Source organism: Dromiciops gliroides, chromosome X, assembly GCF_019393635.1.
Source record: "Dromiciops gliroides isolate mDroGli1 chromosome X, mDroGli1.pri, whole genome shotgun sequence".
In the NCBI taxonomy this organism is placed as follows: Eukaryota; Metazoa; Chordata; class Mammalia; order Microbiotheria; family Microbiotheriidae; genus Dromiciops; species Dromiciops gliroides.
Window position 1 is genome coordinate 78472365 of NC_057867.1, and position 72089 is coordinate 78544453.

Below are 72089 nucleotides of genomic sequence, written 5' to 3' on the forward strand. Positions count from 1 at the left end.
TTAGAGGCCTTCCCAATAAGATCAGGGGTGAAACAGGGATGTCCATTATCACCTCTATTATTTAATATTGTCCTAGAAATGTTAGCTTTAGCAATCAGAGAAGAAAAAGGAATTAAAGGAATTGGAATAGGCAAGGAGGAAACAAAACTATCATTCTTTGCAGATGATATGATAGTATACATACAGAATCATAGAGAAGCAACTAAAACATTACCTGAAACAATTAACAATTTACCAAAATAGCAGGATATAAAATAAATCCACATGAATCATCAGCATTTCTATACATGACCAACAAAGTTCAACAACAAGAGATAGAAAGAGAAATTCCATTTAAAGAAATGGTAGACAATATAAAATACTTGGGAGTCTGCTTGCCTAGACAAACCCAGGAACTATAAACACAATTACCAAACACTTTTCACACAAATCAAATCAGATCTAAATAACTGGAAAAATATCAACTGCTCATGGATAGGCCAAGCTAATATAATGAAAATGACAATTCTACCCAAATTAATTTACTTATTCAGTGCTATAGCAATCAGACTACCTAAAATTATTTTATAGAGCTAGAAAAAAAATAAAATTCATCTGGAAAAACAAAAGGTCAAGAATATCAAGGGAACTGATGAAAAAAATGCACAGGAAGGTGGGCTAGCTGTACCAAATCTGAAGCTTTACTATAAAGCAGCAGACATCAAAACTATTTGGTACTGGCTAAGAAATAGAGTGGTGGATCAATAGAATAGGTTAGGCACAGGAGACACAGTAGTAAATGACTTTAGTAACGTACTGTTTGATAAACTCAAAGACTCCAGCTTCTGAGAAAGGAACTCAGTATTTGACAAAAAACTGCTGGGAAAACTGGAAGATAGTATGGCAGAAACTAGGCATAGAACAACATCTTATACCTTATACTAAAATAAAGTCAAAATGGGTACATGATTTAGACATAAAAGGTGATACCATAGGTAAATTAGGAGAAGAAGGAATAGTTTACCTCTCAGATTTATGGAAAGAATAGTTTATGACCAAACAAAAGTTTTCAGATGAAGAAATCAAAGCTATCTATTGCCATATGAAAAAATGCTCTAAATCCCTATTGATTAGAGAAATGCAAATTTAAAATAACTCTAAGGTACCACCTGACATCTATCAGATTTGCTAATACGACAGAAAAGGAAAATAATAAATGTTGGAGAAGCTGTGGAAAAATTCGAACACTAATGCATTGTTGTTGGAGCTGTGAAGTGATCCAACCATTCTGGAGAGCAATTTGGAACTATGCCCAAGGGACTACAAAGCTGTGCATACCCCTTGACCCAGCAATAGCTCTATTAGGTCTCTCCCAAAGAGATCATAAAAAAGGGGAAAGTACCCACATGTACAAAAATATTTATAGCTGCTCTTTTTGTGGTAGCAAGGAATTGGAAGTGGAGGGGGTGCCCATCAATTGGGGAATGGCTGGACAAGTTGTGGTATATGAATACAATGGAATACTATTGTGCTGTAAGAAACGATGAGCAGGAGGCGTTCAGAGAAACCTGGAGGGTCTTGCGTGAGCTGATGACAGTGAGATGAGCAGAACCAGAAGAACATTGTACACAGTATCATCAACATTGCCTGTTGATCTACTGTGATGGACGACTCTTCTCATCAATACAATGGTTCGAGATAGTTCCAAAGGACTCATGATGGAAAATGCTCTCCACATCTAGAGAAAAGGAACTGTGGGATCTGGATGCAGATCGAACCATGCTATTTCTACTTTTTGTTTGTTTGGGGGTTTTGTAGTTTCATTTATTTTATTTATTTATTTGTGTTTAGAATTTTATTTATTTATTTGTGTTTAGAATTTTATTTTCCAAAATATATGTAAAAACAAATTCTGACATCAATCTAAAAAAATCTTTGTGTTCCAACTTCTCTTCCTCCCTCCCTTCCCACCCCCACACCCCAAGAACTCAAGCAATTCAATATAAAAGTCATACATAAACAGTCATGGAAAACAACCCCACATTAGGTAGGTTGAGAGAGAAAACAAAATTTCAGATTAAGGAATTGTCAAAGAAAAAATTTTTAGTGTGTTTCAATCTGTTTTTGGATACCCTTAGTTCTTTCTCTGTAGATAGGTTGCAAAAGTCCTTCAGGGTTATATTGGATCATTGTCTTGCTGAAAATAACCACATGCTTCCCAGCAGATCATCTTACACTATTGCTGTTATTTTGTATACAGTACACTTCACTCTGCTTCTGTTCATGTAGGTCTTTCCAGGCTTTTCTGATAGCATCCTGTTCATCATAACTTTTACGTAGTATCCTAAACTTAACAAAGAATTTTCTTCACAATAGCCCAGCAAAGTAGGTACCATACATTTTGCCATTATAGTCAATCATCATAACTATTTCCCTCCATCCTATTCCCTTCCACTGATATTTACTCTATTTTCTGTCTTCTTTTATCCTATTCTTCCTCAAAAGTGTTTTACTTCTGACTGTCCCCTCCCCCACTCTGTCCTCCCTTCTTTCCCCCTTCCCTCCTTATCCTCTTCCCCTCCTACTTTCCTGTAGGGTTAAATAGATTGCTCCTCCCAATTGGGTGTGAATGTTATTCCCTCCTTAAACCCACTCTGATGAGATTAAGGTCTTTCAGCTAATTCTGTTCTAAATTTTTCTTCCTACCTCCTTCCTCAACCCTCACTATGAAATCAAGCAATTCAATATGTCATACTTGTGCAGAACATCTTCACCTTCCTCGAAAGTGTTTTGCTTTTTACTGCTCTCTCCTCCAATCTGCCCTTCCCTCCTTCCCCTCTTCTCCTGGCCCCCTTATTTCCTCCCCTCCCACTTTCCCTCACGGCAAATATATATTACTATACCCACTTGAGTATATATGTTATTCCCTCTTTGAGCCACTTCTGACAATAGTAAGGTTCAGTCACTCCCCCACTCCCCCTCTTCCCCAGCCCTCCATAAGCTTTTTTCTTGTTTCCTTCATATGAACTACCTCTCCCCATTCCACCTCTTCCCTCCCCGCTCCCCCAGTATATTCCTCCTACCCTTCAACCCTATTTTAAAGATGTCATCATGGGTTAGCTAGGTGGCACAGTGGACAAAGCACCAGCCCTGGAGCCAGGAGGCCCTGAGCCCAAATCCAGCCCCAGACATAAGACACCCCACCCTGTTTGCCCCACAAAGAACAGAACATAAATACTTTACAGATATCATCCTTTCATATTCAGTTCATACCCGTGAATTCCTTACTGAGAAAGTATTATTTTCCCATACAGGAATGTAAACAGTATAATCTTTTAATCTCCCTCCTACATAACTACATATGTATGAAATGGGAGTTGCTCTCAACTTCTTACTGATAGCTGTACACAATCAAAAAAGTTGGGAGAACATGCCCTAGAGCTGTGGAATGAAACAGATAGAAGCTGGGGTGAGGATTCCTACCAGCAGCAGACTGACAACTTCCATGGGCATGTCATCTCTGTTCCATAAAATATTTCCCCATTATGTTTTATCCTAGTCTCTGGAGGCTCCAATGCAGTGGCCCCAGCTACAGCCTTTACCTCTCTGTCTTATTTAGAAAGGGACCAGGGACAGCTAGGTGGCGCAGTGGATAAAGCACTGGCCCTGGATTCAGGAGGACCTGAGTTCAAACCTGGCCTCAGACACTAGACACTTACTAGCTGTGTGACCGTGGGCAAGTCACATTGCCCCGCAAAAAAAAGGGCCCAGATCCATCCTAGATAGAGAAGGCCTCAGAGTCTCTGATTCTGCTGCAGACATCTAATGGTCCTTTTTCCCTTCTTTCCCTCCATCAGATTCTTCTACCTTCCAATCTCCTACCACAGCCCAAGGTTTTCCTCTGACCCTTTGGGTTCATTTTCCCTTTGAAGCAAGCACACTTCTTACTCCCCAGTGAGCTGGAAATTGAGAAGCTTTTCTCCCAGTCAATGGTCCTCAGCTTTTGGGGGGTCATGGTCCTCTTTGACAGTCTGAGGAAACCCATGAACCGCCTCCAAAAACATCTTTCGTAAAAGCACAAAATGAAATGCACAGGAGAACAAAAGAAACCAACTCGACCGAAATACAGTTCTCAAATCCTTTTTGCAAAGAACTTCAGACTCCAGGTCACAAAGCTCTCCTCCAAACCATTGTCCTCATCCGGAGCAGGGAGGCCAGCCTGCATTTGGTATACACGTAACCCGCTTGGTGGCACTGACACAAACAAGGACGACAAAAAGGGACCCTCCCAAATTCCCCTTACTTTCCAGACTTACTAGAACTAGGCTTCCCAGTCCTCCCAGGCTCCAGCTCCCAGCTCCCAGCTCTTGCCCCCAGCCCAGGTTTGGCCAACTGGCTTTTGAAAGCAACCTAGCTGCTGTACCTGGGTCTCAGCTACTGGCTGAGAGAGGCTGGTGGGGCCAGCCTGATTGATTAAGTAGCTTCCGGGTAAGATTCCCCACCCCCTGCTCCCAGCAGGTAGACTTGAGTCTTGGCTCAGCTGTGCTTGATCCTTAATTAGCAGGTGCTGCTGAAGCCTTCATACCAACAGAGCTTGCACTTGCTTGGTGGCTACCAGAAGAGAATTCTAGATTTCAGGCACTTCTGGCGTCTTTCTATACTCTTAGCACTGAGCAATCCTTAGAAACTTCCCACAGTTCCCACCTCCTTTCCTGTCTCCATGCTTCCTCATCCTAATTCAGTACATTGGCACTCACTGAGCCCTGGGCCAGAAATTCCTCTCCTCATCTCTGCCTCTGGACTTCCCTGACATCTTAGCCGAAAATCCCTGCTGCTGCAAGGAGCCTTACCTGTTGCTCCTTATTGGAGGTGCCTTCCCCCGATCAATTATCTCCAATTTATCCTGTCTCTCTCTTGCTTGTACTACTTGTCTATAGATTGTCTTCCCATAGGACTGTGAGCTCCTTGAGAACCTGAACTGTCTTTAGCAGCTCTTTCTACCGCTGGCACTTAGCACAGTGCCTTGCACACAATAGGAGCTTAATGAATAATTGCTGACTATATGGTCCCCTCTGGAACTCAAGTCATAAGAGGTTTGGAATAAAGTATCTATTAAAATGTCCTCTATTCCCCACTTTCCATCACTTGAATAAACAACTTTGAGGAGAGAAATTCTTGGAAAAGGGGGCAGTTTGGATCCTATGCTGAGCCTGACTCAGGAAGCCCTGAGTGCAAATCCAGCCTCAGATACTTACTAATTGTGCAACCCTGAGCAAGTCACTCCCTCTGTCTCAGTTTCCTGATCTGTAAAATAGGGATAGTCATAGCCCCCACCTCCCAGGCTTGTTGTGAGGATCAAAAGAGATAATAATTGTAAAATGTTTAGCAAAGTACCTGGCACCTAGTAGAGGCTACAAAAATCTTTGCTATTAACTGTTATCATTCAGGAGCCCTGCAGTGATGGTCAGGAGGCCTGCGCTCCCATTGTGAGTCTATGAACAGAGATTAGATGATCCCAAAGGATCTAGGTCCTGTTCTAAGATCCCTCAGGTCTCTGACATTTGACGTCCTCAGGTCCCTACACACACACACACACACACACACACACACACACACACACACACACACACACACACACACACAGCCCTCCGTGTTCTCTGTCCTCAGGTCACCTCAGGCTTGATTTTCCCTGAGCCAAGGCTTCCGTCACTCACTTTCCTAAAGATAATCAGATGGTTATTTGCTCGGGAAGTGGCAGCCTGCAATCTGTAGAGCAATATTACTTCCCAATGGCATTTCCCCCATGGCTCGTTCAAACCCCTTCAGAACCTGCAGGAGCCTTACTTCTACCAGCCTTATGGGAAATGTCTCATCTCTCCCAACCGATTACTTTCATTCACAACGCATGCAGAACTAGGGCTGCTAGAGCAGGTCCTGGCTGGCTGGAACAAAATGTGCAGGGCATTGCGGGGGGGGGGGGGGTGCAAAGGAAGAGCAAAAAAGAGTGGGGAGAAGGGGGAAGGGAAGCCAAAGTGATAAGGATAAGACAGGAGTACTGGAGGGGGAGGAGGAAGGGGGAAGGGAAGAGGGAGGAAGAAGGGGAGGGGAGGGGAGGGGAGGAAACAGAGACAGAGACAGAGGGAGGCAGAGAAACACAGAGACACAGAGAGAAAGAGAAACAAAAGATTGCTACAGGCTTGCTAAAATTCTTTACCACAGATTTGAGTTGATTTGCGAACACACACCAATATGCCCTGCCTAATATACCAATGAAACATGGAACAAGCAAAGAAAACATTTATGCTTTTTTGTGTTGTTTTTGTTTTTGCAGGGCAATGAGGGTCAAGTGACTTTCCCAGGGTCATGTGAGATTAAAATTAGATATTAGATCATAAATCTACCCTACTTAACCTTTCCCTTAATTTATCTCTCAGATTAGTAAATGGAAGAAGCTTCTGGTTTTCTAGTTAGAGCTTTTATTGTATGGTAGTCACAAGGTGATGTTGATTAGAAGGATAGGAAAGTAGAAATACAATACAAATCGTCTTAAGTCTAGGCTTAGTCTATATTCCGTATAAAACTCACCAAAAGCCGAAGGCCACCTTTGGGGAGAGAGACTGAGTCAAGCGCGTGCTGTTAACCGAGAGCCGGGCCGAGTCAAACTCCAGTCCGCGTCTGTCTGTGCAGCGCAGCCAGGAGACCAGCGGAGCAGGAAAAAAAAAGGCCCCACTTCCCTTCTCTCCTTGCCTTTTAAGCTCGCACCCCGGAAGTCGAGTGCTCAGCAGGCAATCTGGCGTGCGTCGCAGGCGGACTGGTGTGCGTAGCTCATGCTGTTGGTCTCCTCCCCAAAAGGGTGGTCCTAAAAAAAAAACTGGCGTCTCTCCATTATCTAACCGACTGTTAAAACTTTTTACCACAGTCACACAGCTAGTAAGTGTCAAGTGTCTGAGGCTGTATTTGAACTCAGATACTCCTGAATCCAGGACCGGTGCTCTATCCACTGTGCCACCTAGCTGCCCCAAAAACATTTATTCTTAAAGAAAATATAAAAAGAAAATGTTTTTAAAACATTTAAAAACAAATCAAAACCGCATATTGCATATCACATTATTGTAATTCACATTGCAGTAAATACCCCCAAATGCAACCTCACCAATTGTAACCTCCCTAATCCCAACACTTTTATAATGCAATATAATCCAAATTAATAACTTGCAAAAAGCAACTGCTGCTTGTTTTTCACTAGAATGTGGAAATTTTATAATTTGGGCTTGAGATATTATTTATTTGAAAACCAAGAGAAAATACAGTTGGAAATATTTTTGTCAAATACCTATAGGCCATTTAAACTTTAGTTGTTAAATAATACTTCCAATTATAAAATCTATGTTTAATCATAATAGAATAAAACTGTACCCTGAATTGCAACTTTACTCCTAAAAACCTACATTTTTAAGACAATAGATTTAAATTGTGCTGTCATGCACAAAGGAAGGAAAAGAAAAGTCAAAGACAATCCCTTTTTTGAAAGACCTCACAGTCTTTTTTTTTTTTTTTTGGTGAGGCAATTGGGATTAAGTGACTTGCCCAGGGTCACACAGCTAGTAAGTGTCAAATGTCTGAGGCCGGATTTGAACTCAGGTCCTCCTGACTCCAGGGCTGGTGCTCTATCCACTGTGTCACCTAGCTGCCCCAAGACCTCACAGTCTAATGGGGAAGCAACATACAAACAGCTAGAGTACAAAGAAACCTTCTACAGGATGAATTGGAAATAAGCAAGAGAACAAAGGGCCAGGAGCTGCATCTGGGAAAGGCTTCCTGTAGAAGGTGGGGTTGTAAGTGGGGCCTGAAAGAAGTCAGGGAAATCAGAAGGCAGAGATGAGGAGGGAGAGAGCCCTGCAGGCAAGAGGGACACGCTGAGAAAATGGCCAGAGTTGGGAGGCACAGTGTCTTGTGCCACAGCAGCCAGGAGGAGGGTGTCACTGGATCCCGGACTGTTTTTGGAGGGAGACTGTAGAGATGGGGGCAGGTTATGATGGGCTTTGAATGAAAAACAAGTGATTTTATATTTGATCCTTGAGGGAGCCACTGGAATATCTTGAAGTGAGGGGGGCAGTGACATGGTCAGACCTGTGCATTAGGAAGACCACTTTGACAGCAGAGGGGAGGCTGGGCTGCCGTGGGCAGAGACTCGTGGCAGCAACTATTGTAGTAGTCTAGGCATCTGGTGATGAGGGATGTCTGCCCTGACTTTTGTCTAGAATAATCACCTGTGCTGTCTTCAGGTGTACATAGGGTGGGCCCTTGTCAAATGGATTGGATAGAGGTCAGGGATCAGAGTAATGGGTGCATCTAGCTAAAGGAGACTTGATGGCAGAAACACCCACCCCAGACTGATTAGAAGAATCTCAAAGTGAAGTGAAGCTTAGGCTGCCTCCTGTCCCTCCCTCAGGGTGCTTTGCTCCTGCAGCTAGTCTGGTCTGACTGCCTGGGAGTGGCACCTGGTTGGCAGTCGAGTGGAAGTGGCTGGGCCTTCTCCACAGGAGTTGCTTCTCCACTGATGGCTGGGAGAGATGGGCTTGCAGCAGGCTGGCTCTTCTGGAGAATGCTGTCACTCCAAGGACTCGTGTTTGTATGTGTGGCCTATTATGATATAATTGTAATAATATCATATTTAATTATATATAAATATCATATTCATTGCATTCCATTATTTTAATAATAATATATTATACATGCCAGTAGTTACTGCTCGTAGTGATGAGGAAGGTGGGCTCTGTCTTTGCAATGATTTCTCCCCTCCATGGTATCTGTGGGGGCTGGACTAGAAGCAGGACTGGTGGCTTGGGGTCAAGGCTCTCAGTTCAGGGCACGGATCTGTCTTCATCTGGAACTGTGGGGAGATGCTGCACAAGGGGGGTGGTGATGGATTCACTTGTCTGGCACATGATGCCCCCATCTCTCCCTCAATTGTCTTTGTTTTTTGGGGGTTTGTGAGGCAATTGGGGTTAAGTGACTTGTCCAGGGTCACACAGCTAGTAAGTGTTAAGTGTCTGAGGCCAGATTTGAACTCAGGTACTCCTGAATCCAGGGCCAGTGCTCTAACCACTACACCATGTAGCTGCCCCCCAATTGTCTTTGAAAGGCAATTGGCACCACTGTCTGAGACAGTTAACAGACCTCCTCAAGCAATCAGAACATGTCCAGAAGGAAAATTACCAGGCACTATTCCTCTAATCTGAAAAATAGTCACAGAGAGGGTTGCCATGGAGACTCCATCTTCTCAAGTTCTCATCCCACTTGCAATTTCATGATATTTATGACACGACCTTTAGATTTTTTCCAGAGAGAACTTGGTGGAGGCTCTGGATTACTTAACAGTCCCCAACCCTTCATCTATTCAAGGGGAGCTCTGTCCTGCCAGCCATTGGTGGGTTAAGGAATGAAAAGGCATTTGGTAAGACTTCATACATGCAGAGAAGTGTGCAGAGTGCTGTAGTGCATACCTCTGTTACCAATACCCACTTCCACTTTGTGAACCCCACAAATCCATGTTCATATATTCAATGTTCTTGTCCTAAAGCGGCATCTAATTTGCTGGAACTGTCCTTCATGATTCAAAGGAGATGAAAGGAAATAGGAAGGAGAACAAACCATCTATCCCATGTAGGAAGCTTGGAGTTCTCACCAACCCCTCTCCCTTGCCTGTGTGTGTGTGTGTGTGTGTGTGTGTGTGTGTACTTGTATCTTTTTGTCCAGTGTTCTATGCCTAGCCACATACCTGCCTTAGCTAGGGTGATTTCAGATTACATCAATACAAACATGTGGTGGAGTCTGGGGTAGATGACAGAGGGCCAGTCTTGTCATCAGGAAGACCTGGGTCCAAGTCCTACCTACTGCCTTGGCCATATGACCATCAGCAAATCATTGAACCCTTCTGTGTCCCAGGCAACTCCCTTATCCCTGGATGATTGACAGAGGCAACAGGACTCTCCTGGCTGGAATGCCTCCACATACATCACAAGTCTGGATGAAACAATCACACCAAGGAGTGTGGTGCTGGTCAGACCACACCTAGAAAATCATGTTCGTTTCTAGGATCCACATTTAGGAAAGACATTGACAAGCAGGGATGGTGAGGGGCTGGAAACCTCAGCCTATGAAGAACACATGAAAGGAGGAGGACGTGTGGTAGAAGGAGCCCTGAATGGAGAATCAGTTCCTGGGTTTGAATTCCAGCTTTATTCCCTATAACCTGTGGGACTGTGGGATTGAACCTTGGGTTCAGTCACTGAACCTCCCTCTTCAGGCCTGTTTCCTCTAGTTTAAGTGGAGGGGATTTGACCCAGCCAGCTCTAAATTCCTTGCAGCTATAAGAGGGTGGCATTTCACTGTGAAAAGAGAAGACAGTGATGATGGTGGGAGCTTTCCTCACGTATCTGAAGAACCGTCACAGGGCAAAGGGATTAGACTTTGGTGTGGCTTCAGAAAGGAAACCTAGAATCAAAGGGAAAGCTAAAGCTCCTGGCACATAGTAGGTGCTTTATAAATACTTCAGGGATTGATTTATTTATGGACTGATTAGAGGGATGCAGGTTTGTCTCAAGACAATGAAAAACTGAACTTTCCCAAGTGGAATGACCTAGGTTGGGAGGTAGTAAGTTCCCCATTAATGAAGGACTACAAGCAAATATTGGATGGCCCCTTGTCAGGGATATTATAGAGAAGATTCGAGTCTCAGTCTCAGCCTCTCAGTCCATTCCATGTCTAAGATTCAAGACTCCTATGAACTGTCTGATTTAGCACTACTTTGCTGAGGTTGTGGGGTGGGAGATAGGAGCATCACCATTTCTTTACTCTTCTTTCCTAGAAAGTTGGCGACTTCTCTTTCAAGAACAAATACAGTATTACCCTTCCTCAATCCCTTCTCCATAGGGGATCAGGTGCTGGGCCCCAGAGATTGTTCCCAGGAGGGCTTGGTGCTAGCCATGTGGTCCTTTCTACAATGCCTTCATGATCCCCTAAGTGCCAGATTCTTTTCTTTTTCTTTTTTGGGGGTGGGTGGGGCAATGAGGGTTAAGTGACTTGCCCAGGGTCACACAGTTAGTGTCAAGTATTTGAGGCTGGATTTGAACTCAGGTCCTCCTGAATCCAGGGCCAGTGCTTTATCTGCTGCACCACCTAGCTGCCCCAGATTCTTTTCTAACTTTCTTTTCTTAGAGGAACATCATTTGTTGAATGTCTGTAGGCTCCATGTCCCCAGGGGCCTTGAGGAAGCACCATTAGACAGTGGTTGGGAGAGGCTTTTTCTCCATGTCCTTGCTCTCTGGCTCCCTGCCTTTGAAAGGTATGTGCAATCCCTTCTCACCTCTCTTGCTCTCACTCTCACTTGCATTTTCCCCTCTCTTTCTGGCCCAGACTATAGGCTTCCCCACTGTGAAAGCAATTGTTCTCATTGCTTAATCTCCCCTCATGCCTAGTGTTCCCTGCTATTTGCTGTACTTGGGGTACTCACTTTTTATCCATTGCTGGTCCTTGCAATAGCTTCCTCTTAGTTACCTCTCTTTCCTTTCTCTCCTATTCCCAGGACAGAGATCCCTTGAGTCAATAGTAATTATAGAATTGCTCTTATTTCTGTACAACTCCGAGATGGACACAGCATTTTCCTGATAAAACCCTGTTGTATAGGGTATGTCAGGATCATTCCCATTTTACAGATGAGAAAAGTGAGGCTAAAAGAGGTTAGTAAGCAAGAGGGGTAGGGGTCAGGATGAGAAAATGGCAAAGAAGTTATCAGTCAATGCTGATGGGCCCCTTACAGCTGGACCCTCTGCTCTCCTCCCATTTACTTTAAGAGCTTTGACCAATAGATGGTTCATATGTCTGTGGTGGTTTCTATACAGATGTATATAGTGCTTTACTGTAGAGACATCAGGGCACCTAAGTGGCTCAGTGGATAGGGCACTGGGCCTGAAGTCAGTAAGACCTGAATTTAAATCTGGCTGCAGACACTTACTAGCTGTGTGACCCTGGGTACGTCACTTCATCCTGTTTGCCTCAGTCTCCTTATCTGTAAAAAGAGCTGGAGAAGAACACAAATGGGGTCAAGGAGAGTCTGACATGAATGAACAACCAACGGATACAGAAGAAAAATATTTTAAAGAAAAATTCAGCAAAACAAATACATACACTGAAAACGTCTGAAAATAAATTCATGCTGCCATCCCTGTGGACCTTTCACCCCAAGAAAGGAATGGTGATACTTGTCTTCTTTCTCTTTTTGAGGGGCATGCTTATTATTTTGTATTATTCATACAGAATTGGTCTCTATCAATAGGATGTACTTTTCTCTGAGGGCAAGGACTGTTTCATCTTTTTCTTTGGAATACTAGCACCCAGAGTAGAGTGTGGCCCATAGTAGGCTTTTTTTTAATGGGGCAATAAGGGTTAAGTGACTTGCCCAGGGTCACACAGCTAGTAAGTGTCAAGTGTCTGAGGCTGAATTTGAACTCAGGTCCTCCTAAATCCAGGGCCAGTTCTTTATCTACTGCGCCACCTAGCTGCCCCCTCATGGTGGGATTTTAATAATTTTTTTTGACAAATTTAATGGCATTGAAAATTATGTGACAGTCTTTTCCTAACATCTGGTGGTCACAAAAAGAATTATATTAAGAATATTATAGCATGTTTTTTAGGTGACATCTAGTGGTCAAAATCGACAATGCAGAATTTAGCAACTGGTTTCCCTTTTGTGGATAGGAGTGCTGCATTGTAATGAAAGTTTTAATCCAGAGAGGAATATATTATACAATTGAGATGCCTGGTTTGTGGCCAATGCAGGTATTACACTTTTAGTCTGCTATGTCGTGTCTAGGCCTCTGATTCATTTAAAACCATGTTTTTTATTGAATTTTAGCCTGTGTTACACAGAACAGAACTAAATAAAACCCTCAATTTATGAAATGAAAAGAGTACTTAATTTCTTCAGTGTCAATATTAATTCAGACTAAATCATCAACATCAAAATTGTCGATTAAATTCTCCATCATATCAAAATACACGATAACACTTTATAGGAGTGGTGACACCAGTGAGCTGATTTTACGCTCCATTGCAGTTAAGTGGATAAAATCGTAATGTTGCCCAACCAAAGGAATAAAAATTTTGAGGAAATAAATGCAAAAAATGACTGATCTTTGTTTTGAAGGAAATTTATGAAAGAAATTTCAAGTTTGAATGAGACTAACAGTGTGAAGTTAGGCATTCAGGTAAATATTTGCCCAGTTGTTCAGGGCTTGTTGTTCAGTTGCTCAGTGATGTTCAACTTTATGTGATGCCATGGACTTTTACCAGTGTGGGTTTTCTTAGCAAGGATACTGGTGTGGTTTGCTATTTCCTTCTCCAGTGTGTTACCATTTTACAGGTGAGGAAGTGATGCAAATAAGGGTTAAGTGACTTGCCAAGGGTCACATTGCTATGAGGTGTCTAAGGCCAGACTTGAACTTACATCTTCCTGGCTCCAAGCCTAGTGTTCTATCCACTGTACCACTTACCTGCCATGTTCAGGGCTAGTAAAAAGAAAATGAAACAAAAAACCAATAACACAAGTACACAAAATCACATAGTGAGGTTACAGCTGTAGTCATTTCCCTTAGTAGTAGGGGTGGGATTCCCATCCAACTTTTCTACTTCCAAATCTTACCTTCTTGCTGAGAGAAGTGATTTTTTTATTATATTAATAACCAATTATTAAAGTAGGCTTAAGACTTTTTCACTCTATTTCTTCATTCAGGAACCAACCCCTGTAAATTAATCAATCTCTGAAGGACATTGCTGATAAATGAAATTTTCAAATCCTCAAGGAAAATGCCCCTTGATCTTGGGTAGGACCCCAACCAACTAGAAGACCTTACTAAATGTTGAGGATGTAAACAGAATATAGTGAATTTTAAATGTGTATATATGTATATTTATGTACGTATGTATACATACATACATGTATATAGATACAGATATAGAATACAGAATAGGTGAATTCCAGCCTCAAAGCATTAAATCTATGCCTTGTAGCCCTCCCCAGTGTGGTTTAGGGTAACCTAGGTCATGAAGAAGAAAACCCAAAAGAGTGGTCTGCATCGAGATGGATTCCTTTGTTCAGACTTTTGGAGGGGGTTGAGTCTCATGATCAAGCCATATTCTCAGCAGGAGGAACTGAAGAATTTATCCCACCTCCTCATTAATATACCCACCCCCCTTATCAATTGTTCACCAATTAATAATTGATTTTCACCTGTCAGTGGTACCTCTTTTTCCAAAAGGTATTTAAGCATTCAGTGGTCTCCACGGTTTTGTATTTGGTTATGGAGAGAGATCACTGACCATCAGTTTATTGGTTATCAGCTGGTCTAATTAATAAATTGCTTATTACTCTGTCTCTCAGGTTGTTCATTCATCTCATTGCCCCTGGACCACGTTCTCCATCCCTCCCCCACTGAAACACTCCATTCTGAACAAAGCCATCTTTCTCCTTTCAGGCACTTACCAGCATTCTCAAATGATGGTGTATATCTGTGGCCTTAATTTTCTGGGAGCCCTGTTGAGACAACCCTTTCCAGGAAGTGCTGTCCCCCTTAATCCTCACCCTTGCTCTGTCTCATTCTTTACTTTACCCTCTCCAGAGAGCTTAGCCTCATAATGGACAGGCAGGAAGGGCTCAACAAATTGCTTTTTCTAGACTGACCTACCTCAAAGGCCAATGAACAAGGGCAGCTAGGTGACACACTGGAAAAAGCATCCGCCCTGGATTCAAGAGGACCTGAGTTTGAATCCAGCCTCAGACACTTGACACTTACTAGCTGTGTGACCCTGGGCAAGTCACTTAACCCTCACTGCCCAGCCAAAAAAATCCAATGAACAAGGAAGTGATAACTCATGTTTTCTTAGGCTCAAAATAATCTGAGTAAGTGCCTAGTAGATGGTGGCCAAAGAAGTCTTTGCTTATTGTTACAGCTCTTCCCCATAGACAGAGTTCCTCGAGATTTTCTTTCCTCTTCTAGATCTTGGAATGGAAAATAGAACAAAGTACTCTGTTGAAATTCACATCACTTCTTTTCTAAGCATTACAGATTAACTGTCAATGGCTCTGTGGTTCCAGAGTGGTCACCTGGCAACAAAGTACAACTGGGTCATGTGTTTCATTATTCTGTTTCCTTAGCACGGTACCTGTAGAAAGAAGGAGCTTTTCTGGGACACAATCACCCTGGACCCAGGTTTTATAGACAGCCTTTTTGCTCTCTGATGACAATACTTGATACACTGGTACCTATGGGAATCCTCAGATATGGGGAGCTGGGGGAGAAGGAGATGATGCATTTCCATCAGACTCTGGTAGAATGTTTTTCTTGAGAACCACATGGTGGTGGTGCTTCCATCTAACCATAGGCTGCCTCTGATGCATAAGTGAGTATCATTGGATTCAGTTGTTTCCATGACAAGATGCCTACAGGAGATTTACATCATTTTTGGTGGTGAAATGATGATTTTTATATCTCTTGCTATCTCATAAACTAAGCTGCTGGATAAATCCTTTCCAACCTCTCACATCAGCAAGAGGTAAAGCTGGGGTAAAGGAATTGACACCTTCAGGATAGAGTATTAAATGGATAGGGAGCAAAAGAATGCAGTTCAGGCCAATAAGGATCTACTCAGTGATTACCTGAGGAAACTTTCCATTTAGAGGAATTTATTTTTCCTTTAACATTAAAACCCAAACCTTTCCTTGTACCTTTAGTCTTAGAACTTCTAAAGATGAAAATAGCTTAGTGAGATGAGAGAATAGAAGGCAGCAGGACCTCAGATACTTACTAGCTGTGAGCTCACAGGCAAGTCACTTGACTTATATGGTTTTCAGTGTCCCCCTCTGTAAAATGAGGAAGATGGAACTAGTTAGCCTCTAAGGTCTCTTCCAGATCTAGATCTAATGTCCTGTGATCCCATGGACTTGTGGAAGGTCTTAAAGGAATGATTGAGTAGAGAAGGACCCGAGACAACATATATATATATACACACCATATAAGCTTGGCAGTGCCTGAAAGGGGAGAGACAGTCAGACAGACAGAGACAGAGAGAGAGGCAAAGAGATAGACAGTGAGACGAGAGAGAGAGAGAGAGAGAGAGAGAGAGAGAGAGAGAGAGAGAGAGAGAGAGAGAGAAAGAAAGAGAGAGAGAGAGAAAGAGAGAGAGAGATAAAGAGAGAGAGAGAAAGAGAGAGAGAAAGAGAGAGAGAGAGAGAGAGAGAGAGAGAGAGAGAGAGAGAGAGAGAGAGAGAGAGAGAGATGACTTTCTTCAGATGAAGTATAACAGTGTGAGATGGGTGATGAGCATCAGTCAGGATTTGGCAGTAGAGGAGCTGCACTGGAATCCTAGCCCTACTACTGAGGACAAAAACTCCAGTTGTAGCCTCACTTGATACCTGATTTTGTATATTCCCAAGGTTAGTTTTTTTTTTTGTTTGTTTATATTAGCTCTACTCAACAGAGACAATATTTACCTGTATGCCTGAATTCACAAAGGTCAAATCTCAGTTAAACTTTTGATATTTCTTTCATAAATTTCCTTCAAAACTGTCACCCATATTTTCTATTTATTCTCTCTGAATATTGGTCTTGTGAGTAAGCGATCTCAATGTCTTACCTGATTAACTTGTATATTGAAGGCTGAAGTCAACTCAGTGGTGTCTCCACTGCTATGGATTCTTATCCTATATCAGATAACCTTTGCTATAATGAAGACTTTAATAGTGAATTTTGATGCTAATGATTTAACCAGAATTCCTGTTTGCACTAAATAGATTAATTACTCACTTGCTGTCATAAATTGAGGACTTCGTTTGGCTCTATTCTTTTCCCCTTAACCAGAAGTAAACTGTCCCACAGGTTAAAATTAAACAAAAGTAGTCTCTGGAATTCATCTGGCTCTAAAATTAGGAGTTGGACACCACATAACAGCCTTAAAGTATCCATGAAATGATGATATTTTTGATGTCATAAAATAATGGCATTTGAAGAGTTTTTCCTTGTCCTGAACTTTTAAGTAAACTGCAGTATCCTGTCTTCCTTCCTCAGGGTAATTCACTGGTCAACAACCATTTATTATGCACCTACTTTCTTTTTTTTTTGCGGGGCAATGAGGGTTAAGTGACTTGCCCAGGGTCACACAGCTAGTAAGTGTCAAGTGTCTAAGGCCGGATTTGAACTCAGGTCCTCCTGAATCCAGGGCCGGTGCTATATCAACTGCACCACCTAGCTGCCCCTGTGCACCTACTTTCAATTCAATTCAATAAACATTTATCGATCACCTGCTATATGCCAAGCTCTTTGTGCCAGTCATGGGGGACTTTTTGATTCTGTGAGGAATAAGCAGGTAAATTACAGTAAAGTATATAAAGGAGAATAGTATGTAATAAAACTAACAAGGCAGGATATAACTAAAATGTGAAGGGCTTTAAATGATAAAGAGAGTAGTCTTTGTTTGATCCCAGATGTACAGGGGAGACACTGGAATTAATTGAATAGGTTTATTGACCAGAGGTCTAAACATTTGAGCAAACTGCAACATCTCATTTAAGCACCAGATGTCAATGAAAGACTGTGTTATCTGTTGGTGGAGTTGTGAAAAGATCCAACCATTCTGCAGAGCAATTTGGAACTATGCCCAAAGGGCTATAGAACTGTGCATACCCTTCGGTCCAGCAATAGCACTGCTAGGTTTATATCCAAAAACATCCCCCAAAAGAGAAAAAGACCTATTGGTACAAAAATATTTGAGAATTGGAAATTAAAGGAAAGCCCATCAATTGGGGAATGGTTAAACAAACTGTGGCATATGATGGTGATGGAATATTATTGTGCTATAAGAAATGACCAGCAGAATAATTTCTTAAAGGCCTGGAAAGACATGTAGGAAATAATGTATAGTGAAGTGAGCAGGACCAGAACATTGTGCACAGAGACAGCAATCTTGTTTGATAAAGAACTCTGAATGACTTGACTATTCTCAACAATACAGTGATCCAAGACAATCCCAAAGAACTATTGATGAAACACACTATTCACCTCCAAGAAAGAACTGATATTGATGGAACAGACTGAAGCAGGCTGTTCTTCATTTTCTTTCATTTTTTCTTTTAATCAAGTTTTCTTGTACAAAATGACAAATATGATAATGTTTTACATAATCATACATGTATTACCCATATCTGATTGTTTGCCACCTCAGGGAAGGCAGAGGGGAGGGAGGGAAAGAGGGATGAAAATTGGAACCCCGAACTATAAATAAAAATGTTTGTTACAAAAAAGAAAGACTGTGTCATGTTCCTCAGTGGCAATAAAATGGAAAACAAGCATTTATTAAGTGCCTATTTTGTGTGACCCATGGACAACAGCCTTTTCAAAAGCATGTAGGTGGGAAATTAAATGTCACATCTGAGGGACAAGCAGTTAAATTGCAATGAAGTACATGAAGGATAATAGTACATAATAGGAATAATAAGGGATGATATAACTAAAATGTATCCATAAATAATGGATTGCCCTCACATTTGGAGAAACCTTATGTTTAGCCAGAATGTGGGGCTGTTGAGATGGCCATATCATAAGACCATAGAATATTACATGCTTAGCCAGGTAAAGTCAAGCTGGTCCTAGTCTTCTACCTGAGTAGGACCTGAGAATACAGTGGCCAAGTCGACCACAGCATACCAGCCTCTGAGAATGGCCACTAGCATCTCTTTAATAGTTACAAGGTCAAGGATGACAAGATCCAACAAGTCAACTTCGGCATTCAGGTTGAAGTGATCTAAGGTCAGTCTCCAAGTGCCAGTGTCCTTCCATGCTGTCCCAACAGGACTGTTAAACTGAGAGGAGGTTTGCCTGAGGACTCTGGCATTCAGCAGTTCTTATATCAACAGGTGCCTATTACACACGCCCCTACCCTGGCATTTGTACCACCCACTAAGGTGGGGGCAACACTGGGGGAGCAGAGTGTGTTAGAGACAGCTACCAGGCCAACTGGGAAAGGTAGGATGTGGGCAGGAGTAGAGCTATTCCTGGTGCTGATTCAATCCATTAAGCTGTTTCAATAAATTAGTACCTATGATGCCCATATTGTGGGAACTGCCACTGCTGTTCATCTCATGGGTGGATCGGCACCTCATGGATTTAAGCCCCTGGGGACTATGGTGATGTGTCCCACGGTACAAAAGTCTCAGATCACGAGAACCCCTTCTGTGTGGCCCCTAGAGAATCAAAGAGACATAAGACCTTTGATCCCCTGGGGAGACTTGTCTCGGGACCAAGACCCACCCTCATCTAGTCTGGTCTCCTAAAATAGAGTGAGGTCAGGGGAGAGGGCAGAGACCTTCGTGCCACCCTTCATGTCTTCCTATGAGAGCAATTTTCTGACCTCAGTAGTCAGGGGATGCAAGGGCTCATTTTGATTTGGTCTCAGAGCATGTCCATAAAATGTTGTAGTCGGTTTTTGGAAACTTGTGCATACACAGGGGCATCTTGCATGTTGGAGGTCCAAATGTGAGGAGTCTTTGCTATTCCCTCCAGTTCACACAGATGCACGGTGCCCTTCCCCTTGTCCTTCGGGCCTCAATGAAGCATCCTTATGTCTCCTTCATCTCTTAAGGGATCCTAACCACTTCCCAAACCACTGTACAAACTGCCACTAATCCCAGATGAGGATTCCATAGACACTAGATCTTCCTTGTATGCAATTTGACACAGAACATAGGGGACAATATGGAACTCCAGGGGAGAGTTGGGCAGGGAGGTGGATACTGATTGGAAGATAAATGGCATGAATGATCACTGGCTGTTTTGACTACTGCTAGGTGTGCCGGACCTTTGCCTCTCATCTCTTCCTCCTCTTAGGGGGGCAGGAAGCAGGGGAGGGCTAGCAGTGAACATCCTCTCATTTCCTACAAGGACAGGGGAGCTAGCATCTCGAAATCAGAGCTGGCTCACCTGTGTACTGGACAAGGGACAGGACCAGAAATGACAACCCAGAAGCAAGCTAGAGGACTACAAACTCCATACTGATGCCCCCTCTCAGACCCTAACTTCACAGTTCTTCTATTTACCAAGTTCCCATGACTTAACTCACTGCTTTGTGGACATCTCAAAAAAGGATGCCCAAGATCAATATCTCAAATTCAGAAAATTACTAAAAGAATATCTTTCCTCTTCCCTGATTCTGAAAATTTCTCTATTACTATTGAGGGTCCCAATGTCCTCCCAGTCACCCAGGCTCACAGCCTCTATGTCCTCCCCAACTCCTCAGTGTGTTGCCAAGTCCTGGTGTTCCCACCTTCACATCTCTTGTGTACTTACCTTTCTCCCCATGCCCAGTGAACACTCTGGTGAAAGTCCCTGCTCTCATTCAGATAGAAGAGCATTCTCATTGGCCTCACCGGCTCCTTAGGGCAGGGGTGGATGGCCTGGAAGGTAGCCTTGGGAACTGATCCCTCAGCTCTCTGCCCCACACTGTCTGTGTTAACTTGGACAAGCCACTGAACCTGCCAGTGCTTTAGGGAACTCTCCGAGAGGGTAAAGTTGCTGAGAAGTTGTCTGTCACATGTGAGAGAGGGAGTTTCCTCCTCCAGGAGTTCCCCATATCAATCACACATCCACATCCTATCCCTATTGTTATCCTAACACACACCTTTGTCTTAGCTGCCTGGACTCTTAGGTGCTCCAGCACCAACATGGAGATGCGGCATCCTGGGGACTGTGAGCATCCCCGGCGCCCTCCTGAAACTCTACTTACCAACAGAGTCTCCATCAGGGGCAAACAGGTCGGTCTGCCTTCTAAACAGCAGCTGCAGCTGTCCCATGTGGGCCCTTTCTGAGGGCCTGGAAAATCAGGATGACCTTTGGCCTCCTCCAGTCCTGTGGCCCCTGTTCCTCAGGAGCTTTATCACTGACACTTAGCTGTTCAGCCATCACATCTTCCAGTTCTGCCAGTTCTGCCAGTACACAAGGGCAAAGCTTGCCACTGTGGTGCCCTGCTGCCTCAGCCTCAGAGCTCTTCCTCCTACCCTGGGATCTCCCTTCTGAACAGCAGCTCACACCTCCCAGTGCTCTTCCTAATTGTAGGATGGAGTTCACATGGGCCAAGTGACAAGGGCAACTGGTCATTCTCTTCCCATCTCCTCACTTGGTTTTCCTTGCTACTCCTTGTGGACCAAAGGCCACACTGCTGAGTGGAGAAAATGGAATAAACTCAAGGAGTAGCCTCTCCATTTTCTATTCATTATCACCATCCTATTCATCCTGCACTGAGGTCTTGGCCTTCCTTGTTCTTCCTTTCTTCATAATAGAGGGAAGGAGATTTTTCACAATTCCTTCATTTTCCTAAAATCCTCAGCTCCTTCTGAATTTTAGGGCACCTGCCACTGTTGTGAGAGTGTGTTAACAAGCTTTGGTATTCATGAGACAGGGTAGAAAATTTAAAAGTGCACTGCACCTGAGGTCAAAAGGAAGGTGGGGCTGAAGCCCACCTCATACACTTCCTAGCTGTGTGACCATAGGCAAGTCCCTCCACTTCTCTGGCCTTCAGTTTCCTTCCTTTGAGCTAATAATATGCTTGTAGGTACTTTGGTGGGTTTCTATGAGGCCCCAGTGAGACCAGATCCACAGAGCCTTTTGCAAATTTTAAAGGACTATATATGTGTGAGTTATTTCTCCCCTCACACAAGGAACATAGCTTGTATCTGAGCTGGAACTTAAACAGCAGTCTCTGCTGACTCCATCTGCTCATCTATACAATATGGGGACAATAATACTTGTACTTCAAAATATTTCTAGCTGCTATTTTTGTGGTGGCAAAGAATTGGAAATTACGGGGATGCTCATCCATTGGGGAATGGCTAAACAAGTTGTGGTATATGAATGTAATGGAACACTATTGTGCTGTAAGAAACGATAAGCAGACAGATTTCAGAAAAACCTGGAAAGACTTACATGGATTGATGCTGCCTGAAATGAGCAGAACCAGGAAAACACAGTACACAGTATTGTACACAGTATCAACAACATTGTGTGATGATCAGCTGTGATAGAATTAGCTCTTCTCAGCAATACAATGACCCAAGATAATTCCAAAGGACTCATTATGGAAAATGCTCTCCACATCCAGAAAAAAGAACCATAGGATCTGGATGAAGATTGAACCATACTGATTCTACATTTTTTGTTCTTTTTAGATTTTTCCCTCTTATTCTGATTCTTCTTTCACAGTGTGACTAATGCAGAAATATGTATAATGTGATTGTACATACATAACCTATATCAGATTGCTTGCTGTCTTGGGGAGGGGGAGGGGAGGGAGGGAGGGAGAAAAGTTTGGAACTAGAAATCTTATAAAAACAAATGTTGAAAGCTATCTCTACATGTAACTGGAAAATAATAAAATACTTTTATCATAAAAAATAACACTTGTACCTTCTACCTCACAACAGTTTTGTTTACATTAGTAAACACTCCAGTTCTAGAGAGATGTGAGCTCTTTTTCTCATCATCTTCATTCCCAGTTCCCAGCCCTTTGCTGCCTTCTCCTGCCTTATTAAATTCCATTTAAAATAACTGTATACAATATAAAATATTTGGGAGTCCTGCTAAGACAAACCCAGGAACTCTATGAACACAATTACAAAACACTTTTCACACAAATAAAATCAGATTTTAACAAATGAAAATTTTCGATTGCTCATGGGTAGGCCGAGCTAATATAATAAAAATGGCAATTCTGCCTAAATTAATTTACTTATTCAGTGCCATACCAATCATACTACCTAAAATTATTTTATAGAGCTAGAAAAAATCATAACAAAATTCATCTGTAAGAACAAAGGGTCAACAATATCAAGGGAACTAACGAAAAAAAATGCACAGGAAGGTGGGCTAGCCGTACCAAATCTAAAGCTAGAAATTGAAATTGAAAGAACAAATCCAACCCGTGCCTCTTCCTCTCTATCATAATCCCAATGGTTATAGAACTCCAAGGCAGAGGTGATGGCTGTCATGAATAGTGAGATTCACAAAGAGACCTAAAATTAAGGGCCATTATTCTACTGAGATGTCTCTTTGTGGGCTTACCCCTCATGAAAACCACCAATCAAATGCCAGGATCCAGTAGAGATCTCTCATTGGGATCCAGGGCTTCATTGAGACCATCTATTGAGAGTCAGCCCCCTCCTCCAAGACAGAACATCCACTTGATACCAGGTCCCCAGTGAGATCACCATTTGAATCATGTGACCTCATCAAGATCACCAATTGGCTACCAGACCATTAATATAATCCCAGATCCTCAAAGAGAGTACCAGCCAAGTATCAACACCCCTTCCCACCCTGGTGAATATATTTTTTGTGGGGCAATGAGGGTTAAGTGACTTGCCCAGGGTCACACAGCTAGTAAATGTCAAGCTTCTGAGGCCAGATTTGAACTCAGGTCCTCCTGAATCCAAGGCCAGTGCTTTATCCACTGCTGACCTAGCTGCCCCCGGTGAATATTTTGATAACAGGATAACCCAAACCCTAAACCTAATTATTCAAGACCACCTACTGGATATAATAGTTCCCTGACACCCATCCCTTCTCCCAATTTGCAAATTTCTTTAAAGAGAATTCACATTTTAAAAGTTCTTTTTTCTTTACCATTAACAAGCATTAATTTTCTCTCACTCACACCTGCACTGGGAAAAAATGAGAAAAGTACAACCCTTGTTTTGAGGGGGTTTCAGGGCAGTGGGGGTTAAGTGACTTGTCCAGGGTCACACAGCTAGTAAGTGTCAAGTGTCTGAGGTCAGATTTGAACTCAGGTCCTTCTGAATCCAAGGCCGGTGCTTTATCCACTGCACCACCTAGCTTCCCCCCAACCCTTGTAATACATATGCATAGTCAAGAAAAGTTGATCATATCCAAAAATATATCTCTCATTCCACATGCTGAATTCATTACCTCTTTGACAAGAAATGGGTAGTCTTGGGGAAGCTAGGTGGCACAATGGATAGCGCACTGGCCCTGGATTCAGAAGGATCTGAGTTCAAATCCAGGTCTACTAGCTGTGTGACCCTGGGCAAGTCACTTAACCCCAACTGCTTCACCCCCCAAAAAAAGAAGTAGGTAGTCTTGAGTCATAGTTAGTCATTGTCTTGAGTAGAGATCTTAAATCTTTCAAAGTTGTTTGACCTCACAAAGTTGTTATTGCATAATTGTTCTCCTGGTTCTGCTCACTTCACTGTTCATCGCCTCATATAAGGATTCCCAGGTTTCTCTGAACCACCCCCTCTTGGCACATCTAATGGCACATATCATTCCATTGCATTGGTATACCATGATTTCTTTGGCCATTCTTTAAAAGAGAGCTCCCCTGGGGCAGCTAGGTGGTGCAGTGGATAGAGCACCAGCCCTGAAGTCAGGAGTACCTGAGTTCAAATCCGGCCTCAGACACTTAACACTTGCTAGCTGTGTGACCCTGGGCAAGTCACTTAACCCCAAGTGTCTTACTAAAAAAAATTTTTTTTTAAATCTAAAAGAGAGCTCCCCTAAAATTCTGGGTCTTTGTCACTACAAAAAAATGTTGATATAAATATTTTATACATGTGTGTCTATTCTTCTTGCTTTGATCTCTTTGTATAAGCCTGGCAATGAGAAGAAATGTAGAAATAGTGGAGTGACTCTTGGGGCTTAGTTCCAAATTGCTTTTCAGAATGGCTATACTAATTTATAGTTTGATCACCAGGGTATTAATGTTCCTGATTTCTTGGAGCCCTTACATTTGTCATTTCCCTTTTTGGTCTGTCCCATAAGAAGCATTTTTTTTAAAACTTGCTATGTGCCAGGTAAGGTGATGAACCCTGGAAAATAAAGAAAAGAAAAAGAAAACAAAGGCTGTACCTATGCTCACATTTGTTTTTGGCTTAAGCTTATTTTATTTATTTCACGACATATTTCCCACTTAAATTTTCAACATTTTTCACATTAATTTTTAACTTATTTTATTTTGCCCATTTATAGACATTTTTAACATTCACTTTTTACAATTTTGAGTCACAAATTCTCTCCTTTCTTCTCATCCTTCTTCATTGAGAAGGCAAGCAATTTGACAAAGGTTGTACATGTTCAGTTATACAAAAATATTTCCATATTAGTCATGCTGTGAAAGAGAATACACACACGCACGAAGAAAAATGAAGAAAGTTTGAAAAGGTATGCTTTGATGTACATTCTGACCCCACCAGTTCTTTCTCTGGAGAAAGACAGCATTTTTCAACCATAAATTCTTTAGCATTGTCTTGGATCATTGTATTGCTGAGAATAGCTAAGTCATTCACAGTTGAGCATTGTACAATATTTCTGTTATTTTGTACAATGTTATCCTGGTTCTGCTCATTTCACTTTGTATCTGCTTATGCAGGTCTTTGCAGGTTTTTCTGAAAGTATCCTTCTCATCACTTTTTATGGTACAATAGCATTCCATTACAATCATATACCACAACTTGTTCAGCTATTCCTCAGTGGATGAACATCCCCTCAATTTTTAATTCTTTTCCACTACTATAAGAGCTCTGTAACTATGTATATAGGTGTCCCTTTTCTTTTTGTTTTTTATCTCTTTAGGAGACAGAGCTAGTAATGGTATTTTGGGGTCAAAGGGCATGTGTGCTTTTCTAGCCCTTTGGACATCATTCAAAACTTCTCTCCAGAATGGTTGAATCAGTTCACAGTTAACTCCAACAGTGCTGTTTTCCCACATCCACTCACAACACTTACTATTTTTTTCTTTTCAATCGTATTAGTCAATCTGATAGGTATAAGATGGCATCTCCAAGTTGCACTTCTCTAATTGTTAGTAATTTAGAGCATATTTTCATATGACTATAATAGTTTTGATTACGGTGTCTGAAAACTGTTCATATCCTTTGGTCATTTATCAATTGTCAGAAAACCTCAGGTTTTTAGAAATTTACCTCCGTTTCCTGTTTTCCTTCTAATTTTGGCTGTTAGATTTGTTTGCATAAAAACATTTTTATTTCATGTAATCAAAATTGCAATTTTATTTCCTGTGGTCCTCTCTATCTCTTTTTTGGTCATAAACTCTTCAAGGGGCTCATATTTTAATGGAAGAGCCAATATACAATAATTATGTACAGACAGATGATATATAGTTTAAATAGAAGGTAATTTCAGATGGAGGGGCTGCTGGGGGTTGCAATGGATCAGGTGCCAAGCTTGAAGTCAGGAAGAGCCATCTTCCTGATTTCAAATCTGGCCTCAGACACTTACTAGCTGTTTCACCCTGGGCATGTCACTTAACTTTGTTTGCCTCAGTTTCTTAATGTAGAAAATGAGCTGGAGAAGGAAATGGCACACAACTACACTGTCTTTGTCAAGAAAACTTCAAATGGGGTCACGCACAGTTGGACACTACTGAAAAATTTCAACAACAATAACAAATGTTAGGTGGAAGAGGTGAGACTCCAGCTGAGGCATGATGATTCTATCTATACATTCAGAAGTACATCCTAGAAGGAAGTGAAGGTTGGCCAGCCTCTGCCTCTCACATAAAATGGGGGCCCCTGAATTAACTCAACAAGTGGATAAAGGGGCCAGCAAGTGGTTGGCATATCCCAGAGTGAACAGCCAATAGGGTTGCATGAATGTTCCAGTAGGAGGAAACCCCAGATGCAGCTCAAACTTCTAGGACGTGACTGAAGCTGAGGCATGGTGTAGAGGTCTGAAAACCAGAAACACAACCGAGACAGGAATGAAGATTGGCTGGGCAGAGCACCTTGCCAAAATGGAGTTCCTGGCAAGAAATCACAAATTTAGTATTGGGCAAGTATTTATTACATAATTCTTAAAAAACAAATACTGCATTTTTTGTTTATTTAGCATATTATTTTCCCCCAATTGCATGTAAAAACAATTTTAACATCCATTTTTAAAACTCCATGTTCTAAATCCTCTCCCTTCCTCCTTTCCCACCCCCCTTTAAGAAGGCAAGCAATTCCATATAAGTTATACATGCGTAGTCATGCAAAACATTTCCATATTACTCAGGTCATGAAAAAAAACAGGCAAAAACCCCAAGAAAAATGAAGTAAAATGTGCTTCAATCTCTATTCAGATACCATCAGTTCTTTTTCTGGGGATAGATAGCATTTTTCATCATATGTCCTTAAGAGTTGTCTTGGATCATTGTGTGCTGATAATAGCTAAGTCATTCACAGCTGATCATCTTACGATATTACTGTTACTCTGTACATAGTACATTCCACTTTGTATCATGTAAGTCTTTACAGGATTTTCTGAGAGCATTCTGCTCAACTGATGGACATCTCAATTTCAAATTCTCTGAATTAGAAAAGGCCTGTCATGGATACTTTTTGTACATATAGGTCCTTTAACTTTTTGGTTTTTAATTTTTTTTTGGATACTACCTAGTAGTGGTATTGCTAGCTCAAAGAATATACATGGTTTTATATCCCTTTGGCCATAGTTCCAAATTGTTCTTCAGAATGGTTAAATCAGTTTACAACTCCACCAACAGTGCATTAATGTCTCATTTTCCCCAAATACCCTACAATATGTGTAATTTTCCTTTGATGTCCTATTATCCAATTCAATAAGTATGAGATAGTACCCCAGAATTGTTTTGATTTGCATCTTTCTAATCAAGAGTCAGAGTATTTTTTATATGGCTATAGATGGCTTTGATTATTTCATGTGAAAACTGTTCACATCTTTTGATCATTTATCAATTAGGAAATGGCTCTTATTTTAATTAATTTAACTCAGTTCTCTATAATGTTTGAAAAATGAAGATTCTATCAAACAAAATTGCTATTGATAACTGAATTCCCCTCCATCCTATTCCCTCCCCATGCCATTTACTCTATTTTCTATCTCCTTTCACCCTGTCACTCCTCCAAAGTGTTTTGCTTCTGCCCTCTGCCCCAATCTGCCCTCCCTTCTATCACACATACCCCGCCCTGTTATCCCTTTCCCCTCATACTTTCCTGCAGGGGAAGATAGATTTCTATACCCAACTGAATCAAACATTGCATTATTAACCATTTGTGCATTGACCAATATGGAGGCCATTAATATGATAGGCACAAGTCAAGCCTCAAGTTAACTCATTTCAGCAAATGTGAAAGGCTGGTGGGATGTTGTTCTAGATACTGAAGATGATTCTTGTCCTCAAAGGGGTTACATTCCATTTCACCAAGGGGATCATGCAGGTTGTATCCATATCAATAAATGAAAGGAACATTGAGGCATTAGAGGGTACAGACATATGAAGAGATCCAGGGAAGGCTTTGTGTCAACATCCCCTGAACTGAGAGCTGTGAAGGAAAGTAGATTCTGAGAAGCAGAAATATGGAGAGAGTACATTCCAGATGTTAAATTCTGGATGGATCTGAATGCCAAGGTCACAAATAAATATCCTATTTGATGTGCAAATAGCTAGAGACCAATTCACCTCATCTGAAAAGGTATATGGAGCCCAGATTGGGCAGTAACTTGGACATCTGCTGAAAGTGTACAGAGTCAGAGGATAGAGCACCTTGCATGAAGAACAGCAAGGAGGCTAGAGCCCCTGGATCAAAAAGGTATAAGAAGGGTAAGGGGCAGATAGGTGGTGCAGTGGATAGAGCACTGGCCCTGGAGTCAGGAGTACTTGAGTTCAAATCCGGCCTGAGACCCTTAACACTTACTAGCTGTGTGACCCTGGGCAAGTCACTTAACCCCAATTGCCACACTAAAAACAAAAACAAAAACAAAAAAAGGTATAAGAAGGGCAAGGGAAGAAAGCATAAAAAACTGGAAAGGTGGAAGAAGGGCAAGCAAAGAAGCACTTTGAAAAGAGTTTATATTTGATCCTAAAAGTGAGAATGAATGATTGGAAGTTACTAAAAGGGGGGACATGCCTGGGTATGACCTGTGTTTTAAGAATACCATTTTGACAGCTGGGTGAAGTGGGGAGAAACTTGGCCAGGAGACCTCTGAGAAGGACATTTTAGTAGTTCAGGCCTATGTGATGAGGGCTAGCACCAAGGTAATGATAGTGTCAGAGGAGAAGGGGTATAGGCAAGAGAGTCGAGTATAGCACCCTATGTGGTGTGAACCTGAGTGGTGCCCTCAAAAGTAATCAGGAAATTTGGAAGACGAGAGTGTAGGGTAAAAGATGATGAATTCAAACTGGGACATGTTCAGTTGGAGATTTCTATGGGACATCTAGTTCAAGATGTCCAATAGGCAGTTGGAGATGTGAGACCATATATCAGTAGAGAAGTTAGGACAGAATAACTAGAGGTAAGAATCATGATCATAGGGAGGAAAACCAAATACAGGGGAACCAAGATCACCAAGGATAGAGGGAGAAGAGGCGAATATAAGATGGAGCCATGGAAGAAGCCCAGAGTTAGCTGATGTGTCCTGTATGGAAATCCAGCAAAGGAGACTAAGAAGGAACAGTCAGATAGGTAAAAGGAGAACTAGAAGAGAGAGTTGTCATGACAACTTAGAGAAAAAAGTATCCAGGAAAAGAAGGATACTGGAAATATAAAAGCTCTCTGAAGAAAAGAATTGCCTAAGAATTAGGATTGAACAAATGGAAGCTAATGACTTTATGAGAAACCAAGACACAGTAAAGCAAATCCAAATGAATAAAAAATAAAGGGCAATATGAAATATCTCCTTGGAAAAACATCTGGCCTGGAAAATAGATCCAGGAGAGATAATTTGAAAATCATTGCACTACCTGAAAACCATGACCAAAATAAGAGTTTAGACATCATCTTCTAAGAGATTGTCAGGGAAAATTGCCCTGATATTCTACAAGCAGAAGGTAAAATAGAAATTGAAAGAATATACTGATCACCTCCTGAAAGAGATCCTAAAAGGAAAACCTCCAGGAATATTATAGCCAAATTCCAGAGCTCCCAGGTCAAGGAGAAAATATTGCAAGCAGCTAGAAAAAAGGAATTCAAATACTGTGGAGCTACTGTAAGGATAACACAAGATCTAGCAGCATCTACATTAAAGGACCAGAAGGCATGGAATATGATATTCCAGAGGGCAAAGCAACTGGGACTACAACCAAAAATCACCTACCCAGCAAAACTGAGTATAATGTTTCAGGGGAAAAATGGGACTTCAATGAAAAAGAGGACTTTCAGGCATTTGTGATGACAAGACCTGAACTGAATAGAAAATTTGACTTTCAAATACACGACCCTAGAGAAGCATAAAAAGGTAAACAAGGAAAAGAAATCATAAGAACTTTCTCAGTATTAGGGCAGCTAAAAGAAATATACTTAGAAGACACAGGTACTAATTGAATATAAAGGGATGATATCTATAAAGCATTTATTTTTGTCTATCCTTCTTTTTTGTGGGGCAGGCAGGGTGGGGTGGCTTATGTCTGGGGCCGGATTTGGGCTCTGAGTCTCCTGTGTCCACTGTATCACATAACTGACCCGTGATGACATATTTAAAATAAAGTTTAAAATAAAGTAGAAGAAAGGGAAAGGGAGAGGTTGATTGAAGTAAAGTATTTCACATAAAAGAAACAAGAGAAAACTTATGGAGTGGAGGGGAAGATGGGGAAGGAACAGGGGAGTGAGTGAGCCTTACTCTCATCAGAATTGGCTCAAAGGGGGAATAACATACACATTCAAGTGGGTATAGTAATCTATTTTGCCCTGAGGGAAAGTGGGAGCGGATAGAGGGGGGACAGGCGAAGGAAGGGAAGGCACATTGGGGGAGGGGGCAGTAAAAAGCAAAACACTTTCAAGGAGGGATAGGGTGAAGGAAGATAGAAAATACAGTAAATATCAAGGAGAGGCAATAGGATGGAGGGTAATATAGTTAGCAATAGTAACTGTGAACGAAATGATGAGCAGGATGATATCAGAATGATGTATGAAAAATGAAAACCATCAACAGTGGAAGAACTGATGGTATCTGAACACAGATTGAAGTATAAAAAAAGAAGGTGACTGATAGTGTCAAAGGTTGCAGAGAAGTTAAGAAGGATGAGGATTGAGGAAAAAGCCACTAGAGTTGGCAATTCAGACATTGTTAGTAATTTTTGAGAGAGACATTTTAGGAAAGAAGCCACACTGTGAAGGGTTATGAGAGAGAAAAGAAAGGAATTAGCGTCACTGAAAGCAGCCAACCTTCTCAATCAGTGCAGCAACAAAAGGGGGGAAAGGATGAGAGCCAGCGGAGAGGAGCAGGTCAAGAGGATGGGAGAGACATGGACATGTTTGTAAGCATGTGGGAAGCAACCCCTAGATAGAGATTGAAGATAAGTGAGAGAAGGGATGCTAGAGAGAAAATCTTGAAGTAATACTGGTGGTACTGGGAGTGACAAGGGGGGACACACTCCAGAAATAAGGGGCTGAAATGCTGGGATTTAATAACTGATAGGATATGGAAGGTGATGGAGAATGAAGAGGTAGCCCAGCTATGCAGTGGATACAACACTGAGAGTGGAGTCAGGACTACTTGAGTGTAACCCTCCCTCAGATACTTGCTAACTATGTGTCCCTGGGAAAGTCATTGGACTGCTCTGAGTCTCCTTTTCCAAATATGTAAAAAATGAGGTTAGGCTATGATGGCCTCTCATGTCCCAAGCAGTGATTCACCTCACACCTACCTGGATTCACTCTCATATTCTTCTATTCTCTCTCCTTGATTGCTGCCTTGCCCATCCCCTACTGTGGGATAAACCCTGAGCCTATGCTTAGCACAGTGCTTGGCACATAGTAAGAATGTAAGAAATGCTCATCTGCTTGCTCTATTGATCTATGACACCTCAGGAAGTCTTTATGAAAAAATGGGTCTGGAGCATTGGCCTTCTTACCTGGAAAGACTGAGGCAGAGAGTCTCTGGGCGCTCTTGTCTTGTATTAGCTGACTTCTTCAAGAAGTTTGTTGAGCCAGTGACTGGGGTTGCCAAGGTATGAGCCCTGTCCCTTCAGGAGAGTTTGCAAGTCATCCCTTAGATGACAACCTTACTCCACTTTGAATCAGGGCCTGTACAGAGGGAAAAACTCAAATTACACCCACAAACAGATACATATGTGAACAATCAGAATTCTTCTTCTTCTTCTTCTTCCACAAATTGTCTCTTCCTCTGATGGAGCCTAGAGAAAAGTATAATGATGGAAAACTGCTAAAGCTGAGAATGATGATGTCTGCAGGACATGAAACCAGCAGATGATGGTAAAATCACCAAAGCAGGTGATATCTTCAGTAGGAACTGAGAATTTATGGTGGCTAGGGTAGGTTTTATAAGAAGGTTCCATGGGCCAAGGGAAAACTAGTCCAGGAGATAGGAAGATGGCTAGGAAAGACTGACAGAGGATAGTGTGAGGGAGAGCAGGGCAAGTGGATTGGCCAACAGTCTGACTCCTCTGCATGATGCCATAAGGAGTGGTATCCTGGTCATGACACTGAGCCCCTAGCAGCTCTGAGAGAACCCAAGTATCCACATAAGAATTGGGCATGGGAGAGTGGTGTCAACAATGCCCTGTGGCAACCACCTGTGGTGGGCATATGGGTAGTAGAAGGTCTGTGGATCATACTGTCTTAAACATTAACCTCCTAGGGCAGATGCAGAAACTGGCTCAGAGAGAGAAGTGAATTGTCCTTGGACACACAGGTGGTAAGTGACAGAGGCAGTTCCAGAACCCTCTTTACCAAAGAATCACACAGTGGGAGAACTGGGAGGGAGGGACATGACAAGCCATCACGTTCAACCCACCCCCTAAAAGGAATTCCCACTATAACATACCTGAGATGTGGTCACGCAGTCTCGGATTGAAGAACAGCAAGGAGGATCCAAGCATCACTTAAAGGGATACTGTCTCACTTTAGGGCAGATCTCTTTGCTAGAATATTTTTCCCGACACCTGGTCTATATTTGGACTCTGCAACTTTTTCCCATGTGCCCCCACCCCATCTCTTACCCCTAAATATTATGATGCTTTAAAGTTTACAAAATTCTCTTGAGCCTCCCACAGAGTGCACCCGATGTTTTTCAAGGATCCTGGCTGTGATTTTGGTCCTCTGGGGGGGCATATGAGTTCAGTGCAATGATTACAATATCACGTCATGCCACAGTGACCTCCATGAGAATGAAATGTCCTTTTCAGAGTGCTCGTTTGAAGGGTTACTTTAGCTCCTGTTAAAATCAGGCTCAACTGATCAGTCATACAGTTGTTTTGCTGAAAGAAAGATGCTTTTTGCCAAAGCATTCCAGAGTTTGTTTAACTGAGAATGGGAATATCTGTCTTCTGATGTGAGTTGCTTCCATACTTTTTCTTCCTAAAGTAACTGTGTGATGAGAAATGTGTTTTTCCACAGCCACATTGATTAAAAAGAAACGATTTGCAATATTTCAATTCTGAACAATCTATTTTCCCCTCTAGGTTGAAAAGCTCAAACATGCATGGTTCTAAGTCATTATAAGTTGCTGGTTATTCAGAGAAGGTACTAAGGCCATCACCTGTTGTGGTCATTATAAAGGCTATCAAGTTTGCAACCAGTGTGGCTTTCCATGTCCTCAGACTAATTTACAAAGAAATCTCAACATAACACAATTGGCCTTCTTTAAGGCAAACAGAGAGCCTTACCTAAAGTTGGGCTTGTAGATGTTCCTGATAACACAACTGACACTAATGATGAAGTCTGGGGATGCTAAGAGAACCTGATACATTGGCTTGTTGTCTCCCTTCTTCAAAACTCAGAGCCTCACTGAAAACTCAGGCCATGGGTTGTTCTGTGGGAAACTCAAAGTCTTGGAGGAAATCCTGAGAGGAAACCTATGAAGATTCTGTTCACATCAAATACAGTCAATTTAAAGATTTAATGTCAATCCATTTCTAAGTACAAAGAACTGTACCAAATCTCAGTGGTTTTCAATCAGTGTTAATTTGCACTCTTGTTTTCATGGGAAAAATGTCCATTCTTCTGGGAAGAATATAGTGGGAACCTTTGCAAACATTATGGCAGGCTAGCATAGGTTATGCTCTTCTTTAATTGCTATTTATATACACATGAATTAAGGGGATGATGTGTAAATTGTTTGGGATCTCAAGTCAGGAAAGAACTGGGTTTGATTTCTCCTTTTGATCCCTTGGTTTTTCTTTTAAAAGGAGGGAAATTGTAGGATTGGTAGGCAGATCAAATGAAATGAGGAAAGCGTAAATATTTCATAAACCTCAAAGTGCCATAAAAATATTAGCTATACTTACCAGTGTATCCAGTACTAATGAACGACAAAGAAGCTGCCTGAGCTCTCCCAAATTTCCCTCAGAAACAACATTAAATCAAGCCTCTCGATGGATTCTGGAGCTGCAAAACCTACAAAAAGATGGAGTGAAACAATCTTCTGGCTTAAGATAACCTAGAAAGTCTTCAGGAAAGGTTTGTCTCACCTGGGTAAAAGGGAAGCACAGCTCAGCACAGAGGGTGTGTGGGCAAGCCAGCAAAAGGTTCTTAGATACAGCAGAGATCAGCAGGTGAGGACCCTCAGCCCTAGCTCAGCAAGCTAGTGGCATAGCATCCCAGTTGTAAAGACCCCAGCTTCAATGCAGAAGGCAATCTGCCAGCTGGGATATCTGCTACCCAACAGTTCCAACTAGGCTAGGCGACTCCAGTACAGTGAGCAGCTGCAAGTGTCTGAGGCCTCAGAGTAGAAAGCCCTTGACTGGGCCCCTGGAACCCAATAAAAGAAGCTTGGGAGAGTACATGCTATACCGAAGGAGCAGAACACAAGTTTAAAAGGCAAGAAGGAGGCTAAAATATGAATAAGAAACAGAAAAAAAATCCTTACCATAGACAATTATTATGGTGACAGGGAGGAACAAAACATAAACACAGAGGACAACTGTCAAAATATCTACATGTAAAGCCTTAAAGGGGAAGAGGAATTGGTCTCAAGACCAAAAAGCCCTCTTGGAAGAGCTCAAAAAGGATTTTATAAACCAAATATTAGAGGTAGAAGAAAAATTGGGGGAGAAATGGGAGTTATGCAAGAGAAAGTGAATAGCTTGGAAAAAGAAAATAATATCTTAAAAATACAATTGGACAAATGGAAAAGGAGGTGCAAAAGCTGGCTGAGGAAAAGAATTCCTTAAGAATCAGATTGGGGAGATGGAAGTTAATGCCTCAATGAGACAACAGGAAGAAGTAAAGCAGAATCAAAAGAATATAAAAGGAGAAGAAAACATATAATACCTCTACAGAAAAACAACAAATCTGGGAAATAGATCCAGGAGGTACAATTTAAGAATAAATGGACTACCTGAGGACCATGATCAAAAAAAGAGCCTGTAGAGCATATTTCATGACATTGTCAAGGAGAACTGCCCCAATGTCTTAGAATCAGAGGAAAAAATAATCACTGAAAGAATCCACCCATTACCTCCTGAAAGACATCCCAAAAGGAAAACTCCAAGGATTATCATAGCCAAATTCCATAATTACCAGGTAAAGGAGAAAATACTGCAAACAGCCATCAAGAAATAATTTAAATATCAAGGAGCAACAATCAGGATTATACAGGATCAGGAAGCTTCAACATTAAATTATAACCAAGAATGTACTACCCAGCAAAATTAGCATAATCTTTTAGGGGAAAAGATGGGCATTCAACAAAACAGGAGAATTTAAAACTTCCCTAATGAAAAGCCCAGAACTAAATAGAAAGTTCAATCTATAAATATAAGACTCAAGAGAAGCATAAAAATGTAAAACAAGGTGTGTGTGGGGGAGACATGTTATTCAATAAGGTTTAAATGTTTACATCCCTACACAGGAAGAAGATACTTATAACTTGAGAACTGTACCTCTATTAAAGCAGATAGAAGGAGTACACTTAGACAGAGGGTGTGGGTATAAGTTGATTTTGATGTGATGATATTAAAAACAAAACTTAAGGGGTGACAAAAATGATTATACTGGGAGAAGAGGAATGGGAAGGCAGAATGAGGTAAATTACCTTTGATGAAGAGGCACAGGAGATCTATTAAAATAGATGGAAAGAATGGAGGGGTGAGTATTGTTTCAACCTTACTCTCATCTGATTTGGTTCAAAGAGGGAATAACATATATACTCAGTTGGGTATAAAATTTTATATTGCCCTACAGGGAAGTAAGAGGGAAAAGGGGGAAAGGATGGGGTGCTGATAGAAGAAAGGGTAAAACTAGGAAGCAAAAGGAGAAAGAAAAAGGGAGGTGGATCTGATAGAAGGGAGGGCAAAAGCAGGAGGCAAAAGGGAAGTGGGGTTGATAGAAGGGAGAGTAGATTGAGGGAGGTGGAGGTCAAAAGCAAAACACTGATGAGAAAGGACAGGGGGAAAGGAAAGAGAAAAGTATAAACAAGGGGAAAAATAGGACACAGGGAAATACACAGTTAATAATTATAACTGTGAATGTGAATGGGATGAATGAAGCAGATAGCAGAGTGAATTAAAAACCAGAATCCTACAATATGTTGTTTACAAGAAACACATATGAAGCAGACAGATACATACAGAGTGAAGGTAGAAGGCTGGAGCCAAATATATTATGCTTCCACCGAAGTAAAAAGATCAGGGGTAGCAATCTTTATCTCAGACAAAGGAAGAGTAAAAATAGACCTAATTAAAACAGATAAGGAAGCAAACCACATTTTGCTAAAAGGTACCATAGACAATGAAGTAATATCAATAATAAACATTATATGCACCAAGTAGTATAGCATCCAAATTTTTAGAGAAGTTCAGTGAGTTGCAGGAAGAAATAGACAGTGAAACTATATTAGTTGGGGGCCTCAACCTCCCCCTTTCAGAACTAGGTAAATCTAACCACAAAATAAATAAGAAAGAATTTAAGGAGGTGAATAGAATTTTAGAAAAATTAAATATTATAGACCTCTGGAGAAAATTTAATGGGGATAGAAAGGAATATACCTTTTCTCAGTGGTACATGGCACCTACACAACAATTGATCATGTATTAGGGTATAAATACCTCACAGTCAAATGCAGAAAGGCAGAAAGACTAAATGCATCATTTTCAGATCATACTGCAATAAAATTATATGTAATAAAGGGTAATGGAAAGATAGAATACAAATTAATTGGAAACTAAATAATCACATCCTAAAGAATGAATGGGTCAGGGCAGAACCAAGATGGCAGATGAAAGGCAGTGATTTTTCTGAGATCTTCCCAAGACCCCTCCAAATACCTTCAAATAATGTCATAAGGCAATTCCTGGAACAGCAGAACACAGAAAAGGGGTGAAATCATTTTCCAGACAAAGAAAATTTAGAAAGTCTACATGAAAGATCTGTTGTACTGGGATGAGAGTAGAGCACAGCCCAGTGCAGGCCACACCAGCTCAGACACAACCACAGCACAGAACCATCCCCAGCACAGATTCAGCAACAGCCACAGCAAACCAAGAGCAGGCTTTGGGAGCCTCTGAATAAGAAGCAGCAGCAGCAGCAGCAACTGCTTCTGGAACTCAGCCCATAAAGAGTAAGGGGGTCGAACAATTGGCCAGAAGGAGATTACAGGTATTTCTTTGCCAGCACTGAGGCAGGACCCTGATGTATTGCACAAACTAGGATTCAGGTCACAGTCTTGGGTGGCAGTCCCAAGCAGGGAAGGACACAAGAACCCTGGAGCTTGTGGCCACAGGGGAGTGGGAATCTGTTCATAGTTCCAGGGCAGAAAAAGCAGGTCCACCATTGCTTGCAGACCAGAGCACAGGTCAGGAGGAGGATAGTAAACATACCTCTCCTTAAATAATACCACCTTGGAAGAACTAAAATCTTACAAGATTAGAAGCAAAGCAGAAAGCTGGGAAACAATTTTACAGCTAGTGTTTCTGATAAAGGCCTCATTTCTCAAATATATAGAGTACTGTGTCAATTTATGAGAATACAAGTCATTGCCCAGTTGAGAAATAGTCAAGGGATATGAACAGGCAGTTTTCAGATGAAGAAATCAAAGCTATCTATTGCCATATGAAAAAATATTCCGAATCACTACTGATTAGAGAAATGCAAGTAAAAACAATTCTGAGGTACTACCTTACAACTATCCAATTGACTAATATAACAAAAAGGGGAAATTATGAATGTTGGAGAAGATGTGGGTAAATTGTAACACTAAATGTACTGTTGGTGGAGTTGTGAACTGATCCAACCAATCTGGAGAGCATATTGGAACCATGCCCACAAGGCTGTAAAACTGCATACCCTTTGACCCAGCAATACCACTACAAAGTGGTCTATATCCCAAAGAGGTCATTAAAAAGGGAAAAGGGCCCACATGTACAAAAAAATTATAGCTGCTCTTTTTGTTGTGGCAAAGAATTGAGAATTTATGGAATATCTGTAAATTGGAGATGGCTAAACAAGTTGTGGTATATGAATGTAATGGAATACTATTGTGCTGTAAAAAATGATAAGCACTCTGATTTCAGAAAAACTGGAAAGACTTACATGATGCTGAGTGAAATGAGCAGAATGTTGTACACAGTATCAACAACATTGTGTGATGATCAACTGTGACAGACTTAGCTCTTCTCAGCAATATAATAATCCAAAACAGCTAGGTGGCACAGTGGATAAAGCACCAGCTCTGGATTCAGGAGTACCTGAGTTCAAATCCGGCCTCAGACACTTGACACTTACTAGCTGTGTTACCCAGGGCAAGTCACTTAACCCTCACTGCCCTACAAAAAATATAGATATAGATATATAGATATAATGATCCAAGACACTGCCAAAAGACTCATAATGGATATGCTTTTCACATCCAGAAAAAAGAACTATGGAGTCTGAATACAGATTGAAGCAGACTAGTTTCATGTTTGTTGTTGCTTTATTGTTGTTGTTTCTTCTTTCTTGTGTTTTTTCCCTTTTGTTCTGATTCTTCTGTTACAACATGACTAATGTATAAATATGTCTAACGTGATTGTAATGTATAACCTACATCAGATTGTTTGCTGTCTTCATGGGGGAAGGAAGAGAGGGGGGGGAATATGGAACTCAAAATATTACAAAAGTGTATCTTGACAACCATCTCTACATGTAATTGGAAAAAAATTAAGGTGTGGAAAAATTTTAAAAACACATGGGATAACGTAAAAGTAGTTTGCCAGAATACCTCATACCATTATCAAATTAACCTACAAATAGATACAGGAATTAGATCCAAAAGGGGAATAAATAGCAAATTGGAGGAGCAAGAAGGAAATTACTTTTCAATTCTATGAATAGGGGAAGAGGTCATGATAGAACAAGCAATGGAGAGCATCATAGAAAATAAAATGGAGATTTCTGTATCTATAAAGTGGGAATATTTTTGCACAGAGTGAGTGCAGTTAAAATGAAGAAGGGTAGTGACCCTGGGAAAGTCACTTAACCCTCATTGCCCTGCAAAGAATAAAAAAAAATTTTTTTAAATGAGAAGGGTAACAGTTAAGTGAGGGAAAACATCTTTGCAGTTCTCTAAAGACTGCTGCATATGCAAGATATAGAAGGAACTGTTAACAATTTCCAAAATTAAGAGTCATTCACCAATAAGTCAAAGGATATGAACAGGAAGTTTTCAAGGAAGAAATCCAAGCTATCAATAGTCTTATGACAAAATACTGCAAATCCCTCCTTAGAGAAGTGCACATAAAAACAAATACGATCTTTCAGTTTGCAAATCATAGAAATCTGCAGATTCAGGAACAGTCGCCTTTTTCTGTTACACAAGAAGGTACTTGGACATGCCCCATTTACCAGATGCTGGTTGAAACCAGAAGAAAAAATAAATATACCATTAAATTAAATGTCACCAAACAAAAGAGACGATATGGAAAAGGGAAGGGGAAGAGTAGCTAGACTGTCTCCTCCCTCAGAGTCTACCTAGTTCAATATCCTTCTACTGCAGAAGCCCAGCCCCAAGGCCAAGCCAAGGATAGGAGGAAGAGAGGAAAGGAGAATAGAAACGTCCACCTGAGGAGGGGAGGGAGGGAGTGTCCCCAAAGCCTTCTCCCTGCTGGCCTCCATTGCACCCCACAACGCCACACATCCCAGACCTGCAGACAGAGGCCTGGGCAGGCAAGGAACCCCAAGGGGGATAAGCCCTGGAGGAGCAGACACACACAGGTTCCCTCCTGACCATATATGCATACGTACATACATACATATATATGTACATATACATAGACACACACACACACACGATCCTGCCTATACACAGAACACACGCAGAAACAAAGGTATTCATAACTCTCACAACCCCCCAGCCATTCCCACACACACACATCCTCCTCAGCATTAAGACAAGCCAATTTGGGGTGGGGGAGGTTCAGGAGAAGGTTGAAGACAGGACAGAACAAATTCTAAAAGGGGGGGCAAGGAAGGGGCAAGAGGGGCCACTTACCTCATACACACCCACACAGGAAAGTACAGGAACTTCCGGGATGGGAGGGGGTGGAGGGGATGGGGGTTAGGGGCAGGCAGATCTCCAGATGCTCAGTCCCCTGTCCAGACTCCAAGGAATAGGGAACTCAAACCTCCCCTTCTCTCTCCAGAGACAAAGAGAACTAACCTTGGTCAAGCGTGGGAGGGGCGGGTGTGGTGACGTCACCGTAGGGGGCAGGGCTAGTCCCCACCCAGAGCAGAGGAAGAAGGGAGAAGAGAGGGGAGGGGGCTCTGTGATGTCAGACCGAGAGGAGGGGGGAGTCACCCAATCCCATTGGTTTCTCTCAACTCCCGTCACCCGGACTGGGAAGGGGAGGGGGTCCGAAGTACATCTTCCACTTAGCGGAGGGCCAGGTGCCCTGCTGGGTCCAAGGTGCATAAGGACAGCTGAGCTCAGCTTAGCATAGTCAGGGGTCAGCCCCTTTATGGAAAACCAGGAGGGAGAGGGCAGCAAGGGGGAAGGGGAGTCCTGGGCTCCACATAAGGGAACAGTGCAGTAGCTGCAGCAGCAGCAACAGCAGACCACCAGCCCCTGAATGGGATTGAATTCCTCAGAGGAGAGGAGAAAAAGGGTGGTCTGGGGCACAGGCGGGTCTTGGTCTCCTTGCTCCATGCAAGAGGAGACAAAATCAGGCCAGGGCCTGGGAGGACAAGAGGGACATGCACTCATGTCTGCCCCTGATCACACCTAGGTTGTAAGAAATGGGCGGGGGAGAGCAATTTTGTTGGACAACTCTCCCTCCAATGAAGGAGAGTTGAGGAAGAGGGTTGGGGATCCTTCCAGGCTCCAGGATCACGCCCTACCCCATGAGAAGCATCACCCAGGGGACCCAGATCACCTTAATGGGCCCCGGCATGTATCCAAGAGCTCCTGGAGGCTAAGAAGGCTTCTTTTTTGTTTGTTTTCTTTTGTAATTTGCGGGGCAATGAGGGTTAAGTGACTTGCGCAGTGTCATACAGCTAGTAAGTGTCAAATGTCTAAGGCCAGATTTGAATTCAGGTCCTCCTGAATCCAGGGACAGTGTTTTATCCACTGTGCCACAAGAAGACTTCTTGATCAAACAGCTGCAGGGAAAGGGACTGGATGTGAGAACTGTGGGGGACTCCCAGAGAAGGAAAATCTCTCCACTGACACCTTCTCTGCCAGCAATTTGTACTCTCAGAAACTTGGCAAGATCATGGAGCCCTTAGGTGACCCAGCCTCCTCAATAAATACAGATGGTAAGTGGTGGAGGGTCCAATGTCAGCCCAGGTCACACCTGCCCTAGAAGCTGGGGAGACCAATGAACATTCTCTTTTACTTGAATGAGGGAGAGCCAGCCATGTCAGAGGCTCACCAGGCACATAAGTGCAAGGATATGGGCAAGCAAGCCCAGAGCCCATGCACCAGGCAACGAGTTCATGTAGCCCACTGACCAGGATAAAATTTGGAGGAAATGCATACAAGAGAATGGCTGGGGGGCAGTTAGGTGGCACAGTGGATAAAGCACCAGCCCTAGATTCAGGAGGACCTGTTCAAATCTGGCTTCAGACACTTGACACTAGCTGTGTGACCCTGAGCAAGTCACTTAACCCTCATTGCCCTGCAAAAAAACCAAACCAAAACAAAACAAAACAAATTTTAAAAACCAACACGAGAATGGCTGGTCTTAGCTAGGAAGGATATTTGTTACATAACTAGACGATTTTGGCCAGGACTTTGCCAGTGTCAAATCAGGAAATCCAGGCATAGAGTAAAAGAAAAATTAACCCTGAAGAGTAAAAAAATTGAACACTGAGGAATATTAGATTTGGTCTTTGTAGCAGAAGTTGAGTTGGACTCCAATCTGGCTCCTCTAACTCCAACTATACTTGCCATTGGACCAAGGCCTCCATCCTGAACAAAGCACTTCCTTCCAGTGTCTTAGGTGATCTTCATCTGCTGCCTCAATTCCCTCTTCACCCAGTCTTTACCTCAAACCACCAAATGATCCACAGGATCACAGACTTCAATCTCCAGCTCGAAGAACACTCAGAGTCTACCTATTCCAATATCCTTCTGCTTCAGAAGAAAATGAAGCCCAGGAAGTGAAGAGACTTGTCCAAAATCACACTTAGGTTCAGAGGTAGAGATATAGAGGTAGAAGGGTCTTCAAAATCTGAACTCCAGAGTCGTCTAAGGTCACTGAGCTAGTAAATGTCCACGACTATTAAGGTGGGATGTGAGCCTATGTTTTCCCAACTGAGAATCGAGCATCCATTAGATACACTCTCTTCTCACTAGTGCACCCTCATGTCTCTAGATGTTACAAGACCAGAAGGATGTGGCGGTAAATTTTCTGAAGTCAAAAGAAAAGTCATTTCCCAAAACTATCCAATTTCACCTCATGAACATTCAACAGGTACTTATTGGAGTGAATTGAAACCTTAGGCGAAACTCCTGTCTACATCTGACTGGCTCTAATGTAAGAAGTCCTCATCTCCATTTTACCTTTTGCCAAAATGAGCTCTCAAGGATTTACACAGCATCTCAGGTTACATGTTATATCAACAGATATAAAGAAGTCAGTTCAGCACCAAAGACCCTGGACAGCTCTGCCAGATATGGTAAAGCACCATATGTAGTAAGATTCACATATGCATCAGAGGGCCCCCAGCAGGCTGTGGTAGCACAACCAAGGGGAGTTAGGTGGAACAGTAGATAGAGGCGCTGGGCCTGGAGTCAGGAAGACATCTTCCTGAGTTCAAACCTGGCCTCAGACACTTATTAGCTATGTGACCCAGGGCAAGTCACTTAACTCTGTTTGCCTCAGTTACTCATCTGTTACTCATTTGAAGAGCTGGAAAAGAACATGGCAAACCACTGCAGTACCTTTGCCAAGAAAACCCCAAATGGCATCACAAAAAGTCAGGCATGACTGAAAAGACCCAATCATGGTCAGAGGCACCCAGATCCACATTGGTCATCTGTCATCACCACGGACAACAATATATCCTGTACCATCATCAAAGAAAAAAAGACAGATGCTCTATCATATCTGGGCCCAGGGAAATCAGTTCCCAGAAAACCTCATTCTTCCTACAGCTACTTTGCTATGTTAACAAAATAAAGACAAACATGGCCCAAAATGTTATTTCCTTTCTTTTTCCCAATTTGAAAACCATTGGCAGAGAATTGCTAAAGGGCTGGTGTCAATTCACCATGGTATTTTTCAATTTAAATTCCAAGTCCTCTGTGATAGGAATGTCTACCAGTATTTCTCCACAACATTGGTTTGATCCATGCCTCTTCTTTCCCTACTACAACAGCAATTACTTTTCCCCAAAGGGTGGCAAAGCTACTACTTGAGCTCCAAGGCAATCTTTTTATACTTCTCTGATTACCTCCCTATCCCACTCATCACAATGGCTCTTTGGAAAAATTTTCACCCCTCCTCAAACTTCCATGGTTCCTTCCCACACCCACCTACTCTCTCAGCTGAGAATCTTGCCACATATTTTACTGACAAAATTTAGGTCATTCTTTGAGACCTTCTTCATCTCCCCTCTTCTTATTTTTTTTTTGGTGAGGCAATTGGGGTTAATTGACTTGTCCAGGGTCACACAGCTAGTAAGTGTCAAGTGTCTGAGGACGGATTTGAACTCAGGTCCTCCTGAATCCAGGGCCGGTGCTTTATCCACTGTACCACCTAGCAGCCCCTCCCCAATTCTTCCTCTCATTGCTCAGATGCCTTCTTGCCATTGTCTCCTCCAGCCTAGTTTCATACACAGAAATAGGCTTACTCCTTATTAAGCCAAACCCCTGCCTCCTTCAACAAGTGGCCCCTCTCCAGCCCATTTCCTCCAGCCGATTGCTCCTTCTATCATTCCCATTCTCTCATTTATCTGCAATATCTCCCTGTGTGCTGGCTACTTCCCCCTGTCTACAACCATGTCTATGTCTTCCCCATCCTTAAAAAACCTCTCCTTGGATCTATCCATACCCTCTAATTATCATTCCCTATATCACTTCCCTTTTGTGTCCATTTACAATAGTCACCTCTATTTGCTTTCCTCTCTCTTCTTAACTCTATAGTCTAGCTTCTACCCTGATTATTCAACTGAAACTTCTCTCACTAATGTTGCTAATCATCTCTTAAATGCCAAATCTAGTCTTTTTCTTAATCCTCAGCTTTCCCTATCACTTTGCAGTCTTTAACACTGTTTCTCATCCTCCTCTTAATATTTTTTCTCTCTAAGTTTTTGATTCCTTATTCTCTCCAGGATGTCATTTTAATCAGTCAATAAATATTTATTAAGTGACTATTATGTGCCAGGAACCATAATGAGCACTGGAAAGACAAAGAAAAACATCCTGAGACAGTACCTGCCCCATAACACCTCACCATGGCCTCTCCTCAGTATTAACTGGATCTTTATCCAGGTCATACCTAGTAACCATGAGTGCCCCACTGGGCTCTGCCCTGGACGGCCTTCCCTTCTATCTGCATACTATTTCACTTGGTGCTTTCATTATTCTTCATGGATTCAATTATTATCTTTATGCAGATGATTTTCATATCTACTTGTCCAATCCAAACCCCTTTGCTGAACTCCAGTATTGCATCTCCACCTGGTCTATTGCACAAATGCAGCTGGATGTCCTGTAGCCATCTTGAATCCAACATGTCCAATATTGGCCTTTTATATCCCTCCACCCTCAACACTCCTCCTTTTCAAAATTCATTATTACTGTTGAGGGGACCAACATCCTCCCAGTGACTCAGGCTTACAACCTGGGTGTCATCCTTCACTCTGAACCTTCTCACCATTCTATCTCTTCTCCAGCTTATTAATGTCTTTCTTATTGCACAATTCCTTTCTTACTTGACTCCCCCATCCCACACTGGTACTACCAGGTGTAACAGCTACTCCACCCAGGGTACTAACACTAGTTGAAGAACCCTCCCTTCCTGTGTTTCCCCTTAATAATCAGCCAGTAGTCCTCCTTTCTTGGCAAAGGCATTTAAATGGCACAGCAAGAACACTAGTCACAAAACATTTACCCAAAGTCATTGATATGCACTTGAGGACTTGAAGCTTCATACCCTTTCTATGTGGAATGTTTCTTCTAGATCTGAAAAGCTTTCTCTTTTGCATTTCACTATTTCTGTTTTTGCCCCCTTCAGTGTACACAGTTTGAAGGCTAAATTGGACACACTATTGCAACAGAAGGAAATGTAATCTTCCAGAATTGAAACTCCATTCATCAAACAATCAACTATCATGAAGTGCCTACGATGTACTGGGTACTGTACCAAATTCTTTTACATATTATCTTTTTTTTTCTAAATTTTTTTTTAGTGAGGCAATTGGGGTTAAGTGACTTGCTCAGGGTCACACAGCTAGTAAATGTTAACCCTAAGGAATGTTCAAAGAGGAGGTCTGTTCCTTCCCCAAATTCCCCTCTGAATACCTGTCTAGTCTTCAACACTATATTAATCTGATTTTTATTTACACAAAGGTTTCTATTAACCTGAATTTTGCCTCAACCATAAAGAGGCCAGGGGTTAAATAGTACCTTGTAAATATCAATTTAAACAAAGAGTCCAACCTCTGCCTAAATGTTAGGAATTTTCTTAACCCATGTTTCATCTAAAAAAAAGTATTTGAAATTACAGAAGAGGGAACCATGTGGACTCAGGCGAGGCATTATATTACCTCTATGCTCACTTTAAAAATGAGCTTATGACTGTAAGGTGATGTTGCACTTAGATAACCTATCATAGAACTTCAGGGCTGGGAACACCACTGGGAGGATCATGTTAGCATCACAGAATGGGACCTTGGAACCCAGAACGTCACTGCTCCAGGGGGACCTCAGACTACATACAGACTAGGCACATTAGAAGGGTTGTCAGTATACAGACAGACAGAGGTGGGATTGTTTTCAGAACACTGGATAGGAAATTTTCTCTTGCCACGTTGTGCAAATGGACCCATGCAAATCCCACAGAGCTTAATCCCCTGCCTTTATATGACTGACTGATGCTAACTAGTTTGGCTTAATGACTGCACATTATCGATGAGGTGAATGATTTAATCAATGTAAATGGGAAAGCATAAACAGGCATTGAGATCCTCTATGCCAAAAAGCCCAACCACGGGGCCGCAGGATGCTTGTCTCTGGCTTGTTAAAAGGGCAGGGAGTAGGATGGGGGTCTCACACCTTTTCCAATGGAAATACAAATCAAATTAGCCACCCACCTTTGGCGGAATATAATTATCTCTAAAGGCAAAATACGTCTAGTAAGGCAGCAGAAGCTAGCTCTAATCACTGGTTGCCATGGTGACTGGTTGTTGCCAAGGATACCTGCAATGCTGAGTTGTTGTCATTCAGGTCACGTACTTAACCAGCCTCCATTATGACCCCTGGGCCAGGAGGAGGGGAAGGTTTCTTCCCAGCTTTGTTCTGCATTGCCAGCTGGGAGCAGATCTAAATCACCAGGGGCTACAAAATATTAGAAGATACCCACCCATGCACACATACACACAAAAAGGAATATATATTGTATATATTGAGACAGAGAACAAAACAAAGACAGACATGGAGATGCAGAGCCAGAGAGAGAGAAATACAGATGCGGACTGCAGAACAGTGTGCACAAGGAGAAAGATAAAGCAAGTAGCTGTTGCCATGAGACATGCATCAGAGAAGGGAACAAACATCATCCCAGGCACGCTGGTGAGCTCCCTGATCAGCTCCTGGCCAGGCGAGAAGAGACTGAGGCCTAACAAGGTTAAGTTGTTGCCTGGGGCCTCACAGGTACTCAGCAGCAGAGGCAGCATTTGAACCCAGCTCCTCTGACTCCATTACAGCCACAACCAATAAAATCTGAGGTTCTTTCCATAGGACAGTTCTGCCTCCCAGAGCAGCTTTTTGCACCAAACCACGGTTGTCCCAGGAGGCATCAGAATTTGGTTTTTAATTCTCCACAAAGAAAGGGTAAAAGACCCTAAGCTTGCATGTGAGCAAGCAGGCTAATACTTTAACACATATAGGACAGCCTTTATTTTTGCCTCCTTTAGGAGAATTTCTGAAAATCCTGTGTATTCCTGACTGTGGTTCTTTGGTACTTGAATACTTTCTTTTGAGGCTGCTGGCAATATTTTTATGTGACCTATAAACCTGGAATTGTGGCTCTAATATCGCTAAGACTTTTCATTTGTGGGGTTTCTTTCTGAGGGTAACCTTTGGATCCTTTCCATTTCCTCTTTCCTTTCTGGTTCTAAGACACCTAGAAAGTTTTGCTTGATTTCTTGAAATATATCTAGGCTCTTTTGTATGGCATAGCTTTTAGGTTGCCCCAAAATTCTTAAATTTGTATTCTTTAATTGTGATACATTATACATTATATGATATACATTATAATTTCTTTCTTTTTAAAACTGATTTTCATTGTTTTTGTATATGGCACATCATATTAATATTTCTAATTGTTTACATCAATAAACAAAGGAAAAGCATATCAATGAATTGGGAATGCAACTAAAGTCTTGAAAATGAATAAATTAAAAATTCCCAATTAAACACCAAATTGGAAATTCTGAAAATCAAAGGAAAGGTTAATAAGTAAAAGTAAGAAAACCATTTTAAACTAAAAAATAAAATTAGAAACTGGTTTTATGAAAAAAACAATAAAATAACCTTTTGTTATTTTGATTTTACAAAGGAAAGAAGAAAACCAAATTATTAGTATCAAAAATGAAAAGAGTGAATTTGTCATGGGTGGTTCTTGGATATCTTCAATTAAAGAATTAAACTTACACACCCATAATTTATATAAAAATAGGATTCTGTTTATTGTAATAGAGCAACTGGCTGGGAGGAGAGATCCTGTATCTCAACTTCCCTGAAGCAAAGAAACTGACAGCTTTTATAGTGCCAAGTAAACAAAGAAAAACCATGCAAGCTGTCTTTCCTACTCTTCGGGCCACTCTCATGACACCTCAATGGAATATTTTGTCTTTCAAATGTCACACTGTACCTCAGAGGCTCTATCCTTGGGCAGGACCTTATCTTGGAGCAGATATCAAGATGGTCTGGTGGCTCCAACCACATTCTTATCCCCCATAGGTTTATATAATTCAGCTCTTCCTCACTAGGGGAGAGCCCTTTCATGCTACAGAACTGAAAACAAAAACAATCAGGCCAACCAGGTTAACACAGTTCTTTCTCAATACCAGTCTGCTACTTCTGAACCCATCCCCTACCTCAAATTCAGTACCAATAAAGAGGAAATTAAGAGAATTGTTAGGAGCTGTTTTACCCAACTATATGCCAATAGTATGACAATCTAAATGAAATAGATGAATATCTACAAAAATATAAATTATCCAGATTAACAGAAGAAGAAATAAAATACTTTAATAACTTAATCTTAGAAAAGAAATTGAACAAGTCCAATATACTATGCATCAAGTGATTCTAAAAGAGTAGATAGTATAATCATGGTATCTGACAAAGCAAGAGCAGACATTCAAACAACACAAAAGGCAAATAAAAACTCCATTAGACTGAAAGGAACATAAACAGTAGGCAAATATCAGTTATAACAAACTTTTCCACTCCCAATGCCTTATCATACCAATTCATAAAAGAAACATGAACTGACCTAACAGAAAAGGTAGACAGTAACAGAGCAGTGACAGGACACTTCAATATCCCTCTGGAGCACCAGGCCTGGAGTAAGGAAGAAGTTAGGGACTTACTAGCTGTGTCATACTGAATAAGTGACTTCCCCTGTGCATCCTAGTTGTGATATGGGGAGAAAGAATATCATCTACCTGACAGGGTTGTTGAGAGGAACAAGTAAGATAGTATTTGTAAAAGAATTTGGCACAGTACCTGGCACATAGTAGGCACGTAATAATCGTTGGTTGATGAAAAGAGTTTCTAGTCTGTAAATTATCCTTCCTTCTGTTATGGGGTTGGGACAAGGAATTTGGGACGATTAAAGTTTAAACTGGCCCACACCTTGAGAAGTGAGAGAGAGAAGCCCATTAGCTGTAGTTGCTGCCTGATAACTCTAGAAGTCAGGAAAACCACCTTACTCAAGCTTTCTCCCACCCCCAAAGGGAACTTTCCACTGTCAGGTGGGGATCACCCCATCTAAGGTCTATAAAAGCTTTTGCATTTCTTATTTTCTTATGTATCTTAGAGAATGTCTCTGAACCATATCCCCTTGAGATAAGTCCTTGACCTCTCTCTTGGTCTCCTTTCTCTAGTGCCTAAATAAGATTATTTATTAAAATTGGACTTTTTGGAGGGACAGGGCAATGAGAGTTAAGTGACTTGCCCAGGGTCACATAGCTAATAAGTGTCAAGTGTCTGAGGCTGGATTTGAATTCAGGTCCTCCTGAATCCAGGGCTGGTGCTTTATCCACCTAGCTTTCCTTCTAATTGGATTTCTGTGCAAGAGGGTATAATTCTTTAAAGAGGAATACCTAAGGACCCCCACCACCAATTTCCCTCTGACACTTCTATTCTAATAGTGTGCCCAGTTTAGCCTTCTAACAGTCTACACTGAAGAGTTCAAGGGAGCAAAACCAGAAATACTGAAAGGCAAAAGAGAAGGCCTTTCAAATCTAGAAGAAACATTCCACATAGAAAGGGTAGGAGGTTTCAGGTCCTCACGTGCATATCCATGGCTTTTAGGTTAAATGCTTTGTGACTAGTGTTCTTGCTGTGCCATTTCAATGCCTTGGCTAGAAAAGAAGACTACTGGCTGATTGTTAAGGGGAAACACAGGAGGGAGTGTTCGTCAACTAGTGTTAGGACCCAGGGTGCAGTGCTGCTATACCTGGTAGTACCAGTGTAGGATGGGGGAGTCAAGTAAGACAGGGGGTTTGTGATAAGAAAGACATTAATAAGCTGGAAGGAGAAATAATTGACAGGAAGATAAAGAGGCTAAAATTCATGCCATCTGAGGATGAAGAAAATTATGGTGTCTAAGTTACTGAGTCAATAAGCATTCATAAAGTGCCTACTAAGTGCCATGCACAAAGGAAGGAAAAGAAAAGCCAAAGACAATCTTTTCTCAAGGATCTCACAGTCTAATGGGGAAGCAACATACAAACAGCTAGAGTACAAAGAAACCTTCTACAGGATGAATTGGAAATAAGCAAGAGAACAAAGGGCCAGGAGCTGCATCTGGGAAAGGCTTCCTGTAGAAGGTGGGGTTGTAAGTGGGGCCTGAAAGAAGTCAGGGAAATCAGAAGGCAGAGACGAGGAGGGAGAGAGCCCTGCAGGCAAGAGGGACACGCTGAGAAAATGACCAGAGTTGGGAGGCACAGTGTCTTGTGCCACAGCAGCCAGGAGGAGGGTGTCACTGGATCCCAGACTGTTTTTGGAGGGAGACTGTAGAGATGGGGGCAGGTTATGATGGGCTTTGAATGAAAAACAAGTGATTTTATATTTGATCCTTGAGGGAGCCACTGGAATATCTTGAAGTGAGGGGGGCAGTGACATGGTCAGACCTGTGCATTAGGAAGACCACTTTGACAGCAGAGGGGAGGCTGGGCTGCCGTGGGCAGAGACTCATGGCAGCAACTATTGTAGTAGTCTAGGCATCTGGTGATGAGGGATGTCTGCCCTGACTTTTGTCTAGAATAATCACCTGTGCTGTCTTCAGGTGTACATAGGGTGGGCCCTTGTCAAATGGATTGGATAGAGGTCAGGGATCAGAGTAATGGGTGCATCTAGCTAAAGGAGACTTGATGGCAGAAACACCCACCCCAGACTGATTAGAAGAATCTCAAAGTGAAGTGAAGCTTAGGCTGCCTCCTGTCCCTCCCTCAGGGTGCTTTGCTCCTGCAGCTAGTCTGGTCTGACTGCCTGGGAGTGGCACCTGGTTGGCAGTCGAGTGGAAGTGGCTGGGCCTTCTCCACAGGAGTTGCTTCTCCACTGATGGCTGGGAGAGATGGGCTTGCAGCAGGCTGGCTCTTCTGGAGAATGCTGTCACTCCAAGGACTCGTGTTTGTATGTGTGGCCTATTATGATATAATTGTAATAATATCATATTTAATTATATATAAATATCATATTCATTGCATTCCATTATTTTAATAATATTATATTATACATGCCAGTAGTTACTGCTCGTAGTGATGAGGAAGGTGGGCTCTGTCTTTGCAATGATTTCTCCCCTCCATGGTATCTGTGGGGGCTGGACTAGAAGCAGGACTGGTGGCTTGGGGTCAAGGCTCTCAGTTCAGGGCACGGATCTGTCTTCATCTGGAACTGTGGGGAGATGCTGCACAAGGGGGGTGGTGATGGATTCACTTGTCTGGCACATGATGCCCCCATCTCTCCCTCAATTGTCTTTGTTTTTTGGGGGTTTGTGAGGCAATTGGGGTTAAGTGACTTGTCCAGGGTCACACAGCTAGTAAGTGTTAAGTGTCTGAGGCCAGATTTGAACTCAGGTACTCCTGAATCCAGGGCCAGTGCTCTAACCACTACACCATGTAGCAGCCCCCCAATTGTCTTTGAAAGGCAATTGGCACCACTGTCTGAGACAGTTAACAGACCTCCTCAAGCAATCAGAGCATGTCCAGAAGGAAAATTACCAGGCACTATTCCTCTAATCTGAAAAATAGTCACAGAGAGGGTTGCCATGGAGACTCCATCTTCTCAAGTTCTCATCCCACTTGCAATTTCATGATATTTATGACACGACCTTTAGATTTTTTCCAGAGAGAACTTGGTGGAGGCTCTGGATTACTTAACAGTCCCCAACCCTTCATCTATTCAAGGGGAGCTCTGTCCTGCCAGCCATTGGTGGGTTAAGGAATGAAAAGGCATTTGGTAAGACTTCATACACGCAGAGAAGTGTGCAGAGTGCTGTAGTGCATACCTCTGTTACCAATACCCACTTCTACTTTGTGAACCCCACAAATCCATGTTCATATATTCAATGTTCTTGTCCTAAAGTGGCATCTAATTTGCTGGAACTGTCCTTCATGATTCAAAGGAGATGAAAGGAAATAGGAAGGAGAAGAACAAAGCAGCCTATCTGGTTCTGGAACTTGCCCCAGGGGTTCTGTTCCCCCTAATCTACACCTTACTTCGTTCTTATTGCTCCCCCATTCCTCTGCACAGCCTAACATTATGTGGAACATTCAGTATGCGCTCAACAAATGCTTTATATTCTAAAGCAATTTGACTTAAAATCTAATCAACAAGGAAGTGGCCAACTCAGATTTTGTTGATCATCACCTCTGGTCTTCCTCAACTTTTTTGAGCCTAGGAATGGTGTTCCCGATTCTCCTGACTCTTTCATGTATATACTTGTTGTTATGATTTTTCTTCTCTCTGATTCTAACATACAATCAGTGTTTTGGCCTTGCAGCCCCTATAGTCAGGAGCAGGCTTCCTTTGGACAGCGTCAGTCAACCAGAAGTCTCTAAGTGTCTCACTTGTACCAGGTTGTTAGAGGAGGCTTGAGTGACAGCAATCTCTTTTTTACTTAATAGTATTTTACTTTTTTCCAGCCATATGTAAAGATAGTTTCAACATTCAGTTTTATAAGATTTTGAATTCCAAATTTTTCTCCTTCCCTCCCCTTCTCCCTCCCTAAGACAGCAAGCAATCTGATATGTTATGCATATACAAGCATGTTATACAAATTTCTACATTAGTCATGTTGTGAAAGAAGAATCAGATCAAAAGGGAAAACCACAAGAAAGAAAAAAACAAAAAAGACCCCCAAAGTGAAAATAGTATGCTTTGATCTGCATTCAGATTCCATAGTTCTTTCTCTGGATGTGGAGAGCATTTTTCCATCATGAGTCTTTTGGAATTGTCTTTGACCACCCTATTGCTGAGAAGAGCTAAGTCTATTACAGTTAATCATCATATATTCTCCTGGTTCTGCTCACTTCATTATCATTTCATCTAAGTCTTTACAGGTTTTTTCTGAAATCTGAACTTTCATAATTTCTTATGGCACAATAGTAATCCATTACATTCATATACCTCATCTTGTTTAGCCATTCCCCAAATGATGGGTATTCCCTCAATTTCCAATTCTTTGCCACAATAAAAAGAGCTTTTATAAATATTTTGTACATGTGGGTCCTTTCCCCTTTTATGATCTCTTTGGGATATAGACTTAGTCATGTTATTGCTGTATCAAAGTATATGCACAATTTTATAGCCCTTTGGGCACAGTTCCAAATTATTCTGCAGAATGGTTGGATCAGTTCACAGCTCCATTAGCAATGCATTAGTGTTCCAATTTTCCCACATCTCCAACATTAATTATTTTCCTTTTTTGTCATATTAGCCAATTAGATGGGTGTGAGGTGGTACCTCAGAGTTGTTTTTACTTTCATTTCTCTAATAAATAGTAATATAGAGCATCTATTCATATGACTATAGATAGCATTACTTTCTTCATCTGAAAACTGCCTGTTCATATCCTTTGACTATTTCTCAACTGGGCAATGACTTGTATTCTTATAAATTTGACATAGTACTCTATATATTTGAGAAATGAGGCCTTTATCAGAAACACTAGCTGTAAAATTGTTTCCCAGTTTCCTGCTTTACTTCAAATCTTGGATGCATCTTTCTAATAAATAGACAGAGCATTTTGTCACATGGTTATAGATAGTTTTGATTATCTTATCTGAAAACTTCATATTTTTATCATTTATCAATTGTGGAATGTCTTTTATTTTAATAAATTTGACTCTGTGCTCTATGTGTTTGATAAATGAGGCTTTTATCAGACAAAGTTGCTTCAAAATGTTTTCAGTTACTATTGCTAACTGTATTTCCCTCCATCCTATTCCCTCCCCATTCCATTTACTCTATCCTCTATCTCCTTTCACCCTATCCCTCCTCAAAAGTGTTTTGCTTCTGACTGCCCCATCCCACAATCTGCCCTCCCTTCTTTCAACACCCCCACTTATCCCCTTCCCCTCCTACTTTCCTCCTACTTTCCCAATTAAGGGTGTATGTTATTCCTTCTTTGAGCCAATTCTGAAGAATAAGGTTCACTCACTCCCCAGAATCTTCCCCATCTTCCTCTCGACTTTATAAACTTTTTCTTGTTTCTTTTATGTGAGATACTTTACCCCATTCCACCTCTCCCTTTCCTTTTCTCCCAGTGCATTCCTCTCTCACCCCTTAATCTTATTTTTTAAAGATATCATTCATATTCAACTCCCACCTGTGCCCTCTGTCTAAATATATTCCACCAAGCTGCCTAAATAATGAGAAAGTTATGAGTTACAAGTATCATCTTCCCATGTAGAAATGTAAACAGTTTAAACTTTTAATATCCCTTATGATTTCTTTTTCCTGTTTAACTTTTTATGCTCCTCTAGGGCCTTGTATTTGAAAGTCAAATTTTCTATTCACCTCAGGTCTTTTCATCAAGAATGCCTGAAAGTCCTCTCTTTCACTGAATACCTATTTTTCCCCTGAAGGATTATACTCAGTTTTCCTAGGTAGGTGATTCTTGGTTGTAATCCTAGTGCTTTGCCCTCTGCAATATCATATTCCAAGCCCTCTTATCCTTTTGTGTAGAAGCTGCTAAATCTTGTGTTATCCTGACCATGGCTCCACAGTACTTGAATAGTTTCTTTCTGCCTCCTTGCAATATTTTTTCCTTGACCTGGGAGTTCTGAAATTTGGCTATAATGTTCCTGGGACTTTTCATTTTGGAATCTCTTTCTCCTTCAAGTCTCTTATGTGTGTTCTCTATGTGCTTCTGCAATTCCCTCTTCACCTAGTCCCCACCTCAAGCCACCAAATGGGTCCACAGGATCATAGACTTAAATCTCCAGGTCAGAGCAATATAATCTAATTCCCTTCTGCTACAGAAGAAAATGAAGCCCAGGGAGGTAAAGGGACTTGTCCCAAGTAACACTTAATTTCAGAGATAGAGAGGGGGAAGGGACCTCAAAGGACAATTAATCAAACATTCTCATTCTACAGAGGATAAAACGGAACCTCAGAGTGGTGATGGGAGTTGTCAGAGGTCACACAGCTAACGTCCACAGCTAGTAAGGTAGAATGTGAACCCAGATTGTCCCCACTCAGAATTGAGCAATGTATACATTAGGTTCTGCTGACTCTTATACTCTCTTCTCACTAGTGTACCTTCATCTCTCTAGATGTTCTAAGACTAGAAAGATGAGAAGTTTCTTTTTTAAAAGTTAAAAAAAGTCATTTCCAAAAACTATTCAATTTCACCTCATGAACATTCAACAGCCACTTATTGGCCTGAATTGAATTCTTTGGCAGAATTTCTGTCTACATCCTACGTGCGGTCACTCGCTCGCGCACATGCTCGCTCACTCTCTCTCTCGCTCTCTCTCGCTCTCTCTCTCTAATGTGAGATGTCCTTATCCCAGTTTTACCTTTTGCTAAAATGAGTTTTAAAGGATTTACACAACAGCTTAGGTTACATGAGATATCAACAGATATAAAAAATTCACTTCAGCACTGAAGACAATGGACAGCTCTTCCAGATGTCCTCTCCATAAAGCACCTAATTTAGTAATACTCACATATACATCAGGAGGACTCCATGGGGACATGGTAGCACAATGAAGGGCACAGTGGATAAAACACTTCCTGACTTCAAATCTGGCCTCAGACACTTATTAGCTGTGTGACCATAAGTAAGTCACTTAACTCTCTTTGCCTCACTTCCTCATCTCTCAAACAAGCTGGAGAAAGAAATGGCAAACCATTGTAGAATCTTCGCCATGAAAAGTTCCAGTGGGGTCACAAAAATTCAGACACAATTGAAAAATGACTCAACCAAGTAAAACCACCCTCTGGATCTTCAAAAACATTGTGTGTACCATGGTTAGGCACAACCAGACTCACACTGGTCATCTGTCATCTCCATCAAAGAAAAAAGACAGGTGCTCTACAAAACCTGGGTCCAGGGAGATCATTTCCCAGAAAACCTCATTCTTCCAACACCTGCTTTGGTTTGTTAGAAGAAAGGTATGGCCACAAATGCCATTTCATTTCTTTTTCCCAATCTGAAAACCATTCCCAGTGAATTGGTAAAGGGCTGGTGTCGAATTCACCAAGGTAGTTTAAAATTTCAGTCCCCAGTCCTGTGTGATAGGACTAATGTCTGCAAGTATTTCTCTATAAAATGGGTTTGATCCATGCTTCTTCCTTCCCTATTAAAACAGCAATTGGTTTTCCCCCAAAAGGTGGCAGAGCTACTCCTGGAGCCCCAAGACACTCTTTTCATAATTATCTAACTCCCTATCCCACTCACTACCATGGCTTGTCAGAAAATGTTCATCCCTCCTCAGAACTCCCATTGCTCCTTCCCGCACCCACATACCCTCTCAGCTGAGAATCTTGCCTCATATTTTACTAAAAATATTAACATCATTTCCTGAGAGCTCCTTCTTTTCCCCTCATCTTCCTCTCAAATCACTCAGACGCCTTCTGATGCTGTCTCCTGCTCCACCCCTGTCTCATACATAGAGATGTACTTACTCCTTATTGAGCCAAACCCCTCTCTACCTGCACAAATGGTCCACTGCCAGCCCATTTCCTCCAGCAGATTGCTCCCTCTATCATCCCCATTCTCTCATTTATCTTCAATATCTCTCTGTGTACTGGCTGCTTTCCTATTTCTACAAAGATGTCTATGTCTCCTCCATCCTTAAAAATATCTCTCCCTACATCCATCCATCCCCTCTAAGTATCATCCCATATATAACTTCCTTTTTTGGCTAAACTTCTTAAAAAGGCCATTTACAATAGTCACCTCTATTTGCTTTCCTCTCTCTTCTTAACTCTCTACAGTCTGCCTTATGCCCTCGTTATTCAACTGAAACTTCTCTCATTCATATTGCTAACCATCTCTTAGATGCCAAATCTAATGTTTTGGTGTACAAGAGGGTATGTGTAAGAATGGAGTCTTTGTACTAGAGAGAACAGGAGGGAAGTGGGAGAGACCAATCCAGCAGAAATAGCTCCCTCCTTTTCTTTCTCTTTCCTTCTACCACACTTTCATCCCTCTGCCTCAGAACCTCAACATACTCCCTGTGTTCCTGGTGGAGACTGTGGATGCTGGCTATGTCTCATCTCTCTTCTAAGTTTTTACCAGTAAGTATGAGAGGGAGGCAGGAAGGAAGCAGCTGCCCTGGGGCTCTTTACTCCTTCTGTTAGAGAGGCAAAATTCCTTAGTGGGGGCAGTGGGAAAGAGGGGTGGAGCTGCTCAGCTTTGAAGGCTTCAGAAAGGAACAGCAATAGGAAAGAGAACCGTGTATACTGCCCCCGTGGTAAAGATGGACCTCTGATCCATGTCTCCCTTACCTGTTCATCATGAGAAGAGAGGTGTGTGTGTGTGTGTGTGTGTGTGTGTGTGTGTGTGTATGTATGTATGTATGTGTACACCAGTGTCTGTTTAGGGCTCTATGCCTACTATGGAGGTAGTACTCACTTTTCTTCCATTCCTGGTTCTTGTACAAGCTTCCTCTTAATTGCCTCCCTTTTCTTTCCCTCCTATTCCCAGGACAGATATCCTGTGAGATAACAATAATGAGAGAACAACTTATATTTCTGCAGAACTCTGAGATGGATATAGTGCTTTCCTTTAAAAAGCCCTGATAGGTAGGGAATACCAGGCTCACTCCCTTTTCACAGTGTCAAAAATAAGGCTTAAAGAAGTTAATGGGAAAGAGGGGCAAAGATCTGGACGAGAAAATGGCAAAGAAGTTAGCAGTTAGTGCTGATAGAAAAAAGGGCCCCTTTCAGAGCTGATCCCTCTGGGCCCCTCTGGCCCCACTCTAAAAGCCTTAACCAATAAATAGATGGTTTACAATTCCATACTGCTTTACTATCCAGAGATCAGGACAGGCAGGTGGCTTAGTGGATACAGTTCTGGGCTGAGACTCCACAAGACCTGAGTTCATATCTATCCTCAGACACTTACTAGCTGTGTGACATGGACAAGTCACTTCACCCTGTTTGCCTCAGTTTCCTTATCTATAAAATGAGCTAGAGAAGGAAATGGCAAAGTATTCCAGTATTTCTGCCAAGAAACCCCCAAATGGGGTCACAAAGTGTCTGATACAACAAAAATATACAGAGAGCCATCCTTCAGAAGAAAATAAACAAATAAATAAATAAATCAGTGAAACGAATACATACATTTAAAATGTCTGGAGGTGAGGGGAGCCAAGATGTTGGAGGAAAGGCATTAAGCACTCAGAGCTCCTGACACAATTACTCCAAAAAACTCCAAACACAGCCATAAGACAACTCCTGGAGCAACAGAACCCACAAAAAGATGGGCTGAGATTATTTTCCAAACAAAGACAGCTTAGAAGTTCAGCAGGAGGGGGCTGCTGGGCTGGGCTGGGCTGGGAGTGAAGTCCAACCCAGTGATCACACCAAGACAGATCCAGCCCCAGTCAGGCTGCACCAGAGAAACTTACCCCTGAGCCTCCAAATCAGCTGCAGCCCTGGTGTCTTCTGGAACTAAGCTCACGGTCTGGTGAGAAGGCTGAACAGCTGGCTGGGGTGGGGGGGGCAGGGGGAGAGAATACAGGGGTGTCTGCAGGAGCTGAGGAGGAATTTGGTTGTCCTACCCCAGCAGGGAACCAGGAAGAAATGTTGAGTGGTGGAGGCACAGGTGGGGGAGGGGCACAGGCTGGAAGTAGGGTCCTACTTTAAGAAGGAGTTAAAAGTCAAGTAAAAGATGGGCAATATAAGCAGTGAGAGAAAGTTGTGAACCCTAGAAAGTTTCTTTACTGAAAAGGAAGATTGAGGTGCACCCTTAGAAGGGGATAGCAATGTCAGGGCTCCTACATCCAAACTTCCAAGAAAAATATGAATTGGCCTCAGGCCATAGAGGCACTCAAAAAGGATTTTGAAGATAAAGTAAGAGAGGTAGAGGAAAAAATGGAAAGAGAAATAAGAGTGATACAGGAAAGTCATGAGAAAAAAGTCAACAGCTTGAAAAGCCAAATGGAAAAGGAGATACAAAAGCTCTCAGAAGAAAATAATCGCCTAAGAATTAGGATTGAACAAATGGAAGCTAGTGACTTTACAAGAAACCAAGACACAATAAAGCAAATCCAAATGAATAATAAAAAAAATAGAGAGCAATGTGAAATATCTTCTTGGAAAAACTAATGACATGGAAAATAGATCCAGGAGAGATAATTTTAAATGTCTGAAAATAAATTCGTTTTGTCATCCCTGTGGACATTTCACATCTGGAAAGGAATAATACTTGTCTTTCTCTTTTTAAGGGCCATGTATACTGAGTTTTGTATTACTCTGAGTTGATCTCTATCAATAGGATCTCTGAGAGCAGGGATTCATTTTTTATCTTTGGACTCCTAGCCCCCAGAGCAGAGCATGGCATATAGTAGGCTTTTAATAAATGTTTTTTGACCAATTTAGTGCCATTGGAGACTATATCACAATCTTTTGTCTACATCTGGTAGCTGATAAAAATATTGAAGAATGTTATAGAACAATGTTTTGGTGCCATCTGGTGGTCAAAATTGACAATGCAGAATTTAGCAACTTTGATACTACATTGTGGACATAGGGGATATTGCATTGTAAGAAAAGTTTTAGACCAGAAAGGAATATATCATACAACTGAAATCCCTGTCTTGTGTCCAAAGCAGATATTATACTTTGTCATCTCGTGTCCAAGCCTCCAACTCATTTTAAATGATATTTTTACTGAATTTTAAGGCATGTTACAACTCCTTCCTGGTTAAGCAGGGAGAATGGAATGGAATAAAATCCTAAATTTAAGAAATAAAGAGAATAATTAATTCCTTCAGTGTTGATGTGGATTCAGACAAAATCATCAACATCAAAATGATCTATTAAGTTCTCCATTAAATCAAAAGGCATCTTATGCAGGGTAATACTTCATAGCCGTGGTGACACCACGGAGCTGATGTTACCCTCCACTGTGGTTAGGTAGATAAAGTCTTAATGTTGCCCAACCAAAGCAGTCAAAAATTTCGAGAAAATAAATACAAATAGACTGGTCTTTGTTTGGAAGAATATTTATGAAAGAAAGATTAAGTTCGACTGAAATAAGGCATTCAGGTAAATTTTGCCTAGCAGTCCAGGGCTTGTTGTTGTTCATTTGCTCAGTGATATATGACTTTGAGTGATGCCATGGATTTTTATCCATAGAGATTTCTCAGCAAAGATATTGGAATGCTCTGCTAATTGCTTCTTCAGTGTGTTCCCATTTTATAGATGAGGAACTGAGTCAACTAACGGTAAATGACTTGCCCAGACTTGATCTCAGATCTTTCTGGCTCAAGTGCTCTATCCATTTTACCACCTAACTGCCCTGTCCAGGGATAGTAAAAGCAGACAAACAAACCAATAACCCCGGGTGTATACAAAACCAGAGAGGGAGGCTGTACCTGTAGTCATTGCCCTCTGTAGTAGGGCTGACACACCAATCTGACTTTTCTACTTTCAAATCTCCTCTTGCTAAAAGAAGTGAATTTTTCTATTATATTCAAAACCAACTGTTAAATTAGGGGGTTAAGGCTTCTTCTCTCTATTTCATCATTCAGGAACCAGCCCCTGTAAATCAGTCAATCTCTGAAGGACATTGCTGATAAATAAGATTTTCACATCCTCAGGGTACAGGCTCCTTGATCCTGGACAGGACCCCAATCAAGTATAAAACCTTACTTCTGTTTAGAGAAATTGAATCTAGGTGAATCCCATATGTAAAGCATTAAGATGTAAAGCTGCCCTTGCAGCCCAGCATTGTGGTTTAGGGTAACCCAGCTCATGAAGGAGAAAACCAACCAGAGCGGTCCGGGTAGAGATGGATTTCTTTGTCCAGGTTATGGGAGGTGGCTGAGTCTCATGATCATGCCAAGTTCTCAGCAAGAGGAGTTGAGTTTTGTCAACCTCTTCATTTGTTAATTACTCACCTCCTCATTAATTATTCACCAATCAGGGTTGAGTTTCATCCATGGGGGCACCTCCTTTGCCAGAGGTATTTGAGCATTCAGTGATCTTCATGGTTTTCTCTTTGGCTATGGAGATAGACCACTGATCATCAATTTATTGATTATGAGTTAGTCTAATGAATAAATTGATTATTAGCTATCCTGAAACCAAGTCTCTCAGGCTGTTCATTCATCTCATTGCCCCCGAATCATGTTCTCCATCCCTCTACAACTGATACACTCCATTTTGAACAAAGCCATCTTTCTCCTTTCAGACACTATACACATTATCGAATATTTGGTGTATATCTGTGGCCTTGGTTCTCCCTCTAGCCAGTCATTCCTTTAAGGTCTTCAGTGGGTCCACAGGATCATAGAACCCTAGATCTAGAAATAGGATGGACCTCAAAGACCACCTAGTACTATCCCTTCATTTGACAGAGGTGATTGGGCCAAGGTCATACACAAGATTTTAGATAGAGATAGAGAGCACCAAGGGCAATCAGAGGTTATCTATCCAACCTATTCAATTTGTAGATGAGGAAACTGAGGCCCAGACAGAAGTGACTTGCTTAAGATCAAACATAAGAATATAGATCTGGTGCTAAAAGGGATCTCAGGGACTTTGTGATGAAACCTTCTCATTTTATTAATCTGGGAATGGAAGCTCAGAGACCTTAAGCGACTTGCTCAGGGTGACACAGGCCATCAGTGGAAGTGGCAGGATTGGAGCCCAGGGCTCTTTGACTCCAAATCCAGGCTGCTTTCATTCTACCTCAAAATGGCCCCATTGCCAATCCCCGCTTCCTCTTTCTGTGTCCAGGTAAAGAGAGTTGTTATAAAAAAAACAATGTCTAACGTGGAGACTTCAAGCATAGTTGAAATGGGAAGGAGAACAAAGTTCAGGGAGCCAAGTCAAGACAACACTTTCCAGAGAGTGCTGTTGCTTTAACCCTACCTCAGTCTCAGCCTCTACATTCTCTCGACAGAGCCTAGCCTTGTGATATACAGGCAGAAAGGGCTCAACAAATGGGGTTTTTCTAGAGTGAACTGACTTAAAAACAAATGAACAGGGGGCAGCTAGGTGGCACAGTGGATAGAGCACCAGCCCTGGAGTCAGGAGGACCTGAGTTCAGGTCCAGCCTCAGACACTTAATACTTACTACCTGTGTAACCCTGGCTCCCTGGGCAAGTCACTTAACCCCAATTGCCTCACCCAAAAAAAACCCAAACAAACAAACAAACAAACAAAAAAACCAAATGAACAAGGAACTGATAACTCAGATTTTCTGTGGCCATCATCTACTCAATGTTTTCTCAAAATTTCTGAACCTAAGAAGTCTTTGCCAATTGTTGCGATTTTTCCACATAAACAAAGTTCTTGAAGATGTTCCTTGCTCTTCAGTCATCTGCCAGACCTTGAGATGGAAAGTAAAACAAAATACTCTGTTGGAATTCACATCAGCTCTTTTCTAAGCATAGCAGATTCACAGTCAACAGCTCTGTGGTGGTTTGAGACTAATGACCTGGCAGCAAAGGGTAACTGGGCTCATGTGTTACAATATTATGTATCTATAGCACAGTAGCTGTAGAAGGAAGGATCTGGCAAGTGATCACCCCAGACCCAGGTTTTGTACACAGTCTGTATATTTTCTCGTTGACACCAATCCTTGATGCACTGATGCCTATGGGAATCCTCAGATATGTGGAGCTGGGTGAGAAGGAGATGTTGTATCTCCATCAGACTCTAGTAGACAGAATAGCTTCCAGAGAAGCACAGGGTAGTAGTGCTACTATGTCACCATAGGTCCCTAAGTGAGTATTACTGGATTCAGTTGTTTCCATGATAGGATGCCTATGGGAGACTTACATCATCTTTGGTGCTGAAGTGATGATTTTTGTATTTGTTACTTTCTCATCAACTAAGCTGCTGCATAAATCCTCTTATATCAACAAGAAGCAAAGCTGGGGTAAAGGAAATGACACCTTTAGGATAGAGTATTATGTAGACAGGGAACTACAGAATTCAGTTCAAGTCAATAAGACTTTTCCATTTAGGGGAAGTTATTTTTCCTTTAACATCAAAAAACCCAAACCCTTCCTTGTACTTTTACTCTTAGAACTTCTAGAGAGATGAGAGTAGCTTAGTGAGATAAGAGAATAGAAAGCAAGGACCTAGTAGATACAGCCCTGAATTTGAAGTCAGAAAAACCCAGGTTCAAATCCTGCCCGAGACACTTACTAGCTGTGTGCTCTCAGACAAGTTACTGGACTTCTGTGCTTTCCAGTCTCCCCCATGTGAAATGAGGAAGGTGGAACCAGTAAGCCTCTGAGGTCTCTTCCAGCTCTCGGTCTAGGGTCCTGTGATCCCATGGACTCATGGAAAGTCTTAAAGGAATGACTGGGCAGAGAGGGACCTGAGGTAACAAATCTATACAATATAGGCTTCGCGGAGCTTGAAATGGGAGAGGAAGGGAGAGAAAAAGCAAGAGAGAGAGAGAGTGCGAGAGCCAGCATGAGAGCATTGTGCAGATGGAGTGTGAGCGGGGGACAGATGGTGACTATCATTCAAGATTTCGAAATAGAGGAGCTGGATTGGAATGCAAGCCCTACTACTGAGGATGATGACTGCAGCTACAGCCTCACTATCTACTTTAGTTAGTTTTCTGCTTGTTTGCTTTTACTAGCCCTGCACACCTGTGCAAATATTTGCCTGCATGTCTTCATTTCAGTGTCCTGACTTGGGAAAAGGAGAAGAACATCATTCCTTCTATTCCCAGAACTTGTCCCTTTGCCTGAACTGTCTAAAGTCTGGAAAAAAACTGTGCCCTAGGGGGCGGCTAGGTGGCACAGTGGATAAAGCACTGGCCCTGGATTCAGGAGTACCTGAGTTCAAATCCGGCCTCAGACACTTGACACTTAATAGCTGTGTGACCCTGGACAAGTCACATAACCCCCATTTCCCCTCAAAAAAAAAAAACCTGTGCCCTGAAGCTACACCTCCTATGGACAATGAAACCATTCCTCAGTGATTAACAAACTCTGTCCCTGGTCACACCCTTCCCATTCTATGGATTCTGCCCTCCCTCTTTCCTCCATTTAAATATGGTTAACAACTGAACGTATTTCTACTACAAGCAACTCAGTTGATATGCACCGTTTTCTGTATTGTTATGCCAAATTTAATAATCTAGATACAAGTGAGATGATTAATGAGTATTTAAATCATCTGGATTTGATAGAGCTGCCTTATTATCCAAATGCATTATCCAAATGAAACCCTGGATTAAGAGGCATAAAATGCCCTTTGACTAAAACTTCAAACTGAATGCAAGTAAGTCCCCTTTCACTACCTTCTTTCCCCAAGAGAGTAAACAGATCTTATTGTTCTCCTTATCAACTATCTAGGCATCCTTGTCTTTGATAAACCCTTCCTGTTTCCACATAATCTAATCATAGTATCTGCTTTAAGTCTAACTATTAAACTGATTTATATTGTTTAACTGATTTACATTTATAGTATTTGTATTAGGTTAATTTGTAGCATGCTAATGAAACTGATGTTACCCTGTAACCAGTGAAAGAAAAAAAGCTTTAAAAACTGTCACCAAGGGCAGCTAGGTGGCGCAGTGGATAGAGCACCAGCCCTGGAGTCAGGAGTACCTGAGTTCAAATGCAGCCTCAGACACTTAACACTTACTAGCTGTGTGACCCTGGGCAAGTCACTTAACCCCAATTGCCTCACTAAAAAAAAACTGTCACCAAAAGGGGAACCTCTGAGAACTTTTCCTTTGAAAAGGTTCTCCAAATGTCATGCTTGCTTGTTATTGGGATGAATTAAATCAGTGCTTAGTTTTCCTACCAATTGATCTGGTTTTCTGTGAGGTGCTTACTTCCTCTAGGAGAGGCAGGGATGGCCTTCTCTGTTCTGTCTATGTTTCTTGTTTTATTTATTTTGCAAGAGGGTAGGTACAAAAACTATATTTAATTTTTGACAGTATGCAATTGGGAATTACGTAGTGTTTCTACATATCCCATCCCAAGTCTTTTGTTACATTTGGAGCAAAATAAGTCTCTGTTAGGTAAATCCATTTCCATAAGTTGTGAGAAAATTATGATTAATAATGGATTTATTGGGGGACCCATACATCAGTTTCTCAGTGTCCCCCCACCTCCACTCCAGAAAGTCCAGTTCTCCTTAAGAAACTTTATCAAATCTCATCTGGGACAAACCCAAGGGAACAAAAGAAATGGAGATAGATTCTTTTGTCTAGATCAGTGAAGGACTGATTAAGCCACACCTAGATAATGGACTTTGCCTTGAGCAATTTCAGAGATGGTCTTTTGCATTCTTTTCCCTGAAGTCACCTCTAGAGTTCATTTTAATGCAGAGCATCTTCAAATCATGTCAACCAATGGAATTGAATGATGCTTTGATCAATGTATAATGACCTACCTCTAGCAAAAGAGGATAAGAACACTTTGAAGACTCCATGAAGCTCTCTTGCTCCCTTTTAGGACAGAATGGACCTTTTGGGGCTGTTCTCCTGCTTGCACTAAGTGGCATGCTGAAGCTCTGTCCCAGCTTTTTCTAAGACCACGAGAAGTTAGGGAGACATGTGGGCAATACTATACTGGTATAATATTGATAAATAATAAGATGATTACCCCAAACTGCTGCAATAGCAATAGCAAAATTAAAATAAAAAACACAAAGCATTTGTCGAATATTAAAATATAGTTATATAGTTTTCATACCCATCCTTCTACAAGATAATAAACAGGTCAGAGACATCAATAATATCTCCTACAAGATGAAACAGATCAGATAAGGCTATTTCTGCCTCTCTCACCAGAAGCAGTTACCTCACAGGAACAGGAAAACATAATATCAATTTAATATTTTGTTTGTCCCAAGAAGAAATACAACACACAACATGATCATGTGGAGACCTCCCTCCTAAGAGAGAAAAGCTCGAGGACTCCCTCTTTATCAGGGTATATAAGGTTTTCTTTTCTCATGAGTTACAGCATAACTTCATTGGCATGATACAGATTAACTCATTACAAATGTAAATCAGTTAAATGATACAAATCAGTTTAACAGCTCAATTTAAAGCAGATGCTATGGAGAGATAGGTGGAAACAGGAAGGGTATTATCACAGATAAGGTCTCTCTTTACTTCCTGGGGAAAGAAGATAGTGAATGGGAATTTCAAAGGGGCATTTGAGTTTGTTTATTCTCTTGGGGAAGGTAAATAATGAATGTCTGGTTCACTTTGAAGTCTTTGAGCAAAGGGCATTTTGCTCCTATTAATCCAGGGTCCCATAAAAATACTTTTGGATAATAAGGTACCTCAATCAAATCTAGGTGATCCATATATTCATTTAACACATTGAACCTAGGGGTGGAGATCCTCAACCTGCAAAGAATGCTGTTACCTATGTTTTCATGTACAGGATTGACTCTTCAATAGCAGGTGCAGTAGGAGGAAGCATGAAGGAGGACGCTACAGAGACAGAGGAGCAGAGCAGTGAAAGGAGAGAGGAAGCAGCAGGCGAGAAACTTAAAACACAGTCAGGTAGTATATTCTATTTGTCTTTGTTCTTATCTCTAAGTTTATTCTCGCTTCAATAAACCCTGGTTATTTGCTTTAATTAAAAAAGAGGCATTTTAAACTTTTTTTTTTCTTATCTGGCTGGGAGAGGCAGTGGGGGAGAGGGAGCCTCCCAATTGGCTCTTCCCATATTAAATTAAAAGTTAACACATTAGTTATAGTTAATATTTTTTTTACAGTTGACTTGATTGAAACCACACCTATCTGACAGCCTGGCCCTCAGGGGTGTGTTCTATGAACTCTGACTTCAGCACCTTCTGGTCATGCACTGCCCTCAAGTCCAATGAACCAATGGATTTAGATGATGCTAGCCAATTAGCTTGAAGCAGTGCGTAAGGACCACCTCTTGTCAGGAACCGCAAGAAGGTTCCACTGACACAGAGGCATAGGGACTTCCTTTTTTGCCTGAGACTCAGGGGTGGTGGCAATGCCTTATCCTCTTCTGTTTCCTAGCTAGGCTTTCTTATCTTTCTGAGCCATATGATATCTCTCTTTACTAATATCTAATATACTTTAATAAATGCTTAATGCCCCAAACTGGTGCTAAAGCTTCTAATTTATAAGTAGCAATATATTAGAAACCTCAGGTAATTTTCCCCAAACTTGGGACATAAATAAGGTGACCACATATAGTTTTACTCACTACATGGCCTACTCATGGGTAATTAGTGTTTTTCTAGTTGTTTAGATGTGATTTTATTTAAAACAAAATATATTAATAACAAAATGGCACATTCATTTTTAATTATTTTGAAAATTATTTACATTGATGACAGGGGAAGAAGTTTGCATAAATAGCTGGTGTGAAAACTGCTCCTGGTGTGGATAGTAGGTTAACTTGGAAAAAAGGCAAATTACAAAATGCACATTAAAATTTGATATATAAAAAATCTGGTACTAAGAAATAGAGTGATGGATTAGTGGAATAGATTAGGCATGCCATGCATTGTAGCAAATGACCATAGTAATCTAGTATTTGATAAACCCAAAGATCTAGGCTTTTTGAATAAAAAGTCATTATTTGACAAAAACTGCTAGGAAAACTGGAAAACAGTATGGAAGAAACTAAGAATAGACAAACATCTCACACCATATACCAAGATAAGGTCAAAATGGGTACATGATTTACTCATTCATTTTCAACTGAACAAATATCAACTCAACATTACCACTGCTATGATAAAGGTTGTGATAATCTATGTGGAAATCCTATGGCTCTACTCACAATCCCTGTGCTTCCCAAAACCAAAGTTTCCTTTCTTGACTTTCACTCTCCATGGTTGTCATACCCCTCTAGAATATAGGTTCCCTGAGGGTTGTTATTATTTCACTTTTGAATTTGTATCCCCAGTGAATTGCACAGTGCCTGGTTCACATTAGATACTTAATAAATTCTTATTAAGTGATTGATGGAATAGCTTCCATAACAGTTTCAAAACCTTTGGTGCCGAACACACTGTTTCTGTTAATGTATCCTTTGAGGGCATAACTGATTGGCTTACCATTTTACATTGCTGCATTGTGTCAAGCTTGGTATCCACTAAAACCTGAAGGTCTTATGCATATAAATCTTTTTTCTTGTCACTGAGAATAATGTAGAAATATCAAACTTAACTGAAATCTCCTAGTAGATGTTCGTAGTAGTGCATGTTAAAAATACAGCATGTTTGAAATTATTTGAATAGCAAAAAATGAAAGCCCTGTATAAAGTTTATATCAATTTCAAGTGACTTACAGTTCTCTGAAGAAAAAAATGTAAAATTTATGTTAAAGCTTAATGTCTGGTGCACTGGATGATGAATCAATTTATGCAAAGAAGCAGTGAGGAGAAATTAATTTTCAAGAGTAGGATTCTACTTTATGATTACTTTTTAACCATAAGCTACATTTATTCTGTATCTTAGTGCCTGACAAAAGAATGAACAAAAAAATTCTTTATTAGCCATTTAACTAGTGTTTCACAAATACTTTTAAATCATTTTTATACTATTAAGTCAATTACATAGACATTTTATGGATCTGCAACCCCTGCAAAGAAGGAGGGTAGGAGTGTCTTCTCATATTTTTTCCTCTAAGCTATGCTTATTACTTGAAATGGTGTAACATTCACTGTGTATGTGATTAGTTTTTTCCTTTATACAGAGAATCTGTAGCAGATAAGAATGGAAGGACCATAAATTCCCAAATGGCTCAGTATCTGCTTCAAGACTATTATGTCTTTATTGTGTTTAGGATTTTTACTACTTGCCCATCCTGCCAGGTCCATCTTTTGTCACCACAAAGGTTTTGTGATATCTTAGTCCAGGTTTTCATTACAGATCCTCTGAAAAATAAGGGAGTTCTAACAAATCCAAATGGTTAATATAATTATTAATCATTTCATTGGCATATGAACTATCTCATTTTGTACACTTCTGACAGGCACACTCCAGTTGGGCCTCCCTACTTCTAATGCCTTTCCCAAGTGCAAAAATACCTAGTTAGCTCTCTCTGCCATCCACCACTACCACCAGATAGCCATGGTCTGGTACAAGAAATATAACAAAAGCGAAAGTCAGGAACACTGAATTTGAACCATGAACTTAACAGTAATTGCTTGCTAGGAGGGTGAGAACGTTTGGGCTTGATCCAGGCCTTTATCTATATTGAAAGTTATATTGACTCGGTGCCCCATTGGTCTCAGCCCTGCTTATCAATTAACGTTGGGAAAGGAGACACCAAGTCTGCAGCTTTTTGCATTACCTATTCTCTGTCAATTGCTGTTTGGGGAGGAACTGACATACCAGGGTTCAACATCTTCTGCTGAAGTGGGTCTATCCAAACTATCTTAAAGTTACCTATAAAAGCTGGCCCCACCTCAAGCTGCCAACCCATCAGTGCTTTGCTACCTTGACATTCTTATAACCCCTTTTAATTATGTTTGTCCAGAGTTCTGCCTCATTAATCAGGGTGAAAGACCAAATGAAGAATTTTTTCCTTTAAACATCTATACCAGGGGGTGGCTAGGTGGCGCAGTGGATAAAGCACCGGCCCTGGATTCAGGAGGACCTGAGTTCAAATCCGGCCTCAGACACTTGACACTTACTAGCTGTGTGACCTTGGGCAAGTCACTTAACCCTCATTGCCCTGCAAAAACAAACAAACAAACAAACCATCTATACCTACCTACTGAATCTCTTCCAGTACAGGGGTATACATTTACAGGATTACTCCCTGTAGAGCAGAGCAGAATTAGAGTAATCTCCAAGAAATTGATGGATTTACACTTTGAGATTTCTGCAGGTCACATAGCCAACCTGCAGAACCTAAACAGCCAAGTTAAGTGATGCTTTCTGTGTGTCTTTTAATGAAAAGTAGTAGTTGCATTTAGAACTGAAAGGTCATCCCCACCCCCTTTATATGAGACTGTTTACTCAGTGACTATACCCAGTACTCATAAGCAGAGGTGTTATGAGGCTCGAATGAGGTAATGCGTATTAAGCACTTTACAAACCTAAGAGGGCTATATGAATGTCAGTTATTGCTATTATCATTATTAATTACAATCAGCATCATGAACCTACTGTCACCGGGCCTCCAGGCTAGTGATGACTTCATTACCTGAGCCTTTTACTTCACTCTTGTCAAGCTCAAGCAATTTATAGAGTAATACAGGGGTGTGTTAGTAAATATTTAACAACAGACTATCTAGTATGCTGCAGCTGGTGCATGTGCACACACACACACTTTCATGTTTAATTTACATCGTTAATACTTTCTTAAGTCTAGACAATCAACAGAATAATAAGTAAAGCCCTGATTTATAAGGATTGGTAATCTTTATGATATAAATGCTCACACTAAAAATTTAACAATCAGCTCTTCCAAGCTAGCTTCCAGCACACTCTGATTTATGAGGAATGTGAAGAACTTAGAAAAATGTCTGTAGAGAGTAATAAAAATGCCTAACAGATGAAAGGAAGAGTAAAGGTCAAAGTAATTGAGATTTGTTCATTTGATGAGAAGACTGAAGTGAAATCTAAGTGATATTCAATGAATGAATTGAATGGTAAGTGATATTCAAGAATATACTTATTATTCTCCAAATCCAGAAAAAAAGAACTGTTGAATCTGGATGCAGATCGAACCATACTATTTCTATTGGGTTTTGTTTTTTGTTGTTGTTGTTGTTGTTTTTCTTTTTTGATGTTTTTCCTTTTTGCTCTAATTATTCTCTCATAACATGACTAATGCAGAAATATGTTTACTGTGATTGTACATATACAACCTGTATCAGATTACTTGCTGTCTTGGGGAGGGGGGAGGGAGGGAGAAAAATTTGAAAGTAGAAATCTTATAAAAACAAATGTTGAAAACTATCTCTAAATGTAACTGAAAAATAATAAAATATTTATATTGAAAAAAGAATGTATTTATTATTATCATAAACTGTGAGATGGAAGGAACTTTGGTTTTATACCACCTAGTTCACCCCTTCATCTTCTAGATGAGGATTACACCTACTGAGGGTAGTGTATGGAGCAAACTGCCTCAGTTTACCCAAATAACTCGAGGAGACCACCAAGTCCAGCAGAGACAGATTTATTACATTCCCATAGGAATGGGCAAGCTCAATACCTGAACTGCGCCAGCTAATACATGCCTTGACCTTATATAGGAATGTTGGTCAGAGGGGAAGTCCCCACGCACACTAGGTAGAGCTCACAATCTAACATCCAATCCTGTCTCACCCAGGGTGCATGCTCAGCTCGTGATCAATGTATGGAGACATGCATACATGTTCCAGGAGCAAGGGGGGAAAGGGGAGGGGGAACAAGGTCAAATCAAAGGAAGAAGAAACAGGGGAGTGACAGTCAGATGTTTCAGATCTTACAGTTCCCACTGACTCCCCTCTCCAGGCCCCTGTCTCTAAAGATATTCAACTTGAATAACAGGAAGAGTCACTCAGGTGCTTCAGCATTGTTAAG

General features: G+C 41.4%; 1 long non-coding RNA gene across 2 annotated transcripts; it reads right to left on the reverse strand.

Moving 5' to 3' along the window:
- Positions 1-25472: 25472 nt before the first annotated feature.
- On the reverse strand, positions 25473-40725 carry LOC122733414. Of its 2 annotated transcripts, XR_006353837.1 has the most exons (5): positions 40500-40725; positions 34504-34783; positions 34321-34429; positions 31927-32098; positions 25473-26856 (listed from the first exon to the last, which is right to left on the reverse strand). It is a non-coding gene; the product is annotated as an uncharacterized LOC122733414 (long non-coding RNA). The 2 variants fall into 2 exon arrangements; XR_006353836.1 differs by lacking the exon at positions 34504-34783 and having other exon boundaries at positions 40500-40709.
- Positions 40726-72089: the final 31364 nt, after the last annotated feature.